At 37.3% G+C, this 72089-nt stretch overlaps 1 protein-coding gene and 1 long non-coding RNA gene across 2 annotated transcripts; one reads left to right on the forward strand and one right to left on the reverse strand.

The window, feature by feature from the left end:
• Positions 1-12968: 12968 nt before the first annotated feature.
• MC4R (melanocortin 4 receptor) lies at positions 12969-15211 on the reverse strand. Its single transcript, XM_006182784.2, has one exon. The coding sequence runs from the start codon at positions 14679-14681 to the stop codon at positions 13683-13685; it is 999 nt and encodes a 332-aa protein (XP_006182846.1). The 5' UTR covers positions 14682-15211; the 3' UTR covers positions 12969-13682.
• A 2953-nt stretch (positions 15212-18164) lies between these two features.
• On the forward strand, positions 18165-39825 carry LOC116660584. The gene is made up of 4 exons (XR_004316158.1): positions 18165-18176; positions 25987-25991; positions 37366-37380; positions 39709-39825. It is a non-coding gene; the product is annotated as an uncharacterized LOC116660584 (long non-coding RNA).
• Positions 39826-72089: the final 32264 nt, after the last annotated feature.

The following is a 72089-nucleotide window of genomic DNA, read 5'->3' on the forward strand; positions in this document are numbered from 1 at the left end:
TCTCATTCAAAGGGAAATGTTGAAGTTGGTTAAGGTAGAAGTTTTGTACTTGTTTTGAGAAGAGAGTGGAACTGTCATTGATTATGTGACTGCAAGTGAAGTCAATGAGATAAACTTAATGGAGTATAAATAACCTAGTCTGTAAAAGTCAGTCAGTAAGCTTCAATTGACTTTTGTCTTTCTTCTTTCTCCTTTCTTACTGCTTTAGCTATAGTCACTTTTAGAGTATCTCCCTTTACAGGCTTGGATAAAGGCAACTAATTACTCTTAATCATGAAATAAATCACCTACTAAGAAAAATTAAATAATGCCCCAAAACAAACTCTTTTTTTTCTTTAAACATTTTTTATTGAGTTATAGTCATTTTACAATGTTGTGTCAAATCAAAACAAACTCTTTAACATAGATACATGGAGATTATATACATATGACCATACAGTAATCACATGATATATATACAGATACACATTGTACTATATATATAAATCATAATCCTTGAGGGAAATATCTCATAATTTTGTAGTGTCTGTTTGAGTCAGCTTGTGATTTATAATTACTAGGAATTCTGCTTGATAGGGTACAATTTTGTTCCCATAGAAAAGTAAGTGATGAATGCTAAAGGTGCTAATGTTTATAAAATGAACTGTAATAAATGATTTTATAACCAAACGCATTTTAACCTTCTTTCCACAAAACTAAACTTTGCATAGTTTATGTCAGATTTTTTAGAACTTGTCTGAATCATATAATTTTGACATTCAGTCATTTTTAATATTTCTTATATTCCTTATTATTAGTAGTAATATAAGTATAAATCCTATTTAAACACACACGGTTGAATGAGCATCACTTGCAAGGTTTAGTTGCATCATGTTTTGAGCTTCTGATTCCATAGTCTCTCAGATTTCACGTGCTCTCTTTATTGTTCTGCCCGAGTCTGAAAACTACTGGAGAAAATTGCCTGGTCATGTCTTTTGATGTCATTACACCTCCTGACTTTCAACCTCAAAAGGACAGTCCAGGGCATGTGGTGATTTCTTGACTTGTCTTTTTAGTCACACTTCTTTTCTTTTTTCTACAGGCTCCTCCTGTTGTTCAATCTCCTCCCTCTTCCCTCTGCTCCACCATCTTCCTCATCTGGTCCTCCCAGTCTCCAGAGGAAAGAGAAGCCAAGGTATTTGATGTTTTCAACCATATTTTTACGTTAAGGGTGTTAGATTTGTATGACTTGATTCTACAGAAGAGATAGGGCCAGACAAATTTTGTGTTGAACTGTCTCTTTTACAGAGTGTTCAAAGGCATATATTATATGTGCTATGTCATAGTGTTGAATAGGAGATGAGTTTACAGAGATATTTTCATCTACCTCCTTCGGAATAGGGGTAGCCAATAGCATTGCTCAGTGGTCTTTAAGGAAATTTAGTGTGGGGTATTTTATCATTGGCTACCCGGGACTCCTCTTTTGTTATGTCGTCTTCTTTCTTTTTTTCTGCTCTCTCCTTTTCTCCTTTTGCTTTTCTTCTTCCTTCTCTCACTTTTCTTAATCCCTCAGTCCCTTCTTTCTTAGGTTGACTTTTTTTTCTGATATCCCTCTCTGTGTTTTCAACCCATATATGTGGTGGCATAAATCTTTAATTTGCTTGAAAGTAGCTTCAGAAATCTGAGATAAGAATTGTAGTCCTGGCTGATTTCAGCTCAGTTGCACAGTTTCGTTGTCTCTTATCAAATTCAGTTAAGAAGACTGAAAAGGAAACCCCAGGGCCCATGTACATCGTATCAACTGCTAAGAATAAAATGTCACGTGGGGCAGAAAGTAGTAGTAGCTGTTTTTTTCTTTGCTTTCTTTTTTTAAAGTTTTCTTTTCTTTTTCAGAGGGGAGGTAATTAGGTTTATTTACTTATTTATTTTTAATGGATACAGAGGATTGAACCCAGGACCTTGTGCATGCTAAGCACGCACTCTACCACTGAGCTGCACCCTCCCCATTCTTTCTTTTTTTTTAAAATCACGGTAAGAACATTTAACATGAGCTTTACCTTCTTAACAAATTTTTAAGTTCGTAGTACACTATTGTTAACTAGAGACACAATAGTGTACAACTATTTCTAAAGAATAACATAAGTTATAATTTGTGTTCAATGACCGAGAAAATGACTAGTGAATATGAAGTAGAGCCTTGACAGATGGAGAAGAGCCCCAGAGATATGTTCCTTGATCTCATCAGTGGGCAGTTAAAAACATGAGAGCTAGTGTTTGTTGCAATGCATTTCCCATAAGGGGAAACTGAAATCTAAGGGAACTGAGCAAAGTAGGTTGGCTTGTATAAAGACTCTGTGGATTCACGCTTGAGAGGACTTGTGTATGCAGATGTTGTAGCGAATATGCAAATATTCCTCAGGGGTCACTCCAGCTACCATTCTCCCATTCTCACTAATAGTCCCCTGATATCTTTTGGGAAATTCACCCACCCCTCATGGCTTAGCACTGTTTGGTGGGAGCCAGTTGGCTTCCCATCAGCCTGGCTGCAGTGAGTCATCCAGGGACAATACAGGAGGACGAATCCCAATACTTGGGCAGGAGACGCCTTTTCTTTCTCCCACTACGTGATGTGAGAGTGAAGGCTCTGAAACAGTGGCAGCCACTTTTGTGGTTCTGGATGGAGCCCTAGAGCCCCCTGGAGGCCACTGTACAGAGCCTGTGGCTGGAGCTACTGCAGGAAGCAGGCTAGAGAAACAGACTGAAATTGAATCCTGAGTGTATTGCTTGCGCCTCCAGATAAAGCCTCACCAGAAACCATCCCTGTTAATGAAATGTTGAAGTGTGTGAGCAATAAATTGTCTTCATTATTTAAAATGTATTCCTACTGTATCATAGCCATAAATGATAAGAATTGTTACCATAGATAAAAAAACAAGAGAAGGGGATGCATCTAACTCTGTATTGCCAAACACGTGCATTGTACCATTGACTAAATTAGATGAGAAATCTCAGGAGCAATCTAATAACAGTAAAATTACTCAGGGATTATTAGGGTTGCCCTGGATTGACAGGAAGGAGATCAGCTAGAAAATACCATTTTAAGTGGCAGCTGAACTCTAGAAGAGAACGACTCAGGAAAAAGAGATGTGATGAGCTAAGACATCCATGGGACATACACCTGTAACAATGGTAGCAGAAGGCACATCCTGGCAGGAGCTACATCAGCCAGCATTTTCACCTGTTGTCCTTTGTAAACTGAGAATCTGTCCATCTCCAGGAGGCTGAATTTGCCTCTTACAAATAGATAATACTTAACCACTTTAAAACGTTCCTCATACGGAGATGAAGCTTGTTGGACGTGGAGTTGGTACCAACTTACTACGGTGTTCGGGATGAAGATTTTCTCAGGATGACTGGATGATGGCAAGATCCTACGATTTACAACAGACCCATGAAATAATCCAGATCTCTTATAGCGAAGACCTTATTGTTTCACGATATGTAGCTGATTTCCATAGAGCTGCGAAGCTGTGGCCTCCCAGGTGAGGACTGGGATGTTGTGGGAGACCCGTGAGAGAATCGCCTCATGGGGTGGAGAGTCCTCTGTTGCCGCCATGAAAATGTCTTTTTCCCTTGTCCTTGTGTACTGGAGACTGAGTACAGAACACTTTTACGAAAGTAAGTTTCACAGGCATCTAGCTATTCCTTCCTGGATAATGAATATTTTACCTGAAACAATGGGAAAAGAATATTTTATTTTTTGCTAGCAAATACCCTGATGACACGAGCCCTTATTTAGAAAGGACTGTTTTTTGGTATGTTTCTGTGAAGACAAAGAAACAGACAAATAAAATGAAAGGAGAAACATATCCCAGCAAGTTTATAATAAATTCCAAAGGAGCGGAAAAAAAGGAATGAAAAACCTGGCACAAGTGGTGTGCAGGAATAGTCTCCTGCTGGAGAAGAGAGCCTCTCACTGATCTGCCCACAGTCCCTGAAGGAGCAGTGCCAGCTCTGAAGCTCAGAACAATTTGGTAATTGGAGGATGCGACCCTTAGGCCATGGACAGTACTGGTCGTTGGCATCATGCTTGAAATAAGCCATAAGCTCCTGGGGTACATGCTGTCTTCTGCTGCTCTAAAGTTTCCACTCCCTTGTGATTAGAATAATCAGATTAAGATCTGGCATACCCCATTTCCTCCATCGTAGGTTAAATTAATCCAGTAGCCTTGATTCATAAAGTTCCCTGAAATTCTCAAGCTTCCCCACTGTGGTGCTTCCTGCCAAGTGATGTGTGCCAGTCTATTCATTTTCTGACCAGTCATTGATATTTATTTGTGACTAATTTCAAAAATGATAGACCACTGTGATGAGTCTGTATTGAAGTTTTTCTGGCTAATTGATCTTTCTTCCTCTTAATGAGTCACTTTTTCTAAAATTGAAGCCACCTGGTGTATAAATCCCCAGTTGGCACTGTTTCCCAGACCTGCGATCCCAGTGGACAGCCTCTGCTAACTAGGCTTCTTACAGGTCGTGACAAAGCCTTTCAGTGTATCCACAAGTAGCAGGCTGTGGGTAACGGTTAACAACTGCATTTCAGGACATTACTGACATAAATGAAATAAACTCGTCTCAACTGGTCCATTTTCCACACCTCTGGACACCAGTTTGCGTGTTGTGTGTATGTGTATGTATTCAATATTGTCCTTTAGAATTCTCTGTATATATTCTTTCATATTTTCCTTTAAAGATGAAGGCCGCTTTAATATTCAGTATTTAACTTTATTTCAGTCTCTCTAAATTTGATCATCTTCCTTTTATCTAAAATAATTACAGAACGGCGAGACCCTGTTTTTAGATGTTTACAATGAAATATATTATGTAGCGAATATCTAAATAAAAATGTAATGCTGTAATGCAGGACCATTAACCAAAGTGTCAAAACGCATGAATCAAGCAAAAATAAGCATCCTGTGACATCCGCTGAAGCAGTCTCTATGCTAATAAAGGAAGAAACGGGGAGGCTATCGGCCCATCAGTGCTTGATGGGTATTGTTATGGGTTGTTGACCTTTCTGCTCTCACTTTGGGGAAGAATTTTAGTAAAAGGAGAGTTTAGCCAGGATCTTATCTGTCCCACTTGGCCACATTTGTGTGTGTGCTGACGTCTCCTTTGTTTTGTCTCATGCATTTCCTATCACCGATGCCCGAGAGGGCTAGCCCTCCCCTGTCTGCTGCCGAAAGTACACAGCTATCCGTGGTCTCAGCATGGCTCTGCCAGGTCCCAAAGTTTACGGTCCTGGCAGCTGGGGCTCCAGCTGTCCAGTTTGACATGTAGGAGGGCCATATATGAGTGGATGGCCCCTCCTGAGTGAGAGAGACGTTCACTCCAGCCAGGAATGATAGAAAGGCTATTCTGAAGGGACCTTGTGCTCCGAACAGAAAGGGTGAGTAAGCCTAGACCTTACTGAAGTCCCTGACCCCACGTGGGAGCTGAGCTGATCACTCTCCCTCTGGGGTAAGGGACGCGTTGGCATTTCAGATTCATCTCCTGGTGATTGGAAAGGTCCAGTCCCAACGTAGAGCTCTTCACCCAGCTGCTTTATGGTGTAATGAGGGGAAAAATAACTCAGAAGAAAAGGTCACCATTTATGGGAAATTATGTGAAAGTGATTTAGCTGTACTATTGAGAATTTTCAGTAAATATTCAGTATTTTCAGCCTCTTAGTCTGTATTGGTTCTTTGCCTCTGCATAGGCTCTCCCTTGAAGCTAATCCATTTTGAGAAAATTATCCCTTGGAATTATATGCCCCGTTCTATTCAGTACAGCTTGTTAATAGAAGAGTCTGTATTCTGTTTCCACACTGCTTCATCTCCCATTCTACTTCTCTGTCTCCGTGTGAGATCCAGAGCATCTGGTATCTGCTTCAGTATTTTACTGGAAATTAGCTCTTCATCTCATGTTTTCTATTTTTTTCATAATTTCATCAAAACCTTAGTCATCTTTGCAATTCTATTCTCAGATGAAGTACACTAAATTTCTAGTTGGAAAATTTTCTGAACACTGTTTCAGTTCTTTCTTTACTGAAATGACTGACAACTCGCTCCTTATGACTCACTCCTCCCTCAGCTTCAGTCGTATCACCCTTTCTAGTTTTTCTTTGACCTCTGTGATCATGACTTCATGGTCTGTCCTTTGTTCACTAACTGCTTCAATACTGCTATTAACGGGGCATCCAGTCTGAGCTTTTTCCCTGCTATTTTTGCACATTTCTTCATTCTTTCATCAAATATCCACTGAGCTCTTCTCCCAGACAAGCTCCATTGTAGGTGCTAGGTGAAGACACTGGATATATTTTAATGATAAGGCCAATAATATATCCTGATGGATCCAAAACAGGGTATAAGACAAAGAGAAATTAGTGGTGACTCTAGAGATTTCAGTCTGAGTCACTGGAAGGATCCAGCTGCCATCACCTGATGTGGGCAAAGCAGTGAGAGAAGTTTTGGGTGGAAATACCAGGAGTTCAAAATAGACTTGTAAGTTTGGCATCTGCTGTGTTTTGTGTCTCCCTAAAATTCATAGTGGAGTCCTCATGTGGTAGTATTTGGAGACGGGGTCTTTGGAAGGTAAATAGGTCATGAGGGTGGAGCTCCCATGATGGGATTAGTGTTCTTATGAAGTGCGGAAGAGGGTTAATTCTTTCTCTCTCTTCCATGTGATGCTACCGCTAGAACACAGTCATGTACAACCAAGAAGAATGCTCTCACCAGAACTGAACTCCCTGGTGCCTTTATCTTGCACTGCCCAGCCTCCAGAACTGGGAGAAGTAAATGTTTGTGCTTTAAGCCACCCAGTCTGTGGTAATTTATTATGGCAGCTTGAATTAAGACAGAATTTGTTTTAGAAAGCTAAGTATAGATGTTCAGAAAATAGTGGAAGTGATCCAAATTGAAGCTATACCTTTGGGAGTCTTCAGAATAGTGACAGTATTCAGTGCTTTGAGACTGGTTGAAATGACCAACGAGAAGGGAACAGCGCAAAGCACTGAGCTGTGGAAGATTCTGTTGTGAAGTATTTTGGGGAAGAGAGGAGGAATCTGCAAAGGAGACTGAGAAGACACTTTTGAGGCAGGAGGAAGACCAAGGATTTTGGTGTCCTGAGAACCAAACACAGTGAGAAAAAGGGAGTGACTTACGAGTTAATGTGTGTGTTGGTCTAAATAAAATTAGAATAAGCTGATCATTGGCTTTGGTCATTGGAAGCATCTTGGTCATGTTTGCAAGAGCAGTTGTAGTGCTGTGATGGGGTTGAAGGCTCCACCAGAATGAGATTAGGAGACAATGGGAGGAAGGAACTGCAGGCTGCAAGACAGACTGAGGGACCTCTGTAGTCTTATCTTCCACTATCTCTGCACCTGTTCCTATTAAATTTATATATATGTATATCCCAGACTTCTCTGAGCCTGCTTTTTAAACACGTTTTTTAAAAAAAAGGAAAGAAAAAGCCCACCAAACCCAAATTAACCAGTCTTGTCCTTGTCTTCCTGCCTTGCCCAACAGGAATTATAAATCCACAGAAGTCAGTTTTCTTGCCATCCTGCTCCATTGTATAGACAGAAAGGCCCAGCCACTTATGTCAGGCTTTTATGCACCTGAGCCGTTTTCAGAATCTCACTTATTTCATTTAATCTTGGAGTGAAAACATAATGTGACTAAACTTTGGAGTTTCTGTTCCTGGGAGAATGATGAAATGATGAAAACATAAGGAGAGTGAAATGAAGTCAGATTTGTGTCAAGGAACACTTTTGTTTTAGACACATTGAGTTTTAGGTGAAAATAAGACATTGATTGTTGTGGAAAATGGAGATGTGATGTCTTCAGGAGGAAGACTAGAGGGAGGGCGGAGGTGAAAATGTATAGATTTTCTTTCCAATATTGACAGTAAGTAGCTAACAGCTATATAGGTAATAGGTACAAATGATAAGCAGAGCACAGTTTTCAGCAGTACAGAAATCACCCTATGTAAACAAAATCACAAAAAGAATTACTCTAAAGCCTTCTTGCTTTCTTTCTGAATGAAAGAACTCAGTAAAAAATATGACTATTATATGTTGTTTTAAATGAAATCTCCAGGATATTGTGAGGTTTATGTAAAATTTACATGTGTAGTTTTTAATGGGGCCATTTTGAAGCTTTAATAGTACAAAAAAATAACATTTTAAATTGAGGACTTAAACTTTTTGCTGATATAATTTTAACGTAAGTTTTTTCCCCCCTCTGGTGGAATTATGACCAAATTTATTGTTATATTTTCACTTTTAAGTTATGTTCAGTGATGGTTTGGATTTAAAAGTGAAATTTCTCGCACTGTTTAGAATGTTAGGTTTAGAAATCAGACCATAATAGTGTCACTTGCAGCTGAGCCCCACACAGAACCTCACTGAATGGTTCACTGATTGAGTTGCTGAAATTTTCCACTTGGCTCTGTATTTGAGGGGCTTCCAGGTGTCTCTCGGCAGTGAAAACACTGCTAATAATGGTAAACCATGATTGTGAATTTCATTAACCCAGTGCCCATTTCAACCATGAGCATTGCAAGCTTTGGGTTTTTTTTTTTTTTCCTTCTAAGTGGTAGCATTAAATTGTGCTAGGAATCCTTTATTTTTGTTCTATGCAAATATAGTTTTTGCATGCTCCATCTCCGTAAGCACATTAAAAAGTAAATGCATTATATTCATTTCATTTTCATGTAGTATTGGATACATACAAAAAAGTGTATGTCATAGATTTTGAAGCTGTGCAGCGTAATATTGAAGTGTACATTAAACCCATTACTCAACACAAGAATTAGAACATTACTGAAGCCATCGAAACAACCTGTGTCTTCCTGCCCAATTCCACCCACTTACCTCCCTTGAATTATTTTGGAGTGTTTAAAATTTCTTTTTTTTTTTTAGTATTTTTTATTGAGTTATAGTCATTTTACAATGTTGTGTCAAATTCCAGTGTAGAGCACAATTTTTCAGTTATACATGAACATACATACATTCATTGTCACATTCTCTTTCTAAAATTTCTGTATACTTAAATTTTATATATATATATATATATATATATATATATATATATATATATAAATTTTTTTTAACTTACTTTGCTTGTTAGAAATAAATGAAGTTGCGAAAACAGATTGGAATGTGTTCCTGTCTCTCCATACTGGGGAGGCAAGGATATCCAAGAGTCTCACCATTTAACTTCTTCTAGGGTCTAAGCTCTGATAACCTTTTGAGCACAATTTGATGAATTATTAAAATAATTGATGACAAGCACTATAGTACTAGATCCTTTCAATTGATGTAATTTTACATTATCTAATGTTTATCATTGTTAACTATATGACAAGACAGTGGATATTATCTTCATTTCAGGTTAGATTATAGATGCTCAGGAAACCTGCCCAAGGTTCTAGAGCTGGTAACCCTGGGATTTGAACCAGTATTCCCTACTCCAAACCCTGTTCTCTTTCTACCTTCAGACACATAGTTTTGATCAATACATGATAAACTAATGAGTGAACATCAAGGTGTGACTATAAATTAATGATTTATGGCTCTTTTTCAAGGGTTTACACAATGTCAGCTCGGATAGTTTTTTGGCACTAACATTTAAATTAATGGCGTAAAGTTTAATGAGTATCAAATCATCTTTGAAGAAATGGGCTAATTGGTTATTTCATGTTTGACATGGTGTCTAATTAGCTTTTCCAGTGTTGAATGTGGCTTTGCAAATTTTAAAACAATTAGCATTATTGGTGATAAAAAATTATCCTTTTAGAATGCAGGTATGTCTGTGTATCTACTATGTTTAGATATATCCATTTGTACAAAAATTCTGTCAAATTCAAGGAAATTATTTAAAGTAGTTTAAGAAAAGATACATAATTAAGCCCAGGACCTAGATATGTTTATTAATAATGTTGAGAGATAGCAAAGCTAGTAAGTCTTTGTTCATGCATGGGTTTATTCATTTACTTTGTATTCTTAAAAAAACTAATAATTATCATTTTTGAGTGCCTATATGTGTTGGACACTGTTTTGTTGAATTTTAAGTTTTGATCTTGTAATTGTCTTTTATCCTTTTAAGATTACCATCAGACAGGTATTACTATGCATTTAACATTGAGAAAATGAACTTAAACAAAATCTCACAGCTGAAAATTAATATAACCATAACTCTATCACAGGCCTGTATGACTAGAAAGCTGCACTTGTCTACAGAAGAAGGCTCTTAAAATCTGATACAAGGAAGTATGAATGGGGGTCAGGAACTGAATCTTGGGTTTTGATGCTGCAACTGACTTCACACGTGATATTAGACAATGTCTCTGAGTCTTAGAGGGTTGGATAAGATGATATCTAAGATATGTTCTTGTTCAAAACTAACTTATTTTGTGTTTACTCTTTTTCCACATATCATTGGCAGTTTGGCAGTTGCATTTCCGTCAACTGTCTTTCTGTTGTAATGCTTGTGTGTCTTAATATTATCACCCTTAATATTATTACCCAGGAATAATGACTACGGATCGCTCATGAGTTATTGAAAGTAGTGTGTGGGAGGTATAGAAGCAGACTGGTGGTACTTTCTTTAGCTAGTTGGTATCACACTAAATATTCTGTTTTGTGTATTCCTTGTAACATAAAGCATAAGTCGATACTTACATGTTATTAAATAATTCTTCAAGAATGTTTTAGTAATTGCAAAATACTTAGTTTGGACAACAGAGACTTTTTTGAAACAGATGGGGGACACGTGGGACTACTTGGAGCTTTGGACTTAGAGTCAAAGTGTTTGCTCACTTAGAGCTAAGTGAGCAGAAATGAGATACAAACCTTGTTCATGCAAGTTATGGCTACACCACTTTCTAAGTGAACAACAAGTGTTGAAAGTCACTCATTTCACCAGTGGAAAATATCGTTTCTAATATACTTTATACTTAGTTGAGCTTTCTAGTGAAAATTTCAATAAAGGCACCTGGTGCCGCCTACCAGCCACATTTGGTGTATATTCTCCTGACCAGCATAATGTAAATGCTAACTAACTACCCTTAACAAAGTATTAAAAGAGAGACATGTACACCACAGTATTTGTACTGAAGTTTTTAAAAGTTAATTTCTGCTCCTTGATAATGAGTCAAAAACTTTATGTTCAGACAAAAGTATTTTTATAGCAGCTTTATTCATAATTCCCAGATTTTGGAAGCAAGTAAGATGTTCTTCAGTAGGTAAGTGGATAAACTGTGTTATAGCTATACAACGACATATTATTTAGCACTAGAAAGAAATGAGCTACCAAGCCATAGAAAGACGCAAAGGAATCTTAAATGCATGTTACCAAGTGGAAGAAGCCAATCTGAGATGGTCATATACTGTATGATTCCAAGACATTCTGGAAAAGGCAAAGCTATGGGACAATAAAAGGGTCAGAGGTTGACAAGGCTTAGGAGGGGAGGGATGAATAGGTGGAGCATAGAATATTTTTAAGACAGTGGAACTATTCTGTATGATACTGTCATGCACGTCATTATATATTTGTAACAACACGTAGAAGGTACGACACCTATGAATTAACTCTAATGTAAAGTGTGGACTTTGGGTGATAATGATGTATTCCTCTGGGGGGAGTTTTGGTTTTACTGGAGAAAGAGGAAGTAACATAATAGAAGAATCTTTGGAGAACAGGAAGTAATGAGTAAGACACTGTCTTAGCATTTAAAGAACCGGAAGTCAATACTGTGCCCTGGGCTTATAGGGGAAGATGGCCGAGCACAGAGGTTCATGACTAACACTCATCCTGTCACTGTGACCTGCTGGGAGGAGGTGTGAAATTCAAGCTGAAGGGGCCTGATTTCCTTTCAATGGGAGAAGTGGGCTGGCTCTAAATGCACAGAGCAGCATCTGAACTGACATTGGAGAGAGAAATAGAATAGACTGAAAGGGCAGCCACCATTGAAGATGGGCCAGGCTGATAGCTCTCTTCTGTGTCTCCAGTCCCTGGGATTTCTCACAGTCACTATGTGAAATGATGCACAGAAATCGCAGCAAAGACAAAAATGCCATCTATGTCCTGCTACAGTTTTGGGCTCTGACTGTTGGTTTTGTTTGTATTTAAATCCTCACATTTATTTTTACATCAGAATAGAGGGATTGTAGTGAATCAAGCTTCAGTAACACCTTTCATGTGTAAACTTTAACTTCACTGTTACACTTTAATGTTTCCACGTGAATGCTGAAAGTGTTTCTTGGAACTTGCTGTCAACATGTAAAAAACATTTAGATTTGAGTAAAGAGATACCTTTACATGTTATCTCTGCCCATGAGCATTTGAAGACACTGTAAATTAAATCAAACAATGGTTTATGTGGTAATCCTCAGCCTAATATATTTTCTTTCTTTAAGTACTTGCAGATTGAAAAGTACAGAGTTTAGTACCCAGTAGCCAAATCTGTGGGATTATTTGGAGTGAAACAAGTATTTACTCTCTAAAATATGGTTGTGGTAGGCTAATTTATCTCTTGACATATTCTGGGGTTCCGGTGGCGAATTTCTTTCTGCTTGTAAAGTACCAACATCAGAAGTACCCCCCCCTTTTTGGGGGGGATATTTACAAATATTGCCTGAAAATACTTGCGCTACAGGTTTAAAGTTAAAATCCTTAATAATGACTACTTAAACTCCAGTTCAGAAAATCAGCAATAAGTAAACTGCAAGTCACTTTGATGTGAAAAGTGGAAGAACTCAGTACGAACTGTGTAGTTTTTAGAAGCCAGCTCTCAGTGCAGCACCACCTTTTCTGGACATCTCAGCAGACTCTCTGGATCCCCGATTAAAGGAGCAGAAAGGCCTGATGCTCTGTTTTCATTAGAGGTGGTTGGAAATAGTTTGGTGTCAGGAAGTTTAGCTTTCCATGTTAACTTAGGTCTCCCAGAGCACGTTAATCCCCATGGCTGCTGTGTTCTCTCCCAGGCTGGGTTGCCTGCGTGGCATATCAGCCTGCGTGCTTGGGCAAATTAATCTCTCTGTTTCTGTGGAAACATAGATAGTTTTCTGACTCAAAATAGTACCCCCCCCCCCATTTAGTAACTCTTTTAACAGCTCCCAATAGAAGCTTCATTTCTACTTCTGCACAAAGAGAAAGGACAAGTTTTATTAAATGACTTGAAATTTCAGCTTAAAAAAAATGATTAAGCATCTGACCTTTAGTATTTCTCCCCTAAATGCGAGAATCGAGTCTCCATACTTCAGTGTTGTGGAGTGTAATATAAGAAACCATTCATTTGAATATATTTAATGAAGCTGTGATTTCCATGTTACTAAAACAAGCAAAGTATCAAATCCTTGTGAATAACAAGAAAGAAACAGTGTTAAACTTTTCATAAGGGCTTCTTTCTTTTTTATAAATCCAGAGTGCCTACAGCCGGTAAAATGGATTAACATTTTACAGTCAGAAAGTAGCATGACATTAAATATACACCGAGACCGGGCATTTTTTTTCACATCAAAAATTATAGACTTAAATTTGCACAATAGAGTTTCTCAGCCGGTGCCTTACACAGAAGAAAAAGCTGTTGCAGAAGCACACTGTTCAGGTTGTACAAGAATGAAAGTCTCTTATGCGTGTTTTTAGCATCTCCACTGTCCCCGTTTAATATCTGCCAGACAGATCACACAGGCCACCTAGGGGATAGCAGCAGATGATCTCTTTGAAGGTTTTCCTCAGTTCTTGGCTCCGGAGTGCATAGATTAGAGGATCAATGATGGAATTGCACATGATCAGAATGAGATACAAGTTAAAGTGAGACATGAAGCACACACAGTATGGATTCTGGGGACAGGAGATGTAGAATATTAAATGCAGGAAGAAGGGGGCCCAGCAGACAACAAAGACCCCAATCAGTATGGTCAAGGTAATCGCCCCCTTCATGTTGGCACCTTGGCGGATGGTGCCAGTGCCGGGGAGGACGGCGATCCTCTTAATGTGAAGTCTGGCCATGAGGAACATGTGGACATAGAGGGAAGCCATGAGAGCCAGCATGGTGAAGAACATGGTGATGAGGCAGATGATAACAGCACTGCTGTCTGAGTAAATGATGAACAGAACACCCGACACCGTGCACGCTGCCCAGATACAGCTGATGATGATCCCAACCCGCTTAACCGTCATTATGTTGTGATACTGGAGAGCGTAAAAGATAGTGAAGTACCTGTCCACTGCAATCGAAAGCAGGCTGCAGATCGATGCAAGCAAGGAGCTACAGATCACTGAGTCAATGACATTATCAATATTCACCGTGAAGCTTTGTGTGTCCGTGTCTGTGCTGTTTAGCAGGGTGATGACAATGGTCTCTGACCCATTGGAAACACTCACCAACATATCAGCCACGGCCAGGCTGCAGATGAAAAAGTACATGGGTGAGTGCAGATTCTTGTTCTTGGCTATTGCCACAATCACCAGGATATTCTCCAACAAGCTTATGACACCCAGAGTCACAAACACCTCCGGAGAGACAAAAAGTTGCTCGTAGCACCCTCCATCAGAGTAGCCTTTGCCCAGGGACTCACTGGCATTGCTGTGCAGTCCGTAGGTGCTGCGGTTCCAAAAGTGGAGGGAAGTGTGCATCCCATGGCGATGGGTAGAGTTCATCCTGCGCCAAGTGGATTCAGGTCCCCAGTGAATGGCTCGAACCTCCTGGGTCAGGGAGCGTCAGTGAAATCCCCCAGGTCTTTATCTGTCTGAAAGTGGCGAGGCTGAAACTGGCACGCCTGCTGTGAATAAAAGTCACGTGCTCCAAAGCTTGAAATGGAGTTTTCAGTCTCTTTCAGGTACCACTCTGATCACCATCACTTTGAAATCTTAGGCTTCAGGCTGCTCATTCACAGTCCAGTCTGCTGTTTGCTCTTTTTGTTCTCACCTTCACTTTAACTTCAGTCTCATGCATTCAGGTCTTTTCAAAATAATTTTCCTAGTGGCGGCTGTGCTATTGGGAGATGAACCTGTGTGCACATGCTCACATCAGCTGCCTCTCAGGGGTGTCGGTTCCCAACCTGAAGCTTTGCTTTGAGTGTTTTTAGCTGCTGCTGATTTTTATGGTGTGTGAAGGGAAAAAAAAAAAAAAAGCTGTTCAGAGTGGCTCCTCCTCTGCTTCCTTCTGACCAATCCAAGTCCAGTGGTGTCTGTGAGACACGGATGATGTCCCAGAGATACAGACTGCAGGGCAGAAGCTTGTGGAATCAGGAAGCAAGCAGGGTGGGAGAGACTGAATTTCCCTTTTCAAGTTTTCAAGGAAACCAACTTGGTTCTCAGAGGACATTCTTTGATACCACACAAGCCATCTTGGGGCATCCAGGTTTATTCCTACTTAAAGGAGGGGTGTGTGTGTGTGTGTGTGTGTGTGTGTGTGTGTGTGTGTGTGTGTTTTCCTGAAACAGATACACTGCCTTTTTGGCTAGGACATTGAATTTATTTACCCTCTCAATTTCTTCGAATTAAGAACCCAGGCAGTAATGCTTCAATTTTAAATACTCGAAACACAGGGAGAATATTTAATTATGCAGGAGATTACGCTGTGGATGGAGGGACTAGGTAAGTAGCTACATTTTGTCACAGGGCTTAAGAAGGAGTTGTTTCCTTATGCACTAGTATCTGATACTCCTCCATGGCAGAATTACTTTTCTCATAGCTGGAAAAGTTTTATTTTCATTCACAGTATTTAAAAACCATATAGTATTGAACTATGTTTGCTCTGAACTCAGAAAGAAAAAGCTCAATAACTAGGCAGCACTCAGGTTTTTAAAGCATTATTAAAGTTTGCTTGATACACAGAACATTGCACGTATTTAAGGTGTGCATTTTAATGAGTTTGGACATATGCATACGTCCTGATATCCTCATCACAGTCAAGATACTAAGCATATCCATCACCTGCAAAAATGTCCTTCTGTTCTTTTGTGTTTTCTTTTTGTGTGTGATAATAACACTGAACACGAGATCTGTCCTCTTAACCTGTTTTAAAGTGCGCAATACCACATTATTAACTGTAGACAGTATGCTGTACAGCAAAGCTCTAGAACTTACTCATCTTGCAAAGCTGCAATTGTATCCCCATTGAGCAGCAATTCCTGGGCAGTGGTCTTGGCAATGATTTCTTGGAATTGACACCAAATCACAGGCACCAAAACCAAAAAATAGGCAAGGAGGATTACATCAAATTAAAAATCTTTTGAACAGCAAAGGAAACAATCAACAGAGTGAAAAGGCAATCTACAGAATGGGAGAAAATATTGCCAACCATCTATCGAATAAGGGGTTATTATCCAAAACATGTAACTGACTAAAAGGAACTGAATAAGCCAATTTAAAGATAGGCAAAGGGCTTGAATAGACATTTCTCCAAAGAAAACATACAAATGGCCAACAGGTATATGAAAAGGTGCTCAACAGTACTAATCATCAGGGAAATGCAAATGCAAATCGGTATCAAAATGAAACACCATCTCACACCTGTTGGGACGGCTGTTATTAAAGAAAAGAAAAGACAGCAAGTGTTGGCTAAGATGTGGAGAATTTGGAACTCTGCCTTTTTTTTTTAAAGGTGGCCTGTCCACTTCATTAATTGAAGCCTTTCTAAATTAAACCCACACATACCTCAACACTTATTCAAGCCAAGATAGGAGGACGTTAGTTACATGTCAAGAGTTTCTGAATGTTTTGCTTAAGCTAAGTTCAAAAGATTGTGAGAAAGGTACGTTTCAGATTAACTAAGCTCTAGGCTGTGAAGTTTTATATCGTACATTTTCCTTGCTGTGACTACTTTTGCTTTCAGCTCTTACCGTTTGTGCGCATTGATCACAGGGACAATCAGAAAGGATACTTTCAAAGTTAAGTCCTCAGTGATTCAGGTAAGGGCTTTATCTTCCTTCCCATTTGTGACAGAGGCAATGTGAAGTATTATTCCTGAGCATCGAGTTAAATTGACACCTTCCGTCCATCCCTGGAATTGGGTGGGACTAAATTCTAGCCAGTGGAGTGTGGGTAGAAGTGAGAGCATTATGTTATCTCCTTCATGAGAGTCTACGTGTTTTCCCTCCAGTCAGTTCGTAGATGAGCGCAGAATGTCTTTGAAGCCTCATGTTACAGATGGTACAACCGTATCATGGGTGGAGCCTGGATCTCCGAATAGCTGCACGGAACACAACTCACATCTCCATCTCCCTCCACACCGTTGCCCACTAACTACACTGAACTTTGATACCAGCAAACAATAAATACCACTGTGTTAAGCTGCTGAAATATTGATGTTTACCTGTTACAGTAGCTACCATTAATTACCTTGACTTTCAAACTTTTAATGGAACTATTACAAGCAGCAAACCCAAATTACATGAAAATCCTTCCTTTCCCCCATTTTAGATTTGTGTAAGTAGTGAATTACCTAAAAAGTAAGCAGTGGGAAAGAAATCTGTTGAAATGTTTAAGCATCAGAGAGTCAACTCCTGACTTTGGGTTCCCTACTTCTCTTGGTGACATAATTGTTTCTTAGACTTAAAATTCAGAGTATTTTTGACTCGTCCATCTTTCTCAAAAATCCCTACTTGAAATCACTTGTAAAATACCCTCACTTCTATCAGTGCATCTGAATGCCCTTTTTCTCCTTACCAGACTCATTTCCCACTTTTCTTCTTCATGCAAACTTCATTGCAGTCAAACTTGCATGCAAGATGGCATGCACGCTAGAGATTTTTCTAAGAGTTTATTCTATTTCCTCTGCTTGGAATGCTGTTCCTTTATGTTTGTGAATTATCATTACATTGTAACACTTGTTAACAGGCATATTATACTTTATATATGATTATATAATAGGCAAAATTAGTTCTTGAAAACAAAACTTTTTTTTCCCTTAGCTTTTCACCAAAAAAGGATTTAATTTCTAGGCACTGTGATCACACTGAAATCCCAGAAAACCATATAAATTTAAAATCTCTAATTTGATTCTTTGATGTAGATTTTTAAAAACCTATGGTTAATCATGCTGAAAAGATAACATTTTGTCATCTGTAAGGAGGAATTTTAATTGTCTGGCTTAGCTGAGCTCTGTATGAACCAGAAGAAATACAGCCAGCAATTCTAGACACTTTAATGGTGTTTTTGAAAATTTATTGCAGATTTCTTTCTTTAAGTACACACAGAATTGAGTTAGATCATAATATATTTCTTTTATGAACATAATCCTTGTTTTACATTTTGTGACAATAAATGTGAAACATTGGTAAAGAGGAGTATTTATCAGACTGTGCTACACGGAATCTTATTTTTAGGAGGTGTTAATGTTACTCCCACCCCAGAACGAAGGAGCAAACAATTTTGGAAAACAAAATTTTCCAAACTCACTGCCTTCTTGAAGTTTCAGAGTTTACATTAGCATGTGAAGTGTCTGAGAGCTTTTACTAGAAAAAAATTCAGTATTGCTTAACCCACTTATTTCCTGAACATAGAAGCTATCTTCTCCCACTTTTGTTTTTCAAGTACCTATTACACTCAGTTCTGTCATAATGATCATTTTGAAAATGCAGATTTGTTCCAAACTTGATTGATGTATCAGGGAACATTTTGAGCGTAATGCAAATATTGTGTTTGTTTTTGCACAGTTTTGTGCAGGAGACACAATAGGTGAATTTGGAAAACCACACTCAGCCCTTCCAAGACACACACACATCAGATATTTGCCAGTTACCTCAGTCCGTGGACTTGCGTAATGACACACAACCCACCGGGTGTCGCAGCTTCTTGTGAGATTTCAGATACTCCTTCTTCTACTTCTTCATTGTAACTCACAAGCAGTAACCTTTCTGAAACCCACTTCCTCAAGCAAACTGCTGCAGGCCTTTTTCTAGGTAGAGTGCCACATTTGTTGCAGGTTTATGTATTTAACGATTAAATATCTGTAAATCTGTTCCTATCTTTTTTTTTTAATGTGTCACTGATGAAGTTTATGAGTGTTGTGTGCCTAAACCCATTTTTCCCCATAAGTCCTAGCCATTTTGTTGGCATGATTTTCTGTAGCACACTGATTTTTAGAACATACACTGTCACATTAGAGCAGACCTAAAGGTAACATTATTTGGAACATACAGTTTGGGAAATATTTATGTAGAACAAATTATTCTGAGTACAAAATTCTTACATATTTACAAGTGTTTAATGATTACCATGTGTACCATGAAATAGAATCCTTATTTATAAAAATGTATCTCTAATGTCCAATTCTTACAGATTATTAATAATTAGATAATCATGTACTTAACATGAACATTTTATTGTCAGTTAAAAATATGAATAATTTTCTCTTTAGATTTTGATATTTATCATGTAGTTTTAAATTTTCTAAATAATATTATATGGACTGCAGACATTTCTGGATTGAAATCTGTGTTTATAATGATTTTTAATAGAAAACAAGGATTGTTCTCTGTTGTGTTAATTTAAATATATCATTTGTTTTCAAATCTTTCAAAATTAGACAACACTAAGATTGTATAACTTTTATTAAGATGCCTTTAATCCTAATAAGATATTATTAAAATATTATTCTTTATAAAACTGATACTATACAACATGAATTTGTTACAAAATGTTAGAAACTTCTTCTTTAAAAAGATCATTCTCATTTGACTTAACAGCAATAGCTGTATGATTTTGCTGCCTTTATTTTAAACCCCTTTCCAGTCTATTTAATTTTCCTTTTTTCTTTTGCTCCTTCTGTCAACCAGTATTTTACTGAGCACATATTATATTCCAGGTATGGAGGCAAATAAGTCATGCTGTCTGTCACAGAGGAACGTTAGTGTAGGTGTCATCTAAATGGGAGACTTAATTGCAATGCCTGCCTATTGTGACCAGTGATGTAATGATAGTAATGGATAGAAACAGTCTCTGTTTGGGTTGATCTGAACTCGTTTATTGGAGGTGTTTTATTGAGGTGGGAATTGGAAGAAGGTAGGATATAGCTGGGTGAAAGAGGGGAGGAGGGCCAGATTTCAAGGTGGATGGGATAACCTCTGTAAAATCAGATTGTGTGAAATAATACTGCAAATTTGAGGAATGACAGATACTTTGACATGGTTGGAGTGCACAAAGGAGAGGCAGAGAAAAGTCTGGAGTTAGCCAGGGACAGGTCCTCTAGGGCTTTGCGTGTCATGCCAGGGGATTGGAACTGCCTTGGCCTCTGTAACAACATGTCAAAAGCTTGAATGAGGCCCACGTTACCTTCAGGATAAAGAGCTTCAAAGCTGAAGGAGTAACATGATAAGATTTAGGAAAAGCACAGTGTGGAATTATGGAGAGTAAAAGTAAGAAATGAAGTTAGCAATTAGTAACTACTAAGTGAAGTGAGTAGTAGTAATTACTAAGACACGATTACAGCAGCCCACACAAGAATGTGAAGACCGGAGGTAAGCCAGCAGTTGTTTGCTGCAGATAAGACTACTGATCAGTCAGGAATGGAATGAGGAAGAGAAAGGAATCTTCAGTGCCCTCCATTTTTAGGGTTGGCTAAATGAGTGGATGTTTGTGCCATTAATCTGGTAGAGACATGGGTTGGTTCTCTCAGTCTCCATTTGAACCTCTTTCAATTTGGAGTTTAGAAAGCTAAAATCTATACTGCCCAGATTCCCTTGCAGCCTGCATTTTGTATGTGAATTACTTTTCCCCAATTAGATGTATTCTTGAGAGATTTGGAAAGCATAGGTGAGATGGGAGTCCCCTCCCTGTAGCCCTAGCAGCTGGCTGACGGGATCTGCCCCACGTGAACTCTGGCATCAGGTGACTCCACCTTCAGGTGTCATGTCACCTCTTTGTGACTCAGGGATAAGCAGAACCAGCAGCGACCACCTGATCTGTGGATTGCAGATCAGGTGGCATAAAATTTGAATGAAATGAAACAGTTGAAGGCCTGCAGCCATTCCAAAGTTTTCTAAGAACCTGTTTTCTGTGTTAAGTCCCTTTCTACTTGATATACCCAGAGTGTGTCTGTTTTCTGCACTGAGTCATGATTGTTAGACCTGATTAAGGAAGCCTTTTCAGAGGCAAGATACATTTAGTTTTTAAAATTTTGAATTTGAAGTGATTATTTGAGATGTCTAAAGAGAAAGAGCATAGAGCATAGAGCCCAGAGGAGCAATCTGGTGTAATGATGCCTATTTTGCTTGTAGTAGATACGAGGCTGTGCTGAAAGCTGTAGGCTTCTACTAGAATAGGAGATAAAAGGGAGTTACGAACAGGACCGTGGGGAACACGTGTATTTAAGGGGCCAGTGTAAGGAAAAAGTAGGTGAGGGAGACTGTGTTAGTCCAGAGGTCTTCTGGAAAGAAGATACCCAGATCGGATTAAGTGTGTATGGTTTTATTGAGGAAAAGACTTGAGGGAAAAAATGAGAAATGAGCCAGGAAAAACTGAAAAAACCAAAACCAAAACAAAAACAAAGTAACTGTCAAATCACAATTCAAGCCTTTCCTTGAGTGAGGAGAGAGGGAAGAAAGGCTAGGTGGAAGCATCCTAGATCTGCCATGGAGTCTGGTGAGAGTTGCCCAGACTATTTGGGGACCCTCAAACTAAAGCTGCCTTTCGGAAGTGTCCTGTGTCTCCCAGTGATGGACCTGATTCAGCATCCTTGCTGCACATGGTGATTGGCTAGGAGCACCTGTGGGAAGTGTGATCTTGGAGCAAACGTGGCAATGAATTTCAGGGAGCAATAGCAATGGTCAGTTAAGCTCTCTGTAGTTGAAGTTCTGCTGGCAAATTTGCATGGCTGCCACAGAGCCTGAGAAGTGGTCGGTGGGGCACAAAGAGAAACAGGAGAATCTATGAATAAAGAGTTTAAAGGAGATAAAATGGGCAGCAGGTGTAAATCCAGCAGAGCTGTCAAGTGAAATCAGAATTGGTTCTTTTTTTTCTGGAATCAGTGTGGCCCTTTTTAGAGTGTATTTTGTTCACAGTATCTTTACTGATCAAAATTTCACTGAAAAATATAAACATATAGTTCCTGTCAGATCAGTAAATTCTCACTAATCCTAATAACACTTAAAAATAAAATAACCTACTGCTAATTAGGTTTATTAGAATAACTATATTTGTGTGTATGGGTAAATACTTTGTGTATGTGTAATTTCTTTCTCCAAAGTTATGATAATAATAATAATATAACTTCAAAACTCACAGTGAGGATTATATGCGTTAATATATATGAAGCATTTTGACTAGTGCCTTGCACAGAGTAAATGTTATATAAACATTAGTTGTATTTATTTTATACTTTTCTAACGTAAGATTTTTATGGCTCTATAGTCTTTCTGGGGATTGTATATTCTGCAGAATCCACTTTTTTTTTTGGCACACTATGACCATGGGAGCAATTTTTAAAGACACTACAGATACTGAATTTGGTTTCTAATCTGTGTAGGCACTGAAAATAATTCCTCTTTGTGTACAAACACTCTGTGATACTTCGTATATCACTAAACTTCTATTTTTAGTACAGTGATAGTTCAGAATGGCACTATTTAGTCACTTCATGCTCAGTAACATGTAGGCTACAGTTATACACCCAGAAGGGCTTGTTTGCTTATTTATAAATGGAGAGCCGGGGTTTGCTGTAAGGTAGTTACAGGAGATACATTCTCCTTTGCAAGGAATCTGATGTGGTCTTTGTCCCAATGAGTTGTTTGAGAAGACCTAGTTTTTGCTTTTTAATGGATTTTCCCTAAATTTAGGGTGTGGGTGAAGAATAGAAGGATATTTAAAACCTTTTATGCCTTGGTAGGCAGATAGAGCATTCCTTGTTTTATTAAGCCTTAACTAATAAATATGCCAAAAACCTAATATTTGTTTAGAGTTTCAGTTTTCTATGTGTAGTGCAGATAGTCTCAGAAAATTTCTTATAAATCTAATCTGCTAATTAAATTTTAATTGGTTTTGAATTGATTCTGGATTTTAATTGCTTTTAAATTGAAAAAGACTTCTGCTATTTCCTGCCCTTAATTCTCTGTTAGTTAATAAATAATCTGTTTGGATATTATAGTTGAACCTCTACTTAAATAAAATTATGATAAACAAATTTGTCATAAAACTTGGCATTCCTGTAATGGAAAAGAAATTGAAAAAAAAATGTGTGTATGTATATGTATGGCTAAGTCACTTTGCTGTGTACCTGAAACTAATATTGTAAATTGACCACACTTCAATAAAAAATAAGAATTAAATAAAAAAAAAGTGGCATTCCTCCATTTTATTTTGTTTTCTCATGGGGCATGCCTCTGTAGGTGTTTGTGCTGTTTCCCAGATTTTAATTACTTTTGGTGATAGAGAGTTGATAGTTTTGTACAATATTACACACCAGGATCTTGGCTTTTCCAGTGACTTGCAAAATAAGATATTGTAAAATAACTAAGTTCTGTGTACCTTAGTTTATCTAATATATAAGGAAGAGAAGCAGAAATGTAACCTCACCGTGTTGTTAGAAGAAAATGTACATGAATGCCCTTGGGAAGTTTTGTAAAATCAGTACCTATAAATGGTGAGTTTTGTCATTTCATGTATGCAAGAGACTTTAGACTCCCTGTGATGTCCTGTGACACCTAACCAATGCATTATGACTGTTCTTTCATGAATTATTTTTATTCCAGTTGCTTTTGGCCAGAAGTCTTCACTTTATTAAAATTTCACAGGTAACTTTAAGGACACATGAAGTACCTTCTCCACTTGAGCTCAGTATGTGTCTGAATGTCTACTTCTTACTAGATTCGGGAGGCAGTATTGCTCCCACACCCCTTCAGCCAGATTTTTGCTTGGATGGAAGGGAAGAAATAGTGACAGAGTCTGACTTTGTAGCGAGGTCTGAGATGTCAGAAACGACCATTCCTGTGTTCCGGTGTGTGAGGTAACCAGAGACCAAGTGTTAGCTGGTTACTGCCACCCACCTTTTTTTCCAGGCAGACTGGTAGTAAGGAGGAGAGAATTTTACCCAGGTTACCCCTAGTAAGGGGATTTAATTGTGAGGCTGTATCATGGATTGAACTGCTGTTTTAGAGACCAGCTGTTACCTCTTCAGTTTGGTCCAAAGGCTGCATAGTTTAAACTTTTCATCTTTTTTTCCCCCCATCTGGATTTCTAATCCTGCACATCTTCCTTTTGTGTAACCCAATCTCTGCCTGTCTTGGACCGTGTAGTGCTTTAACACTGCCTGACGGAAACTTTGCATGTTCAGTGCCCACTGGTAACTGCCAAGGTCTTCCCATGTTCACTTTGGATCCCTGAGAGGGTAGATGCCACAGCATGTCACAGGCCACCACCAGCCAGCACGTGGATTAGCTCATCTGATGTAAAGTGCCACCCCCAGGTCCAGTTAGCTGTGATGGGCACAGGACAAAGCGATACAAGGTAGGTTTCCATGTGCATAAGGGAGGTAGCCTGGGTAACCTCTCGTAAAGGGTTTGGTTATGCACGATGGACTGTGGGTGATGCTCGGTGCAGATGTCCTGGCCACAGCCTCTGCTCTGCCCTCTTTCACTGGCTACCAAGGAAAATGCTGCAAGCCTGCTTGAAATATTTCAGGTATGGAGTTGATTTGCATTCTGCCCTTACCTAGGATAACCTCCTTGAAACATTTTTAATAGATTCATTACCCAGTTCTCAGATATCTTTCTGTTTAATATGTGTATAGCCCTGAAGCTGACTTGATTACTGAAAAAATAATAGTGATTGTACAACTGAAGAGAATTTCCAGATACACATGTGTCCCCCAAATTTTAGTACAGATGCAGACAATAATATTGGAAGCAGAATGCTACAAACATAGAAAAAAATCATTTGAAAGATTATTTAGATTTATTTTATACCTATTTATTGGGTGAATTTTGAATAAAAAGATTTATGTTAATTTTTCAGTCAATTTTTGCTGTCTTTAAAGAGAAATAAAGTAAAAAATTAAAGTGAAAAACTAAATACAGTTAAAAAGTATTTACTTCCTCTAAAAGTAAATAATTCCTCGGTCAATATTATCTTCATTAGTTAAAACATGAGATTCTATGTTTTTAGGAAAAACTGGGACTATGAAATTAGAGTGATTATTCATCCCAATTTACTAGAATGTATTTGAATTGCCAATTATTCTAACAATTTGCAGCTGATTGAAAGTTAATATATAATACAGTATCTCTGGTTATTTTTCTAGGCAGACCCAAATGGATGAGTTTAGGCAAAGATTCATAACTTTAGAGAAAAAAATGAAGTCTTTTATAGGAAATCAAGTAGAGGGAATCCAGTCTCATTTGCTTGAAATTATCTGTCTCTCCTTAAGCCATTCATTCATTCATTCACTAACTCATTCACTATCTACTGTCTTTGGTAGGCTAGACATCATGTTAATAGCTTCAGGAGAAGCTTAAGGAAATAAGTTATAGTCAATTCTTTCAAGTTGTCCTTAGATGAGTGAAAAAGAACAACTATCTGAAGATGCTGAACTGCTTAACTTGCTTCTATGAAGATACAATTTAAGGTGAAGTTGTTGGATGCTAGGTAGCTAAACAGAACTAGGTAATAGGATTGGAGATAAGATGACACTTCACATAAATATTAATATAATTTAATTTGCAGTATGGTGATTCCTTAGGCGTGAAGAGTGAGGAGCAGAAGGAGTCAGGGATGAATCTAGGTTTCTGTCTTGGTCTGCTGAATGGTTGGAGGTGCCTTCATGCTACAGGGGGAAGAGCCAATTTGGGAAAGGGTGATTAACTCAGTTTTGGACATGATGAGTTTGATGTGTCTGTGGGTCATTCTCAAGAGATATAGAAGTCCTTAAGCTAGTTAATTATATGTCTATCTAGAGGTGAAGTCTAGGATATAGATTTAGGAGCCAGGAGAGTAGTGATTTAACCCTAAAGATGATATACATTGAGAGAACTAGTATGCAGATAATAAAAGCATATTTATTTGGCTGACAGAATGTTGACTGGGTCAAGGATAGCTTGATATTTGAACAAATTGTTGCATCTTATTTTGGAGACATGAGGACAACCAAGAAGTTTCCCAGGTCAGTGTACTAGCAGGCCAATATCATGATGATTTATGCTCTAAATTTCCTGAGATGCAAAACAACAGTATTCCTAGAATATATTACATCGTACATACTATTTGAATTAGACTTCAAAGTTTAGACTTCACCCCAGTTTGAAAACTGAAGAGTGATCTCAGATAATCATTTTTACCAGTTTTGTCATTCTTTTATACCTATTAATCCAACTTGTTTATTAATATTATATATGTGCTGCATTTATCACTTTGATGCCTTCATTTTTTTCATTATATGCACTGTCATTTTGCATGTTGATATGATTATTAGCTAATGAAATGGAATAAACTAAGCAATTATTTCTGAATAAGTCAATGATAGTGAATTGTGTATGGAGTTCTTAACAAAGGAATTTCAATGAGTTATTTTAGATTTTAACATTGTATAAGATAATATGGTAAGTGTTAGACATTTGGACACTTTAGTTAATAGAAGACAACTTTTCTTTTGCCAAGAATGTGAGGGTAAAATACACTGTATTTTTTTTTTTCATTGTTTGCTTTAATCTCCTTTGGTTTCCTAATAGCCCCTCTGGTATTGAACAAAAAACATATTAACTTTTTTTTTTTTATTTTAGATTAGTGCCTCAAATTTAATTGTTCTTTTCAAATGTGGCAAACCCACAATCTTCAAAGCAAGTGCATCACTCTATTTATAGATTTTCTGTCTAGTTCAATCGTAGGATATAGTCTAAACAAGATGATTCTAACACTAGACTCCAGACCCTTTAACAAGATAAATAACAGAATTTAGATCTCTGGCAATTAAATAATATCCTTTGGCTTCAGTTGCTCCTCACGCTTTTCCAGTAAACAGTGTCATTCAACGTGAATTCTGTTGCTCTAGAACATACAACTCTCATTTACCTTCAAAGTTTACAACTTTAGAAACATATAACTCTGTAACTTGTTTTTTGTGGTTATTCAGAGCTTTTTTCTTGGGGAAATTTCCATACATAAGATTATAATATTAAACAAGTTTTGCTTCTTTCAAAATAAAGGGTATATTAATAAAGTCATTAATATTTTAACTTCTACACAATCATTGGATATAGATTCACTGAAGGATTTTTTTAACAACAGCAACAAACATGCATGGATATTCCCAACCATCTTTCTATGAAAGCTCAATAGTCCTAAGCATTTCATTCCCCCATCACCTTATAAATTTTTTATTTATGTGTAATTGGAAGGACTGAATTTCCATAAACTTGGTCACAGCACATTTGATTGCTTCCCAGGAGCCCAAGCAGTCTAGTACTCCCGTCTGTTCTATTAGTCTCCATACTGTAGCCTTTGCCTCTATTTGGGATCTGATAATCCCTGGTACTGAATCAGTCAACTGAAAGTAACAAGGTAACGCTCTATGTGATCGTTGATAGATTGTATCAGGATTGTAGGGTTTGGCACAGTTTCACTAATGTTATTTTAATACCATGGAAAGTGTGAAACCAGAGCTTTTAATTCACAATTAGGGGACCATACCACGTCTTATGATCATAGCTTGTTTATTGCTGCAAGATGAAATGTAACATTTATTAAAAATTACTGTTTTTTCTATAATTCTATGCATTTGTTCATTTATTCATACTATCATTCAAAACGTTCATTAAGTACCTTGTGTTCGTTTGCAGGGTCAGCCATAACAGAGTGTCATAGACTGGGAAACTCGAACAGCAAACATTTATTTTCTCACGATTCTGGAGGCTAGAAGTCCAAATTCAAGGTGTCGGCAGGATTTTTTTTTTCTGAGACTTCTCCTTGATTTACTGATGGTCATCATTTCTGTCATCACATATTTTTCCCTCTGTCTGCATCTGTACCCTCTATAAGAAATTTCCTCTTCTTATAAGGATACCAGTTTTATTGAATTAGGCCTACCCTAGTGACCTCATTTTAGCTTAATTACCTTTTTGAAAGGTCCTATCTTAAAATACAGTCACATTGAGAGGTATTGGGGTTAGGACTTCGACATATGAATTTTGGGGGGGACGCAAATCAGTTTATAACAGTACTTCCCCTATATTTGGCACTGGACTATCTGTTAATAGTCAAATATTTACTTTTTAATTCAATGTATGTTTAGTAAGCCAGGGGCTATTCCAGGTGCTGGGGATGTAAAGACCGAAACATAAATAATATTCTAGTGGGTAGTGTATAGAGTAAATGAGTCAGTGATACTTAGAATTCACTGTTTCTTTTTATATTAAATTCCAAAGGCATGTAAATCAATATGGGAAGATTTTTTGAGCATTTATAAACAAATCAACATTTGGTTCCAACAAGGAATAGCCATCCTGGGCCTGCTGGAATCTTCTAAACTTCTTACTGTTTCCTGGTAGTATAAACCAAGGTGAAGTTAGTTTTGAGTCAAGGTGAAATAATATTGAAGATTAAGAAGGATGCCTTGATTTAGCTGTTGTATAACTGTAAGGCAGGGGGCGTGTGGTAGAGCTTAAAAATCTGAACTCCAGTTTTGCTAAAATTGTATTTCCTTAAAACGTGTGTTTTGTTACTGGTGACAGGTTTGAAATATCTACTGCAAATCCACTGCTGTTGTCACAGAGCCAACATTTCTGGCTTTTTGTTTTTGCTTTTTTTTTTTTTTTTGGTTATGTGCATTTATCATTTATGCATTTAATATAAAATGCTAATGAAATTTTCAAGCAGAAGCTCAGATGTTTGTGCATATGTCTATGTTTGTATAACTCAGTTACATTTTTTTTTTTTATTATGAGCTCTCACGTCCCCTCATTGACAAAACTGAGAAGGTGTGTGTAAATGAACACAAACCATGAATTTACCAGTTACTTTCATTGAAGAATTCAGTCCTATTCAAAGCTTACCTTTACTTCTCAGAATTCTCTACCTTCTGATCTGTCTTAGTCTTGGCTCTAAATTCCCTTAGGTACTTTTTCAGTTCTCAAGCTGTGTTCCTGGGGCAGAAACAGCTCTCTTTTAAGCCTCATTTGGCCCGAGGCCTAAACTGACCCTGGTTGCTGGTATCTGTTTCTGAGCAGGAAGGGTGTTTAAAGCTCAGGCCAGCAGTGACTATAAGCATCCTTTATACTTCTGAGTAGCCCTCTGGCATCCTGTTACGTGGTGGGCAGATCAGGCCAACAGTTTGATATGGACCCTTGCCCCCTTTGTTGAGTAGCCTTTTGATAGGTAGGTGCATATTCATTCATACCTCATCACTTTGCCTAACTGGGAACTCTCCCAATTTTTGGATTTTTTTCTTATTCCAAATATTCCATTTCTTTCTTCATCACTGGTTTTCTGTTCCTCCAGCTTGAGAAGGGTGGGTAAATGTTGCAGTTGGCCTGTGAGTAAGATCTGGAAGGGTTGCCTGGCTCCCCCTGGCCTGAAGCTTTCTTTACAAAGTGGAATACCTCTCACCCTTTTCTGTCCCCATCATTTGGGTCAAGTTCCAGAGAAACAGGAAATGTTCCACTCAGTCTTCAGTTCTTGGGAATTTTTTGTTATTTAATTTTCTTTCGGAGGCATCATCTGACATATTAAAAGTATATCAGAGTTTGTGGATTTCGATCAAATCCGGAACAACTGTTCTATGAAAAACATAATGTTCTCTAGATCAGAGTGAGGAGCTTAGGTATTTGAGGTTTAAATTCTTGATCATGTTCTGGATATGCAATATGATTTAAATAAGTCAATCTGCTAATCCATGATCTTGTAATTCCTTAGGTATTTATTGACAGAGGATGACTTGGAATGAACATTAGAAATTATGGATTGTGAAATCATTGAAAAAGGAGCATCTCCATGAAATTTGAAAGATGTTTTTCTTTTTATTACTGAGTAGCTTTTACTGAAAAATTTCTAAGTGGTTAGTGTGTGCTTTTATCTTATTTTGATTAGCATACTAGGCTCTCCTTTGCTTAGATAAATGACAGAGAGAAAGTCCTCTGGGTTTGTTTTTCAGATACTAGTTTTACATCAATAAAATTATAGCCTAATAACATTTATCCTAAGAATCGCAAAGATCTTCATTGCACAAAGGAATTCATATTCTCACCATGTTATGAGAAAGGCAAAAACAATTTAGCTGGAAAACACAGTCAAAGAATTTATTGCAAATTGAAAGTAAATCTACTTTATAACCATCAGAGATAGTTAGGAATGTTACTTGCTTAGCTATCTGATGAAAGCATTGGCTTACAAGAGAATAGAAAATATATAGCTGAAAAATCTCAACCATTCTTTTTCTGCCTTTTGATCTTATGCTGTGGAGAGGGACTAACATGTAGATTACCCTACCCTCAATATGCACTGTAAATATTAATGACTTAGGCAATTAAAATGTTTGTTCATAAAAATGCACTGGAATTACTAACTACTTAATATAATGCCATAATTCAAAACACATGGCTCATTTTTATCATCCCTTTTTAGAAAACATCTAATTATAGTATTAGGGCTTGAACCACCAGTATGACTTGTTCCCTATTAAATTTCCTGACCAACTCATGTGTCCCTTTGGATTTTACTAGTTAAGATCATTTTAAAGGTTTCCCCTGATGATTCCCTTTTATTGTCATTAATAAACTTGTTTTGAGCAGTGAATCCTCACTACACCATGACAAAAATGACTCTAGGAATTCGGTTCTTCATGGTTCCATTATTAAAATGCTATGACTTTGGAAAAGGAACAATTTGTCTGAGCCTTAGTTGCCCCATCTGCAAATTGAAAAGACTAAAGCTACTTATGAGATTGTTGTGAGCCTCAAATATAATGTATTTGACAGGCCATTTTCAATCACAAAGCACTCTACAGTTGGTTGCTTTTCTTTAATTCAGTACTACAGTTGGTTGCTTTTCTTAAATTCAGCACTTTAAGGAACATGGGGTTTGTCCTCTAATCTGTCTTCAAAAGTTCTGTCTTAAAGCTGTGACAAATCAGAAGGCATTTCTGAGCCAGACCTTGCCCTTTGTGTGATATTTTGTGTGGCATTTGGTCTCTAGACTGGTTCTTTCCACACTTCAGGCAGTGTACTTTTCCATTTGTCTACAATGGGAAAATGAAATGGGTAGTTTCTCAATTGTCTGTTCAATCTCATCAATGAAGGCAGTTAGCTTGAATGCTTGTGACTCAAAGCCTTAGGTTTCAAATCTTTTCTTTCTAATCTCAATCATTGTTTCATATCACTATCCCCATCATTATGCTTATTAATTGATGAGTTAATGAAGGAAGATAAAGCACATTTCAGCTCTATAAAATCAGTTTTTAAAATTTATAAAGTCACATTTTAAATAAATTGAGTATGCTATTTTATCTTTTGCCTGTAAAATTGAATTTTTTAAGATGGCAAATTACTGTAGGTAGAACTACCAAGTGAAATGTTTATGATAGGAGAAAATAAAAATAGCAAGAGAATAATCTTTCAGACAAAAAGTCAGAAGAAAGAAAGGTTCCCAATACATACCAAACTTTTCATTATTAACTATGAAAATATTTGAAATTGTAAGGAAATAGAATTCAGATATTCAAGTTCATAAATTTCTTTTTAATAGACTTTATTTTTTAGAGCATGAATTTCTTTTTAATGAAAATATCATATTATTCAAAGTTTGCCATCATTAAATACCAACAGAGGGTATCAGTTAAGAATTTGTTTCATGTAGCAAAGCAACAGGTTTATAAAAAGGAAATTACCTGAATGTTTCCTCACTTTTGACTGTGTGACATAGGTTTTAGGACTTACAAAAGCAAGGAAATTTGGAAAAAGCAAAAAATTCTACTTGGCATCTCTAGTAGAAAGCTGCATTATTTGGAGCACAGCCTTCTGGGTTACTGAATCCAGTTCTACAAGAGATCTGAACCTTTTGTTGACTTTATGCTATTTTACAACCCTGTAAGTTTCAGATAAATGAGAGTAATGCAAATGATTCTCATTTGTAAACACGGAAATAAATTCTGTTGGTGGAGTTTCAATATACGTCCTTCCCCTCATGGAAGAAGCCAGCTTTGAGTCCATTACAGACTCACTTCAGTTACTCCTGACCTAGACATGTGTCTGTTCTTTGGATTCCCCCTTGGACTTTTAACACCTGCCTATTTCCTCATTAATAATTAGTTAACAAAATCTTTAATATATATTTTTATTTTTGCATGAAATTCACGATTTTATCTTTACTTGAAAATTTCCCCTTGGCACAGGATACAACAATAATTCAGTGCAAATCATATCAATAGGCACATAATAATTCATCACCCCCTACCTCTCTTGGGAAATTTTTAATAGAAAAATATAAAAAATGGAATTAAACTTTTATTTAATGTCAGTGGTGATTGCATGTACTTCCATAGTCATCTTGGCAGCTAGTGAACAGTGAGTTCCCAGTTATAAAATGTTTTTAAAGACATCTTTGGGTATTGGAAAGTACTTTCTTATATCAAACCAAAATCTTCATGCAATTTCTAACTGTTGGTTCTAGCCCTGTTTCTTATGCCATACAGAATAAATATCATCCCAAATGTCTAATTGTTCTTCAAACATAGAACGTAGTTATATTCACTGTTAGCCATTTTTCCCCTCCCAGGAAAAATCTGCTGAGTTCTTTAGCCTTCCTGTGATGGATTCTGAGATGGATAGAATTCCTTAATCATCTCAGACCCTCTGCTATGGCACAGCTTCACGTAGATTCTATAATTCTGTGGATATGCATTAAAGATTACATTCGCAATTTTGGCAACAACATCACCGTGCTTTCTTCTTATAGAGATAAAACCAGCATATGTGCCTCTGCCCATCCAGACTTTCTGTACACACATTTTAAGATTTTGTTTTGAGGGCTTGTATTTACTATCATGCAGGTTCACCATATTAAACTTAGTCCACTATTTTAATTTCTTAAGAACATTTTAGATCATTACTTTTTTTTTTCTGTTTATTCATTCTTCCAACATTTCTTAATGTCTGTTTGGTGTCTTGCACTGTCACGAGGGATAACAAAGAACGTCAAGTGATCTCTTTTTTGAAGTCCGAGGGAAACAGACATTTAAAAATGAATTATTAGAAACCAGAGTCTTAAATGCTCCAACAGAGTAATGTTGACATATGAGCCTAGAAATGGCATCATCCGGCTTTTTGGGTGACAAAAATGGCTGTTGGATTTCTTTACCAAGTTTGTGCAGATTATTATTCTTTATGAACAGGCTTAAGAATAAATTTATGTTTGAGATATTGTTGTACATTTAGGGATCTTCCAGTTTAGACTCGAATGAAACTATGAAAATTGAATAAAATTTCCTATTACTGCTATTTCAAGAATTACTTAAATAAAACAAGGGAAAGAGTTGCTTCAGTAAAATGCAGCTTAATTAGCTCTTTATTCATCAGCTTATTTGAAACAACAATATCAAAATATGCTGGTATGAGTTGGCATTTGGATATTGGAATCCTAGCTTCTTTCATTTCATTTGCCCCTTTGTGGGCCACCATAAAAGCAATCCAGCTTGAGGTAAATTGAGAAGTTGACTTGCCTAAGATCCCACTTGGTATGAACACAACTGATTTTTTCCTGTGCGGAGTGACAACCTAAAGCAGAAGCCCTGAGGAGGTGGGTTGTGGTAATACTGTACAGGCAATTTTTATACTCTTTTTCCTAACCTGAAAAACAGGTGGTTTCAAAAAAATATGTGGTATTTTACTGTCCTGTCATATAATCCAAGTTTATTCATGCTACTTGGCTTTAAGCACTTTTTTTTTTTTTTACCAATTTTCCATTTATTTTTTGTGCCAGAAAGAGCAATTAATGTTTATTTTCCTTTATAGTCTTATACTGTATATCTTATATTTTGGTGTTTGCGGTTTTTTTTCCTAAGATTTTCTTTCCCTCCCCCTACCAAAGTATCAATTAAAACACTTAAAGGTTTGTTAAATACTTTCTTAACTCATGTATCTTAGTTAGTGCAGGCTACCATAACAAAATACCACGTACCAAGGGGCTTAACCAACAGAAATTTATTTTCCCCCAGTTCTGGAGACTGGAAGTCCAGCATCAGGTGCCAGGCATGGTGGGGTTCTGGTGAGAGCTCCCTTCCGGGCTTGCAGACGAGCACCTTCTTGCTGTGTCCTCACACGGCCTTTGCTTGGGGGATGTGCGTGGAGACAGAGAGAGATCGTTCTCTGTCCCACTTCTTACAAGGCCACCAATCCTGTCGGATTAGGACTGCCCTCTTGTGACTCCATCCAGCCTGAATTACTTCCTGCAAGCCCTGTTTCCAAATGTGGTCACATAGAGGGTGAGGGCGTCAACATACGAATTTTCTTTCCTAACGCTTGTGGCATCATAGGTGAGTGCGGGCACACTTTTAGTTGTAGTGTGCTCAACTCACTATCGTGCTCAGCTCACCATCTCAGCCATTTAACATGTTTCTGTGAGGACTCTAAGTGACTCCTAATAAGTTGCTACGAAACAGTAAACAATAGTTGTCATTTCTGCTCCTGGCTTACTGCAGCCCAATGTCGTGCAACAGACCGGCGTAGGGGGTCTGTTACACCCTAGCTCTGCCACTTGTGAGCTGTGTGCCCTCAGCTTCGGTGGCAAGTTAAACGAGTTAGTATAAATTGAGGGCTTTAAACAATACTGAGTACGTGGTAAATATTCTGTGGTTGTGAGCTTTAATTGTCATGAATATCACACTGATCACCCTCTGTAGGCAAACGCTTCCTGTTTCCCTGTTATTTCTCACTTGACATCAGTAAGAACCTCTTCAGTATTCTCGTCACTCGCTTTTGGAGGCTTTGTAGTTTGACTGTGTCGTTTTCAGGATATGCTGTCCCAGAACTGAACAGGCAATAGTATATTTCATAAAACAGCTAGGAATTTAGAATCGTTCAGCCACGGAGCTGTAATATCTCATGGGTGAAAAAAGTTCTCTATGTGATTTTTCCTGATTTCACTTAATTTTCCTGAAAGACTTACCTCTGAAATGAAACAGAAACAGTGGTTTTTAAATATTGACTTTGGGGACTGAATATTATCGCTCATTTTGTGTGTTTAAATTTGTATTGTAATGAGAAATTTATGCTATCACTTAGGTATAAATTTTAAGAAAATTCAATCAATAAAAATATTTATTAAATATTATAACTGTGTGTCTGGACTTAGTAATAATTCAAAATGGAAGTGTTGAGGTGTATTATTTCTTCGGACTTATTAGAATGTAAGCTTTGTAAGAACAGTGATTTATCTGCATTCTTAACTGCTATATTTCACTGCTTGTCACAGTGCCTGGAATGTACTGTGCCTTCAATAAATAATTACTGAATGATTGAATGGCCAGTAGTTCACTGTAACTGCTGCACGTGTGCCCAAGCCTAGGACACGTTCTGGAGACACAAAGAATACATAATACCCTGCCCATGGGGCCACCGTTCAATGGGAAAGAAAAATGTGAAACGTAACCAGCATAGTTCAAAGTAACTTGTGACATAACAGAAGCATGGACTAGTTGCAGTAAGGTCAAAATAGAGGGCATCTGCTGAAAGGTCATAGAGGATTTCAGCAAATGATTCAAAGGAGAGGTGATGGTTTGGTTGAGTTTTGAACAATGTAGAATATTGTCCGTCTGCAGGGGTATGAGGGTGTCTTGAATGGAGAATAATTTAGTGTAAAAAAGAATAAGTAATAAGCCTGGGAAAGGGAAAGCCGGTAGGAGTTCATGTACTATATTGAAGAGCCTGAACTCTGTCTCCCTAGTAGAGATTGAAATATTTAAACAAGATGTCTTTAGAAAGGTCACTGTAGCTGCAGAGTAGATAGCGGCTTGGAGTATGTGATTCCCAAAACTGGGCAACTGCTCAGGAGTGTAATGGAATATTCTAATCCTCAAATCATATAGGTTTCAACTCAGGCAGTCAGAGTAGGGATGGAAGTGAGGGATATTTTGCTGTTGCAGGAGGATTCAGATTCTTAGAGTGAATAGGATTGAACAAAGCAAGGGAAACAGAAGGAAGACATTTGAGTGATTCTGAGATTTCTGATTTAGGCAACTGAGTGGATGGAGGCATCAGCAACTACAAATGAACATTAAACCACAGAGGGCAAATTTAGCGTGTGAGGTGGATGGTAACAAGGTTGGTTTTGCTGAGTCAAGTGCTCGTGGAAAATCCTGGATAAGATTTGGATTCAGAAAAGAGAAAAAGCAAAAATATAGGTAACTGGTGAAGGTGTGTGTTTAGACAAGAGTACATGGAAAGTGGGAAGGGCTTGGAGGCAAAGATGAAACCCTGTGGAAAAACCAACAATTCGTTTTTCTAAATGTGTTGAGTAAGGAGGAGAATTTGTGGAGAGGCAAGAGAGCTGGGGAAGGACCAGGACCAGATGGCATGGTGAGATGTAGGATGCAAGAGATGACAAAAGGTCATAGGCTTTGGAGAAACAAGTGAGATGAGGACAGTGGGGTCAAGTGTGTTGTCCTTGCAAACTGGCCCTGGGGCTCCAGCAGGAAGAGTCTTACGAGGGTGGAAGCCAGCTGCCGTGGCCTGACTAGAAACAGTGATGTGAAGGCAGAAAGACTCCACCTGTAAGAACTTTGGTTGTAACTGGAAGACAAGGAGAGACGGAGACTTGGCAGTTATCTCTGAGCCACTGGATCCAGCCTTTCTGAACAATGAGTCCTAATCGGAATGAGTTAATGACGGAAATGAATGAATTCTCGCTTTTGATTTTAATCTGAGTTGAGCATGGGGACTACCTGCTGCGAAGAGTGGGAATTTGTAGAGATAAGAGGGAAGAAAAGCAGAGGCAGGAAAAAGGATGGCATGTTTATAGGGCAAGAAGGAGGAATAACAGTGATCCAGGAGGCATCTTTCTGGAGACCTGGGATGGGTCTAGATTATAGAATCTCTTGGAGAAGAGGCACAACTCTGCAGGGACAGATACTTGTCGATTTTATTAACTCAACAAGAAGCACTCAACAGACACTCATGGAATGAACAAATACAGGATTTGGTGTGTTTGGGTGCAGTGAGTGGGGGCAGTAATTTTGCTTTGTTAGAAGTGTGGTGATAAAAGTTTTGGCTTCAGGGATGCTGACCTGGAGATCAATGTCTGATACCCCAGTGAGAACATCTATTAGGCAGGTGGAAAACCGTGGCTGAATCTTAAGTGCGAAGTTATACATGCAGAAGAAGATGGAGCTACACATAGAGAACTTCCTGGGATAAAGTTGGGTTGCCAGATTTACCAAATAAAAGTACAGGACACCCTGTTAAATTTGAATTTCAGATAAACAGCAGATAATTTTTAGCAAAAGTGTGTCCCATGCAATAGTTGGCATCCCTGGATGGAAAATGCAGAGACAGAAGGAGGTTCAGCTTATCTGCATTTATAAACTTATCCTGCACTTCACGCAGGACTGGAGTGGGGGACCCTCCTGTGTCAATTCTTAAAAGCTCATCACACAGAGAAAAAAATAGAGTATCGAGGCAATCATCCTTTAAAAGGCTGTTTTGCAATAAAAGCAGAAAAAAGTACAATTGTTGTTTGTTAGGTTTAGAGGAAATGGATTATTTCGAGGTTTTTTGGAAACAACAAAAATGCTTCAACAGCTTCTCCACTTTAGCAGGAGAAATTCTATCCTCGGGGAGATTTGGGCAAAGACTGGTCAATAATTTAATTTTGAGAAACATTGCCTTCTGCTAAAGCTTTTGTCTTCTATCTTGATCAAATCTTGCTGTCTTGCTCAAGCCATAAATCATACACCTTGTGTGAATAAAAACAAGTATATAAGAGCTTTTGGTTACCTAAAATATTTATGCTGACTGAATAGCTAATCAAAGGAGGAATATTATTGTACCACTTCAAAATCTGCTGTGAGGACTAAACATATACATAGAAGTTAACATAATTTTCACTGGCCTGGTACAAGAATTTGGTACACATGTCACAGTTCATTTTGTAGGGTCCTTTGTGATTTATCTGTTACTGAGCAGGACGTAATTTGTATGTAGAGCAGGGAGGCTTGCTTTTCAATTAAAATGAATTTTTTCTCCTTTTATGTGAATTGCTTTTTAAAATTATTTAAACCCTTTTATATCATTTCACACAGACATACTTTTACATAAACACACAATTATGATGTCATAATGAGACTATATTTTTGGTGTTTGAATTCTGACAACTTTCCATCCCCACCCCTCCCCTTTGTCCTTCACCAGCCATCTGTACGATCTGATAAAAAAAAAGCCCAGTGCCCTCCATCCCTTGGCTCTGGCAGAAATTTCATACTAGGCTAGTCCCTAGTGGGTACCCCATCCAAGGTCCACCCAGTGACCACCAGAACACAAGCCATTGTCTTCCTTTGGTCTTGTTTCACTTTCCTGGGGAATCCTTTTGTTGTTTGTTACGTGACTAACGAACAGTTTCATATGCATGGGTGCTGATGTATCATTTGTCCAGATGACTCTAAATTTCTGCAGGGTTTGGGGAGGGGGAAGAAGCACTGCCCAGCCTCCAGCTGTGGTTGCAAGGTGCAGAAATAAGATAGTCATCACGTGCATCTCTGTTCCTAGTACACTTATTCTGTGTGGTTTTGGACCTCTCTCCCACTGTCCCCCTTCCCATGTCAGCAGCCCCCACGTTAGGTACCCATTATCTTGACTTCAAACACCATGGCCTAATTTTAGCAATTTAAAAATTATATTTACACACAATAATGCAGTATGCATTCTTACTGATGTTATTCAACTTTTTGTTTGTGAATTTTGTTAATATTTTTTTTTAGAATAGTTAGTTGACTTACATTTCTCTATAGTATTCCATAAATCTGCCACAATTTATCCAGTTTTGAGCTGTTATGAATAATACTTCTATCAACATTCTTGTCCACATCTTTCGGTGCAATTTCTGTGGGCTATTTACCCATGAGTGGAATTGCAGGATTGTTGGATATGTCCCTGGGTTGTAATAGATATGGACAAATAGTTCTTCAAAAAGCTTACACCAATTTATAGCTAGTGTGAGGCATTTTCTTATTTATTATTTATACTCCAACACAGAGCCAACCTTTCTCTTACATTTAAGGCTCACAAGTGATTATTTTATATAATTTCAGTATCAAATTATTTTGGTGTTGACCAGATTCAAAGTTTAGGTTTCCTTCTACACATATAAAAGGTATTAACTCATGGAAAGTCCTTGAAACGCTGTGACAGTTTCTCAAATGTATTGTAACTATTTCCGTGTAGTGCAGTTTTTATAGAAGAGCTTTGATCTTGTCTTTAGTCTACAAATTAGAGTAGTTCCCAGTGAAATATTGAGAGGGGATTGATTGTTCAACTAATCCTCATATTTCTCGGAAAATGGATTTTGTGTGTTATGTTGGCCCTTTAGCTGGACTTCTTTGCTTGCATATATTGAAAATCATCTCTATTAGAAAATGGTCTTTTAGAAAAAAAGCAGGGACATTTTCTTTTTCTTCTGCTGTCATGAGTACCCAGTTGAGTCCAGACACTTCATTCTTACCTCCTGGCTGGGACCTTCTTCATCATGATGATCACTTATATATAAAGGTTGGAAACAGACAGACTTGCAGACATTGTAAATAATCTTGTGGTTACCAGGGAAAGGGGGTGGGAAGGGATAAATTGGGGAGCTTGAGATTTACAAACGTTAGCCACTATATATAAAAATAGGTTTTAAAAAGTTTCTGCTGTATAGCACAGGGAACTGTGTTCAATATCTTGTAATAACCTTTAATGAAAAAGAATATGAAAACAAATATGTGTATGTATACACATGACTGGGATATCGTGCTGTACACGAGAGATTGACACATTGTAATTGACGGTACTTCAATAAAAAAAATTTGGAGACAGAATGTACAGCCCTTCAAATTAAGTGGCAATCGCTATGTTAGGCGGTTTACTCTTCTTGTGAAGTATTAAATGCTGACGATAAAGTAATGATGTTAGTAACAAGCGCAACCTCAATTATCACGTGAATGTATCAGTTTAATCTAATCTAATCTATGACACATAAGACCCCAAATGATGACTTAATGATTATTCACTGATTCCATGGATGATTCAATGCTTATTCAATTAAGTGGGTTGAGAAAATTGGCAAGTGAGCTGTGAGGGAAGTATTGGATTTTTCTCATATTTTTCTTTGTTCACACCCTATTTTAAAATCAATTTCAGATCGATTAGTAGTTAAATGTTTAAAAAAAAGGAAGAAGAGAGAAAAAGAAAAATACTCTGAGAAGTGAATCTTAATCTTATTTTGAGATAGGAGGTGCTGCCTAGGTCATTTTCTCTCTGACGTTTTCCATTGCACTTACGTATTTGTATGTGTGACTGTTCACTGTATTAGTCAGGGATCTCCAGATAAACAGAAGCAATAGGATGTGTGTATTGTATGCATATATATTATATATAGAGGCATTGACTCATGGGACGATTACGGAGGCCATGAAGTCCCATGATCTGCCATTTGCAATCCAAAGACCTAGAAAAACCAGGAGTGTAATTCAGTTAAGTCCAAATCCCCAAAACCAGGGGAGCCAAAAGCATAAATCCCAGCCCAAGGGCAAGAGAATGTGAGATGAGATGTTCTAGCTCATGTAGTTAGGCAGGCGGAAAAAAGGTCAGACTCTTCCTTCTTGTGCCTTTTTATCAGGCTTTCAACAGATTAGATGATACCCACCCGTGCAGGGAAGGCAGTCTGCTTTACTGAGGGCCCCGATTCAAAAGCTGATCTCATCCAGAAACACCTAAGAATGTTTATTCTGGACATCACTTGGCCAGTCAAGTTAACAGAAAAAGTTAACCACCACATTTACCAAATGGAGAATTCATAAAATTGAAAAGCCAGAAATACCTGGTTGAAATTTGGATACAAATAGGGCATAAAATCAAGGCCTTAATATATAGATGATACATAAAATTTTCTTATTCAGAATATCTTAATAGATAATATGTAGAACATAAGAAAAGAAACATACAAAAGAGAAAACACAAATGCAAACAAATTTATAAAAATATATTTAATCACTCAATCAACAAAATGTACTTTCAGCCAGTATTTTTGCTGACTGTTTTGTTTATCATAATGGAAAATACGAATGAGATGGTTTTAATCATTACCAACAAGGATACTGATTAAAACCATGAGCTCCCTCAAGTTCTTCCCATGGAAATGTAAATTGCTCCCATCTTTCCAGAAAGCAATTTTCAAGATTACCAAGACACTTTAAAGTGTTACTAGACTTTGTTTTCCTCTTCTGTACATTTTGTCTGAGGAAGTAAGTTTATGATAACTCATAATTTAGGTATAAAAATGTTCATAGCAGTGTAATTTGCAACACCCCTAAACTTGATAAAATGAGGAAATGACTGCTAATTGAGAAGATAATTCAGTACATTATTATATGTTCATATGATAGGGTATTGTGAAGCTGTTGAATCTGATTTCCTCAAATAAAACTTGCAAAAGAGTGTGATAAATTAAGTAGGAAAAAACTTGAATACATTTATGACAATATCTCTAACCTTTAACCAAAACCCATTTCCTCCTTTTTGCTGGTGATGCATCTGGAATATATTAGTAGTTAGGTAGGGTCAGGTGACTAAGCTCTAATGGAATATTTGTAGAAATTATTTTCTTGTCCCAAAAGACCTCCCAAGAAAGACTATCTGTGCTTTTCCCCCTTTCACTGAGTAGACAGAGATAATCATGGTGACTTTAGAATGAACCACTTAATGATGGAGAAACTTGTCCCTGAGTGAACACTCTCCCACCCCCCTGCAGAACACGCACACACATGCAGTCACTCAGGAACTCTGAGCAAGAAATAAACTTTAAAGTGGGTGTTACAGTCTTATGTTCTGCTTTTTGAGGTAGTACAGGTTTTTCTAAAACTTACCAAGGGTGCAGATGGGGAGATAACATTAAGAGCAATAACACAATCCTCATGGGTTCTTTCCATATTTGCTCATGGAAAGTAGACTCTTGCTCACGTATTTTTTTGAAGTCTCATGGACTTGTCCTTACCTGTGTCCTGTACTTAAGCTGTTGCCTCCATTTGGTTCCTTTTTGGAGCTCTGGAAATCTTCCAAAGTGCATTGCCATGACTACCAGGTACTCTTATCCCTCTTGGGGCATCTCTAAGGTACAGGAGAGTGAAAAAAAGATGAATGACATTCAAGTATAGCCTTTCTATTTTATTCTTTCAGTCTCAGCACTGCAAATAAAGACAAACATTTTTTTACCGTTCAAAGATGGTATCTTTGGTGCATTGAGGCAGTCCCTTTATTAAGAAATTAATTTTGCCAATTAATTGTTTTAATCAAATTAGTGTAGTGATTTCATTGAAGAATATCCACGATTTCATTATTTCTACTTGGAATTAAAATGACTATTTAAAAAATAGCAGTGCTAAAATTCCTTCTAATGAAGTAGAGTGAGAAACTTTTATTGGGTCTGTTTTATTCTTCAAATAATTGATATCTGTGTTCTATTGTATTTTATCACATTTGATCTTCATAATCAAATTTAGCTATATTGCAATATTAATTTAATACTGTTCCTAATGATAATGTGTACAATACTTTTTATAATTTTTCATATTTATTATAACCTAAATAATCATATTCTTAAGCTGCACAATTATTCTTATTGTTCACATTTCATAGAGAACTGAGGTCAAATAATTTTTGATTTAACCAAGCCTATATACTTTCGGTAAAGTGAAGCTACAATCTGTATTAGCTTCTTCCCAAGGAGAAGCAGTGGGCAAACTTGACATAGGGTAATTCACAGAGAGATTAATTACTAAAGAGGCTGTTTTCAGAGACGTGGACGTAGACAGTACAGGATCTGGAACTGTCACTTCCTCTAGACCTGAAGGGGTGAGAGGAGGGAGCAGTCACAGGAGCCTGGAAGGGCAGATTGCTGAAAAGTCAGCTGCCTTGAGAGACTCGGTGACCTGCAGAGGAGGGAACCTGTCTTCTCTCACAGAGAGGTGACGGGAAATAAACACACAAAGGTCACTCTTTTCCCTCCATCTGGTCTCCTGCGAAGGTCCTCTTTGACCAAACCCAACCAAAAACCAAGGGACATTTTTATATGGTTCATATAAGACACGTCATCCCACCAACCAGCAAGGGCTGAGGATGGAAGAGGATCAGGGCATCTACTGTGGGACCTCAGGCTCCCCTGGACCACAGCTGCTCCTGCCTTCATGGCAGAGAAGATCTTGTCCCATTGACTGTCAAGGGTTAAGGGATGATTCAGAAAGTCTCTGTTTCTGTCCTTTTCTCCTCGGGTCTTTATTGCACAGCCCTTGGTAGAAGAAGAGATGGAGACAAAATGACTGGTTCCTGAAGATTCTGTTGAATCCAGTGAGTTATAAATAGTATTAAGTAACTAGAGATTGAAAAGAACTTTGTACTGCATATTTGTTACTATTTTTTTTTTTTGGTAGCGCAGCTTCTAAATATCCGTGCTGTACACGTGATCTGTTGTAAGTCAAATATATGCTTCCACCAGACTTCACCTCTGCAGGAGGATACACACACACACACACACACACACACACACACAATGACAGGAGAAATTACTTGAAGTCATGGCAGTGGAGTAGCCGCAGTAACTGAGGATATGAAACGACGCTCACTGCTAGTGACTGACAGTAGGGGGCAGCACAGCACCTGTACCTTAACCAGACAGTTGCTACAGCATCAAGACCTTGGCTTTCCTCTCTGCTACCCAGAAGACCACCCTAATTTCTATTACTTCTTTGCTGATTCCTTGTGCCACCTGGTATCTTCTTCATAAACTCATTTTCTACTTAAATTAACAAGATTAGCTTCCTATTATTTCAACAAAAGCCCAGATGGGAATAAGTCCCCACAATGCCAGCATTATTTTTCAAAATGTAGGTCACGACCAGCAGTGAATTGTGAAATAATAGGTAGCCACCAACAGTTAAAAAAATTAGAATGTAATAGTGAGAAAATATAATGCATCACTTCTGTTAAATTTAAGTTATTGTTTCATTAGAACTTTGGGATTTCTCTGTGTGTGTGTCTGTTACTGTCTCTATATATGCTGGACTTGATGTAAAATTCGATTTTTCACATGGGAAATGGTCAAACAAGTATGAAAAGTATTCTCGAGTGTATTACAAGATTCTGGTTGTCTTTTTTTCCCCGTCATGACAGGTTAAAGAATCCATGGCTTCACTACAATATGGATATAAAATTAGTAATTTTTGAATGGATTCTAGAAGCTTGATGTTAAGAACAAAAATTAGGGTTCATCACGAGCCAGACTGAAGTCTTAGATTGTGTGCCTTAAAATAATTGTATCCTAGGCTTTCATGTGGCATGGTAAGTTTCTCTCTAGCAGCAAAAGCTTTGAAAGTAGGCAGAGAAGGAAATATGAAAGTGTGTGAGAGTAAAGGAAGACACCAACAGCTGATATTTGCACCGTGTTATTCAGTTTACACATTGCTTTCAATTCCACTGTGTCATTTGATTTTTGAAGCAAACCTATAAATAAGTAGTGTGATCTGATCTTTATGAGAAAACCAGAACTCAGAAGTTATACCTTGCCCAACTTGTATATAACACATATGGAGATCAGACGTGGCTTAGCTGGACTTTAAGTCAAGGTCATTTGAATATCCAACAAAATTATTATCTTTAGATTTCGAGACTTATTCTTTCCTTTCTTCTCTTATGTAATTAGAGTGCTAAGTGGGCAGATTTCTTTTTTGTGATCTCTTCTCTGAGTTAGTCTGTAGTAACTCAGAATATAATTAATTTGATTTAAATGTTTCAACATTAGCCCTTGGTGATGTGTCTCTCCACAGTTCATGCTAAAAGTTAGATATATATGGATTGCCAGGTGATTTAAGTTACATGGGATTTATTTATGATGAGGCCTGTGGAATTTCTTAGAAAATAATGTATTCAAAGAGCATGGAAAATATAGGTACACAAACTTGGTCCAAAGAAGATGAGTCACGTTGGAGGGAAATGTGGATTCTGAAGATTTCCTTTATTCCATCTCCTTAGACCGTGTCCTAATCCCACGGTTCAGGGGTTGCATTGATGAGTGCTCTGAAGCTAATGTCACTTAACAGTTTTGCTTTCCTGTCTGTGACATAACAATATGTAGACTCTGAGTAGGAGTGTGTAACCCCATCCTTGACGTGAGACATTTGCTGGGGCACATCGGGCGCCATAGTTTAAGCAGGTACCTAAGGAGTGAAAACAAAGTGGGAGAGAGCATCAGCCTGTGTTGAAAGGAATCAACAAGAACAAGGAGGCTGCTCAGATCAGGAGCACCAGCAATGAACCCCCTACAGCAGCGGGAGGGGTGGGGTGGCAAAGGCGGGTGCCACAGGGTGTGGGGAGCATGAGCTCACTGGGACGCTTAGCCGTGCAGGACTTGAGTCACGAATAAGCTTCCTTATTCCACAGACGTTTCTGAGCACAGTGCAGTGTTAGTTACCAGAGATAGAACGATGAACCCGCAGGCACTGCTCCTGACTCCTCCCCCCACCCTCATGCAGATGGGAGTCTAACCAAGAAAACAAGTAAGTGAGAAAGTAATATCACCACCAGGGTTGTTTGTGCAGAATTGAGGCTGAATGACTGTACTTTCTGCAATCAGGGGTTGGGGCAGAGTGAAGAGAATGATCTATTACTGAGAATGTGGTCCTGGTGTCCTCTTCAGATTAGTGTGACCTGAGGAGAGTTGATTACAGCTCTATTGTAGCACTTATCCCATTCTGTATTTTACTATGGTGATTTCTGTGCAGGTATCTTTTCCCCACTAGGTCAGAATGGAGTTAAAGATAGAAAGACTATTTTTTGTTTATCTTTGTATTTTCCACAGCAAGGTGTCTAGAATAACTTAGTGCAATGCAGTTTTGTTTAAGTAATGGGATGCCATAAATTGTAAGTATGTTTTCAATTATGTGCATTTGAAATGGACTCTATAGTTGTGTCTTTGTTATTTATACACCAAGTAAAAGAAGATTAATTTAGAAATGGAGAACCAGGGACCTCTTCCCAGGCTAGGATTCCTGGAGGACATGAAACACTGCTTATGCCCTTCCTTAAGAGAAGCAGTTTTGCCATTGTAGTGATGAAGAGGAATGAGTTTTAAATGAAAAAAAAAATCACAACATACAAAGGACTCACAGAGTCTAAGCTGAAATTGCTTGTGCTTTATATGTGAGTAATTGAAATTCCTGGTAAGATATTACAAAATCTTTAGAACACTTACATTAACGAAGATAATGCCTGGACTGCTGTTTAGAACAGCCTGCCTATTTAACCAGAAAATGAGCTTTCTTTTAAAACTTTGTGGTCTGAAAAGATTTGGGCGTATTTTGAATGAAGTCATTACTGTAGGTATTACACTTCAATGAACTATACCATAATTCAGTTTTCTTTGCTTTAGCTTTATTTCTACCTAATTATTTTTCCCTTGGGAAAACAAATCTTGATTTGCTCAACAGCATTTATCACAAGGCTTTCTTTTTTTCCAATTTCATTTAAGGCGATCATTTTCTTGAAAATTTGGCCATTATTTCCTGAGTACATTGTCCAAAAAAGTCTATTTCGTTTGAATTGTTAGGTTTTTGTGTGTTAAAAATTGCTTCAATATTTCTTTTACTTTAGATAGTTTTAATAATATCTTACTGGACTTCAATTTTTAAGCCTAGAGAATTCAGTTCAATGTGTTATTGTTAATTTAATATTCTTAACTATTAATGAATAAATTAACTTATCAAAAATTTATTTTTAAATTAGGTACAGAATAATATGATTTTAAAAATGTAACTGCTCTTTATCACCTCTCCAGGAACACGTCATTTACCTGCCAGATTATGTTGAAATTTCTTAGTTGGGAACTTACGGTTTTACATAGATATTTTTCTTGGTTCCTTTTCAGTGATTCTGATGCATAAACCCACTAGGTTCTACTGAACATCTCCTGGGTACAGAGAATTTGGGGTTGTCTTGGTCATAATGAAGTTTCAACCTAATGCATTCTGTCTTCATAACTGGCAAGTGCCATAAGGAAAGGACAAATGAAATGCTATAGGAGTTCAGAGGAGCTAATATTTATTTCAAGGAACATTTTAGAGAATAGGAGGGATTTGACCTGGATCTTATGAAAGTGTCAGATTAAACCTGGCAGAGTGCAGGGAAGGATGGGTCATTCTAGGAGAGAATAATATTAGACCTTCTCACTGAATCAACTGCTGTTTCTCAAAGTGTAATCAACACACCAGCCCAACCTGGTGTGGGACAGTAGCTATTTCCCAAGTGTACTTTCTTAAATTGAAATAAAGTCAGTTACAATGTGTCATTTTCTGGTGTACAGCACAATGTCCCAGTCATGCATATATATACATATGTTTGTTTTCATATTCTTTTTCATTAAAGGTTATTACAAGATATTGAACATAGTTCTCTGTGCTATACAGAAGAAACTTCTTTTAAACTTTACAGTTTCTGTGCTTCTGTTTATTTTACCCTCTTTCTGTTATTTCTTTAATTAATATTTTTCCTATAGTATTTAGCACCTATTGTTGCTTTCATGATTCTCCAGCATACCTAAACCTACATAATTTTTCTTTATGCTGGTAATACCTGTTTGTATCACCCGTATGGCATTTTGCTTCCAATATATATATTTTAATTTGTTAATATGACTAAGTCTTAATCTAACTCTAGGTTATCAGTATTGTGACTTTGTCTCTGCATTGTGTTAGTACAGTATCTTATGTAGATAAAGAATTTTGTTTTAAATCGTTCACTTAGGAAACTATCAGAATTTTAGAATGATTGTCATCATCTCATACACCATGCCTGCTCTAACATGCGAGCAACTAACTTCGTATGATTGACGAATACATAAAAAACTCTCTTTGGCACAGTTGTATCTCTGCTAGCCTACTATGGTTTCGTTAAAATGACAATTAGAATTTATTCCAAAGTCTAAGCCTGATGCATTAAATGCACAGTTAACTCAGCCTGTAATTGATGAGTAGCCTGTAACTGAAGTAATGCAGCTGCAATGGAATCATGTTTTCTTGAGGGGCTTACACGACCCATAAGCCGTAAGAGATGAAGAAATTCTAGAGCTAATGGTTTAGATGCCAGACTTCAACTCAAAAACAAAAAGACAAACAACTCAATTAAAAAGTGCGCACAGAAATTAAATAGACATTTTTCTGGATAGGTTATACACATGGCCAATAAGCACATGATAAGATGCTCATTATTAGTCATTAGGGAAATGAAAGTCAAAATTACTATGAAATACCATTTTATTCCTACTAGGATGGCTATAATAATTATTTTTAAAACCCCAGAACATAAAAAGTGTTGGGAAGTATGTGGATAGCTTGGAACCTTCATACATTGCTGGTGTGAATATAAAATGGTGTACCTGCTGTGGAGATCAGTTTGGCTTTTTCTCTAAAAGGGAAACAGAATCATCAAATGACCCAGAAATTCTACTTTTAGGCTTATAATTAAAAAAATTATAAACATATGTCCGATCAAAAATCTGTATACTACAATGGAATATTAGCCGTAAAAAGAATGAAATAATGCCATCTGCAGCAACATGGATGGACCTGGAGATTGTCATTCTAAAGTGAAGTAAGTCAGATAGAGAAAAAATAAGTGCTGTATATTACTTATATATACAATCTAGAAAAGTTATACAAGTTAACTTATTTACAAGGCAGTAATAGACTCAAAGACATAGAGAACAAACTTATGGTTACCAAAGGGGAGAGTGGTAGGGAGGGATAAATTAGAAGTTTGGGATTAACAGATACACTATATATAAAATAGATAAGTGACAAGGATTTACTGTATAACACAGAGAACTCTATTCAATATCTTGTAAAAACCTATAATGGAAAAGAATCTGATAAAGAATGTATATGTGTATACGCATACCTGAATCATTTTGCTGTACACTTGAAACTATCACAACATTGTCAATCAATATACTTCAATTAAAAATCTGTATATTAATGTTTATAACAAAAATAGAGAAAATTTAAAAACAACCCAAGTTCCCACAAGTTGATAAATGAATAAATAAAAGTGATATACCCATACGTTAAAAAAAAGTGCTGACACCTGCTACAGTGTGGATGAACTGTGGGGACATTATGCTTCGTGAAAGAAGCTTGACGCAAAAGGCCACACACTGAGTGACCCCACTGTGACGAAATGTCTAGAATGGTAAAATTCATACATACTGAAAAGAGTTCGTAATTGCCAGAGTCTGAGGGGAGAAGGGAGTGGGGAGTGAGTGCCTACTGGACATGGGAGTCCTTTTTTGGCAGAATGAAAATGTTCTTAAATTAGAAAGGGATGATGTTTGTACAGCATTTTGAATGTCCCAAATGCCACTAATTGGAATGTATTATTGACCTAAAACTATGCATCATCTGAAGCCTGACACGGATGAGGTGAAATTATACGCAGAATTCAACCACCATTTCACGCTTTCAGTCCTTTTGCTTCATGCTTGTTTTACTATTTACTGAGTCCCTGTTAAGTGCTAGGCGTTCAGCTTACTCTGAGTGGCGGGAAACTTAACAGTGCTTCTGGACTTTATATTCCACCCAAAGGTTGAAGTCTCTGTCATAAAATAATTTCAACAATACTCACAGCTCTGCTGGTGGATGCACAGGATGTAACAGAGTTTTTTGCACTTTGGGTTTTATGGTACCTTGGAAGGGTGCTTGTCAGTCCTGTATTAAGACGCATGTGGTATAGTTAGTCTTCTGGCTCTGTTCTACCTGTGTTTACTGTGGTCTGATAATACTTTGTTTGTCTGTTGATGGCTCTCTTCTCTGCTCTGAGAGTGTCTACTGTTTCAGGAGTCACTACAATTTTTGATTTTTCCCCTTTTGTCTTCTTATTTCTGTGTTTCATATTGCTTATATATTCTGCCCCTTGATGCATCTTTAAAGTGTGCTTTCACTGCTGCGGGGCTAGAGTAGGTCCAGAAGTCTGAGAACCCCGGGCATTTGTTCTCTGTGGGTCATGCTTTCATTGTACCTGGGGATTCATTAACACATGGGCATTCGAGCATCCGGTGTGATCCGGGCACTACGAGCGCTTTATGTACATTCTCTCTTTTCATGACAGTCCTGTTAAGTAAGATCATCAGTTTTCAGATGAAGAACGTGACGGCCTAAGAATTAAACGCATTGCAAGAAACAAAGTCAAAACTCAAATCCAAGTCTTGTTTGACTTTAGAGTCATACTACCCACCATACCTTGCTTTAAAGTTTGGGAAATGGAAGAACTATCATGTTAACTGTATGCTTTCTTGAGTGAAGATTATTAAAATTTTATTTATAGGATTTCCTGGGATCAAAATCAGAAAAATAATAAATGTACATTAATTTCATAAGTTAAGTATTTATAATTTTATTGTCAAATATACCTGGCCTTTTCACTTTTTTCAGTTTTCATTCTGATACTTAGAAAACCATAAATAGATTTTAACAAACTTTCTTAACTGTTATTTTTCTGTGAGAGCAAGGTATGGATTACATTTTTCCAGCAGCCAATCCTCTAATACCTCTCTGTGCTAATTTTCACTTGGTACAGTGCTAGGCCTTTGCCAAAAAGATACAAATTGCTTTTCCCTCTAAATTTTAATGTATGATGGAATCTCAAAATTTAAAATTAATATGATATTCATTGGGATAATGGAATACTAAACTAAGAAACTAGCCATGTAAAAACCATATGAGTTAGAGCAGACCTAGACAACCCAAAGATATTACTCATTATTTCACTCAGTTTATTGTGTACCTGCTGTATGCCAGAAACTGTTCTAAGTCTGGAGATAGGAAAATTTCTTGTACTTATGGAATTTTTAGACTTTTAGGAGAAAATGTCCCTCCCTCCCTGCCCACCACCACCACTAAAAAAGACCACAGACAGTGAAGATTTTGCAATGTATATAGTGACCAAAGGTCATTTTCCAGAACATGTAAGGAATTTCAGTAAATTAATAAGAGAAGGCAGACAACTCATTAAAAAAATGGATAAAAAGCATGAAGAGATAATCCACAGAAGAGGAAATATCCATGGCCAATGTGTATGTATGTGTGTGTACGTATATGTATATATATGTATATTAGTCTCACGAGAAATTGGAGAGGTACAAATCAAAACTATGAGATACTGTTTTACACCCATTGTATTGGCAAATTTTTTTAAACTGTATTTTGTAAGTGTTGGCAAAAAAGGAGAGGAATGGGAATTGGTGGTGGAAGGATAAAATGGCAAAATGGCCTAAAATACTTTGGAGAATAATTTGTCAATATCCTTTCAAGTTGAAAATAAAAATAAACTTCTACCAAGGAATTCAACTTTTAGATATGTATTCTGACTCGTGCCTAAAAAGACATCATAGCAGCAGACCATATAATAGAAACAAAAATCACCCTGAAACTCTCACAGGAAAATGGGCAAATATATCCTAATGTGTTCCTTCATTGAAATAGTACATATCAATTAACATAAATAAATTAGAACTACGAGTATTATGAATAAATCTCAGGAACCTAATGTTGAATGAAAATGAATCACAGAAAGATAAATACAGTATGATACTATTTATGATGTACAAGACAATTCACCGTAGTTTTTAGGAATGCACATGTATGCGTATATTCACGGGAGTGACTCAGGAGAGCAGTCTTGGTAGGGGAGGGAGTGGCAAGGCTTCACGGAAGAGTTCACCTGCAGTATGCGGTCACATTTGAAGTGCTTTCCTAGTTAGACTGGACTGGGGAAAATGTGCATTTTATTATTCTCTATCCATTTGCATATGTGAAATACCACTAACAAAAATTGAAAAAGTAGTTCTCTTTCCTGGTAAAATAATTTTGAGCCTAGAAAATGCAAGAGACAAGGATAAAGCTATTATAATTACACGATTTGGTAAAGTTGTCTGGGGCCAGGCAAACTTTATTCAACTCTAGCAGTTAATTACTAGAAATGGAAATGGAAAAGATTTCCATTCCCCATAGCAACAAAACTAGAAAAGTTTAAGGAGATATTTAACAGGAAAAACTTAGGGCCTTTAGGAAGAAAGCTATTAAATTAAACTACTGGATATAAAATATCATCTAAACAAATGTGTGGACATGCCATGTTGTTAATGGGAGGTTTTATTGTCATTAAAATGTCAATACTCCAAAATTGATATATTAAATAATGCAACTTCATTTAAAATCCCAATGGATTTTTTAATTAGAAAAATTATATTACATTTAAAATAAATAATAAATGCTTAAAGTATCCAAAAAAAAGTCTGAAAAAAACCCAAAAAACAACTCGTGGGTGACTTCCACTTTAAATGTTTAATTATACTATAAAATGAGTGTAATTAAATCTCTTTGGTCTCAATCTTTGAATAAACAAACTGATTACAGGAAAAATAAGGGGCATCCAGAAATTAAGTTCAGTGTAGACAGAAATTTGATATATGTAAAAATGGTTAAATTTATTAAGGATAGAATGCTTTATCCATTCTGGCAGAGCTGGATAGGCTTCTGGAAGAATATAAATACACACATACCTGGTTATGCTACATATAAAAACAAATTCTGGATGAATTAAAGTTTTAATTGTTAAGAATATTAGAAAATATAAGAGATAAAAGGTACCATCTGTAGATGAAGGACATCTTCTTTCTCCAAACCGGAAATTTAGAATCTGTTCATCAAAATTGTATGTATTTGAATTCCATTAGATTTTTTTCTTAAATCTTGGGTGTGGCAAAGGAACATGTAACCTAAATCAAGAGAGAAACAGTAGGTTTAAAAAAGCAAGATAAAAAACATACTAGGAGCTGTTGCAGAATGGAAAGAAACCAACTCAAATACCCAATTAAAAATGTGCAAAGAATGTGAGAAGACCGTTCACAGAAGGGCAGCTGTGTGAGTCCAGCAAATACATGCAAGGATGCTCAGATTCTCTAGCAGTCAGGAGAGGACTAATTAACTGAACAATGAGCTGTTTCTTTAAACCAGTTATACTGAGAAAATTTGAGGGAACTTGTATGTCCTCTCTTCTGTTTGCCCCTCCAGATCCTCCCCATCCTTCTCCAGCATGGCCTGTGCCCTGGAGTCCTTGTATGAATCAGTGGCTTTTTGACTCCATTGTCCTTTGGTCTTCGGTTGGGTTTGTCCAATGGGAAGCAGTAGCAGCATCAATTGGGAGACAGAGAGCGAGACTGGGTATTTCTTTTCCAGCTGCCTACACCAAAGTCAGGTACTAATCGCGTGGCCTTCTCTGCTCCCTCCTCTTGCTTCTTTATTCTTAGAGCTTAATCAGTTCTGGTAATGATCTCTTGTGGGGTCCCATTCCTCCTGCTAACACCTTTGAAAGTTTCTCTTTATTCTACTGTCCTCAGATCACCAAATTGGAGAGTGACCTCTGCTTGCTATCAGGCCTTTGACTGGTGCCCAGCTGTAACGCCCATTGCAGGTGTGAGGCTAGGGAGGGGTACTCCTGTAACTGCTGAGCGAAACGTGAAGGAGAGAGCAGGAGTTTTATAGCCAAGCAAAAGCTGCAAGAGTTCGGAAGGGCTTCTCTTAACAGAAAAGAAAAGGCCACCCCTAGAAATAGGAAAATTACAAAAGAAAAACTCATCCATAAAGGTAAATACACAGTAAAGATCAACCACTTATAAAGCTAGTAGGAAGGTTAAAGACAAAGTTAATAAAATCATCTGTATCCACACAGAATGGCCCACTGTTCTTGGGGCTGTCGCGCTTCAGGCCAGAACTCCTGGGAAGCACACTTCTGCGCCCTGGGGCAGGGGCTCCTCACTCCCCTTCGCCACCAGGGACAGGCAGTGCAGATCTGAAGTATTTTAAAGAAGTCAAACTTAAACTCTTTCTACTGAAGCTAATTGATCAATAATTAGCCACCAAATTTAACAGTTGCTTAATTAAAAAATGCTCTTCTCTTAAATGTGTCCTGGTATTTCAGTCCAATAACTGGTCATTCAGAGTGAATTATCCGAGTATACAAAGAGACTAATCTCTAAAAGGAATCACTTTTACTTTCTACTGGTACTTTTCCTACATCAAATATCCACTGTCTACTGATCCATTTCATAAAATAGCTTTTTTTTTCTTTTCTTTTTTCCCTTTCTTTTGTCTTGTAAATGGACAAAGTAGAATGTGGGGATTTTCTCTTGGCTTGAGACAGAAAAAAATAGAAAAGTTTTCCACAGGGATAAAAAGAATGGCAAAGGGATAACATTTCAATAACTCTGAGATACTGCTGGGTGATGTTAACTGTAATATCAGTTTACTTTCTGGCTTGCCTTGGGTTGGAATGTCACTTCCAGACCACTCACACGAAGGATGTGAAGATAGTTATGGACGTTGCAACTGTATATTACACCAATTGCACATTCCTTCAAAGTCCATTCAAGTTCTGGTTTTTATGCCCTGAGACATTTTTCTCTGTGTATTCTGGGACTGGAGGACAAAGGAATTATGTAATTTTATCTTTTTTTTTTATATATAATGCCAGGCTATCACATTCACTTACCTGCTATTTCAAAAGTCAAAGTAGACTTCCTAAAATGCCTATCTTTGATACATTCCTCATCTTCTTTATATCATAAATCAATCATGTTCCATTTTGATAGTTAGACAAAATAATCTCTATAAATGGTAGTATAGAGATACCATCTGCAATGTAGAACTATTTTATTGACCTATAAGTGTTACATCTGTGTAATGCTATTATGGAAATTCCTCATACTACAAACTCTAAAAGTTTCAGAGAAATTTGAATTATTATAAAGATGAAAAGTACAGAGCATAATCCTATTATTATGCTTTTCCAAATATTTTGTTTATTGCCATAAGCTTATAATCTGTGTAGTTCTACTTAACAGTTCGGGAAATCTGGCACTAATTTTCTCAGGCAGATATATTTTCAGAGCACAGAAATGATAGAGTATTCTCACTGTGAATGCATCTAAAGGCTCATCTACAGAGCACCCGATGTACATGGTTCAGAAATGGGTGAACTTCTTCCAGAGGCTAATAGATCAGGACTTACATGTTCCACTTCTCCGAGAATATCTTTGTAAGATGTTTCACTGAAAGACAGATAATAATCTTTTCACTTCCTATTCCTTAATTACAAGTTCAGGGATACAAAGACGGTTTTCAGTTGTCTCCTATAATTTTAAGTTAATCAAAAATTTAATTTTTCCAACAGTACATACATAATTATGCAGTATCTCCAACTTTAGCTCTCTAAGGCAACTGGGAGAATTCTCTAAAAATATATCGTTGCTTATATAATATTATAAATAGTAATTATATGATTATTGTATGTGATAAATGATAATTATGACATTAATATAACTGTCATATGATCTGGGCTAAATATCTCGAGTATAATGAAGACAACTATTTTTAAGGTATCAAAGACAAATACATTAACTAATATATTACTTTACTGGAGATTTATTTTCCTATCCGTATGAGACTGCATGGGTAACCTCCCTATGAGGATGAATGCATCGGTTCTTCTTGTCTCAATATTGTACTCCACTGATGGTTCATAATTAGGATTATGACTTATACTTGCCCTAAAATCATTAGAATAATCAATTAAAGTTTGTAAGCAGACTTCTGAGTTAAGGAATTATTTTAGATCAAACTAAACTGCAGTTCTTGAACTGACTTTTCATGTTTACACGCAATAGTACAAATCCACATACGGAAGAGAGTAATCTTGTTTTTGCTTCCATCCTCCTGAATGACACAGAATGGTCCCCATCTCTTCTCTAATTCCAGTTAATCTCACATTCCCTGCAAAGCAGATTTTGTTGAGCTGATACTGAAGAAGAAGAATGAAGAAGCTGATGATGGGGAGCAGAAAAGTTGCCTAATTAGTTATACCATGACTGAAGGTCCCAACCTCCAGGTACACCTTTTTTTTTTTTTAAATTGGCTAGTAGGTTCTAGAGGACACTTGAACTGCAGGTACTTATTTGTAATTGTATGTTGAAAAACTACATGAGCTACAGACATAAAATGCACATAGGTAGCAGTGCATGATCAATAATTTTTTTAATTCAGAAAATAATGCTGTGACCAACAAGGAGAATTGATCTTGGACCTAAACCAAGAAATGGCTCTTACAAGTGGCCTGTTGGTGGCTGAAGTGGGGCAAGGTTTGGGGGTCTGTAGTTGCAAAATAAAGCTCTTTAAAAATTCTCCATCACTTCTTATGCTTTGGTATTTATTAGCCCACCTCCCTGTGTTCCTCTCATCTGTCTTTTAAATATTTTTTATTGTTCTTCATTTTCTCCCTAAATTGGTCGTAATACAGAAATAAGATATCATTTAAGTTATTTTGATTTTGTTTATTGAAAATGTATATTATGTCACTAAAAGCTGTCACCTTCTCTTTCAAAGTATATAAATTACACCTCAATAAAGCTAAAATTATCTTCAGAAGGATTCACAGAGGAGAGACTTGCATATGTTTAAAATTATGGTCATGTTTTGGTTGAGAAAGAATAGTTGGACAGCCAGGAAGGTAAAGGGGTTCAATTCAGAATAAGGTTCCCGAGAAGATGAGTGGCAGGAGGATCTAGAAAACTTGCATCAGGATAGGACCTAATTAGGAGGAGAAAGCGATGATGAAGTATGTTAGGATTATATACGTTTACAGGTGGGTTTGGGAATAGATATGGAAGATCACATCTTTTATTTCCTCTGATTTCTGGGGAGTAAAGTGGGTGTTGAGTTTAAATAGGTATTTAAATCAAGGGAGCAGGCACTGACTAGAAAAAATTATTGGACTAGAAACTGAGCAACTTCTCAATTGCATATATGGAAAATCCTTTACCTGCATGGAAATAATTAAAAACAGAAGGGTGCAAAAGTTTAGTTCAATAAATGATGACTCACAGAATTTCAGGGAGAGGAGAAAGCAAACGGCTAATAAACTAAAAGAATTAAAAGAATCAGCAATAGAAGCCCTGAAGTCAAAGAATAGTCAGAGTTTGTCACTAAAGAAGCGAGCTAGGAGGAGAGGAAAGTGTGGGCAGAATCTGCAGTGTTTGGATTAGTGATGCTGAATGTGGGACGGTTTTGAGAAACAATTTGTTCAAGCTGTGATGTGGTCTTAGGGTGAGAGGAGGAAGGGAGAAGGTCATAGGAGAAAATGAAAAAGAAATTAAGGGTCAGGGTGTTGTGTGGGCATCTGCACTGGTGCTGAGTCACCTGAGATAATGACAGAAATGGGACCAGAGAGGAAAACTGGAAGCCACTTGTCACTTAAATGACTGAGCAGGTGTGACCACAAGAGTGAAGGATGACAAAGAGTGGCTGATGCTGCGGTCAAAAAGAGCAGCGGTTTGTTTGTTTTTGTTTTTTTTGTAAGAAGGTTGTAGAGAATTATCTGTTTTATGAGAGGCTTGTAGTGATTTATCTGGCCATTCAAAGAAAAGAAGAAACATAGATCCTATGTTCTGATCTTGAAACCCAGGTATATGACTTGACCCAGTGTTAGGGGATACCGTGTCCTCAGGTTCAGTGAAGAGAAACAAGTGTAGGAAGTACTCTCTGAAAGCCTGAGGATGTTTGGGGACTTTGCTGATAAAGGAGCTGTATTTGCCGAGGCACAGTGAAAAACTCTCAAGGGATGGCTGAGTCAGAAGCAAGAATATACCGTTATTTGGCCATACTTACTTTCTCAGAACAATTTTCTTGTAAATGGATGTTTTTAATTTCTGAAAATAATTCTTTTGAAATCACATAGGAAAGATACTTTTAACGCTTTTCATTTCATATAGGCCATTATGCAAAAATCTATTTATCAGAGAGGCCACTTTTAGTGAGTCAAAGACATGTGAAGATAATAACCATCTTTTGAAACTTTTAAATTAATATTAAATTACTGAAGTAATATAAATGGCATTTTAAAATAAAATGAAATATACAAACATAACTGTTAAAGCTGAAGCTACTCGTTTTCCTAGAGATGACTTCTGCCTTAAATGTGGCATTCCAGAACTTTTTTGTGCATTTATACACACATGAATTTACACATAGAAATATTTTGTGTGTATATACTGCATATGCCTTACATAAGTGACATCATATTTTAGGTGTTATTTAGCAAGCTGCTTTTTGCTTTTTACTGAAAAATATCCAAGTGCTCTTTCCAAGTTGTTATCTAGAGAATTAACTCATTTTAAAAAATTATAGCCTCATATTCTGTGATACGGAAATACTAAGACTGGAATATTTACTCTTTCTAGATCCTTTAACTCTTATGTAGCTACTGATGATAATTTAGGGTAGAAGCACCATTTTTTTTTGAAACTCTCACTTAGCGCTGAATATTCATTTTCCTCTTCCAAGGCTGCATTTGACAAATCAACAATATGCCATTCTTCATCATTTAAAGACACTGTTTTTGGTAAAACAAAATAAAAATGTTTCCAATAATTAATATCTGAGGTGGAAGTAACTTTTCTCTGTAGTAAAAGCCACAAAGCTTTTAGGCTCTTAAAACTGTGCTCTTGCCGATTACGTAATTGGCAGAAATAGTTTTTCTGTGTGTGTGTGACCACTAAGTTTTTCTCTCTCTCTGTCAAAGCCCAATCTTCTTAAAGTATAAATAAAGCATTTCTTTGCAAGGAGACCCACTAAAATTACACACAAATGCAGGCAGTGATTGGGTTGCCTGTTATTTTATGTAATTTAATCTGAGCATCAGAGCAGGGTGTCCTGCAGAGCTGGCTTGGTGCTGCTTACCCACGAAGAGCAATGTCAGAGGCGTCATTTTCTTTACCTCTTTCTCTCGCGAGCTTATGCCTTCTCAGTCTCTCTCTCTTTTTCTCTCTCTCCTCGCCCCAGCCCACCCTCTATAACCTCTCTGAATATATGATTGCTTCTATTACTGACAGAATAAATACTTTGAAGAATCAGATTATCCTGCATTTTCTAGTTTACAACATATCCTCTGCACTTAACCTTTAAAGCAGATGGTTATTCAGAAACCAGAAACAGGAGGCAGTCCCTTAGAAAATCATTTAACCATTTATTTCATTAGTTCAATCCTCTTCACTTTTGAACTTTTGGGAGTAGCTAGCATTAATTTAGTGTTCTCTTTGTGCCAAGTGTTGTCATAGTAACCCTGTGAATAGTTCCTGATATTATCCATAGATTGTACATTCAGTAAATGAAACACAGATTGGTTAAATAGCTTGTTAAAGGCCACACAGCTATTAACTGGTAAAGCTAGTAATTTAAAGTCATCATCTGTTTTTCTCAGACACCACATACTCAGACTTCGCATTTTATTACTCTACATGGGATAAAACTAAATGGATGGAATTACAGTTTCATAGAGACATTCCTTGGAAATGTAGATGCAAAAATCTGTACTTTTTTCTACATGGAAGGGCAATAGAGTACAGACATAAATTTTTATGAAACTATTTTCCCAGCCTCTTGCCAGTTTAACAACCTGGGAATGCCTTTCCCAAAGCCCTGGGAGCCATCTCTACGGCATGTAATCACCAGGAAAGGGAGAGGCCCCATCTCCCAGCCTCTGCAGGGAGGGTGGAGCCTCACTTTGATAAATGGCACTTAGCAAACACAGTGCGATGGCCTCCGCACTGAATTAGGGCCTCCAGCACTTTCCCATTAGCTCACGTCAACATTTAAAGTTCCTCCTGCCTTTTGTTTCAGCAGAATTGAGTTCAGTTGTCTTGACGCATTGCATTTATCTTGAATAAAGTCTTCTTGCCTGTTTCACTCCATCTGGTACAATTTCCCTTGACACCCGAGGAACCTTACTTTTGATGGAGGAGATGGAACAAGATATGGATTAAAGTCTTCTGCTCTCGTCTGTCATTCATCGAGGAATCCATGAACATCAGCAAATCCATTGGCCCCATGCAGAGTGCATCTTGGGTTGTGTCTTCTAGTATTCATTTTTCCACCAAAATTTAAAATTCAAGGCTGGTGGATGTACTAAACAGGTGCCTGTAAGAGATGGTGGACTGTGATTAAGTTTCAGGCCCATCAAATATTCTAGTCTCTGAATTTCTCTTTTCTCTACAGTAGTCAACTGTTCTCTTTGTCATATTCACTGCTGTTCATATTGCCTGACTCACCATAGTTGTTTTTTTTTTTTAATATCCTTCACTTTCTAAATCCTATATAGATTCCCTGAAAATTGGAGAGAATATGATGTAATGATCCTGTGGTGAGTGCTGTAGATTACAGATGATGATAAATGCTATCATATAAGACAAATTGTTTCTGCGGCCAAGTGCTAACCACTTTACAGACATTAATGCATTTAATTCTTACAACACTATGTAAAGGAAATACTCTCACTTCCCTCATTTTACAGATGATGAAATTGAGATAATAGAAGGGAAATAACTTAGAATCATACAGTTAGAAAGTGGTCTTTTTGAATCCACCGAGATCTTTCTGTAGTCAGTATTTTTGCAAAGAACCACTGCATTTCAAACCCTGACTTGCTGATCATGAAAGTTTTTTGGGGGAGGTATGTAACCCTCTCAGTCTCAGTGTCTTCATCTTTAAGTGTGTGTTAAGAAATGCCACACAGGATTTTGTTAGGCTTAAAGCAGTCATACACATTAAGCTTCTAGCACAGTGATCAGCCAAAGTAAACATCAGTTACAGCATTTAACTTTTCAGTATTTTGGTTTATTTAGTACATTTATTCACAAAGTACTATAATATTTTTCCCACAGATATTAGAGGTCCAAAAACGGTACACGTATGCATTATTATGCAGCTGACTCTCACTAGCCAGAGTGGTCTTTACCACACCAAATCTGTTTAAAAAAAAAACCTTTTAATATTTGAGTTAATAAGCATGTAGAAAAGTGGATAAGGGAACTAAGAGTTTTTAAAAAATACATTTGTTTTTCTGAGAAAGCAGTCAGGTGAAGGCTGAGACACTGCGGAGGGGAGATTGGGACAGAAAGACAGATGCAATCCAGCAGGTGGTAAAATGCAGTGGTCCTGACGCCTGTGTTCCTCGTCTTCCTGAATGCAAATGGAAAACTGCCCACATTACCTGCGGAAGGGATTCCTTCAGGTGTTGCTGAATTCCCCATTGTTGGGTTTGAAGTGAACTCATATTGGAGGCTTTAGATACTTCAAGAACCAGCGGAACATTTGTTCTCTTAGCAGATGTCAAGCCTTTTACTGATATGTGAATTCCAATTTTTCAGAGCATACTTTTCCTCTTCCTTTCTCAGTGTAGTCATTCCAAAGGAAGTCCTTCTGGTTTTCAGTGCTGCCGAAATGCCATTCTGAAGGAAATGGGGGACAATGTCATTTTCAATAGCATGAATATGACATCAGAACAGCACTACACACAACGGGCTGTTCTCAAAGCTTTCTTTTTGTTTGCTTAGGAATGAAATAAATGCTTGATTTTTTTTTAACATCTGCAAGCTACTTCAATAATTCAGTGCCTTTTCTTTGATTCTGTAACACAGGAGCTACTTGAAACTCTCTGCTATTAAATAGTGTTCTATTTGCCTGTGTCTGATCATCGGAACAAGGTGGTTATCACTGATCTAACACAGTTCTGTTTCCTTGTCTATTATTAAAAAACATCGTACATAAAATGGGTTTAAAAAATGTCTTTAAATACCTTCAAAACATGCATACAGATGTTTAAAATAACCTAGTCATACACACACACACACACACATATACATGTGTAATAAAAGCGGGCAAGGAGGCGTGAGGACAGAATCTCTTCTGCTTATATCTTATTCCATCGCCCACGTATACTCAACGCGACCTTTGCTTTCTGAGAACTTTGGCCTCAAAACATTAATGCTTGTGCACATGCATATACGTAATTTATATACACTTACACACATATATGTAAATACACGTTTTTGTTTATATATATATGTGTTTATATATTATTTCTACATTTACACCTATTTGTATATATGTGCCTGATTTTAAAAATGTGCGAGTAAAAGTGTTTCCTTTTGTTCATAAAGGTAACACATGTTCAAATGTCCAATTCAGGAAACAGTGTAATTTGTTAGTTAGCAAAATACTTTCTGGCATCTGGCTGACTTCATATGGAATCCAGGTTCTGATCTTTACTAACTGGGTGACTTTGAAAAAAAATCACTTAACCTCTCTCAGCCTTAGTTTCCTCATTAAAGTGCAGATAATAACAGAACCTATCAAATATGTTTGTTGGGAAGATTAATTGAGACGTTCTAATTAGATTACCAGTAAAATCATAGTATTCAATTAATGTTAGGTATTTTTAAAAAATGACTGTAATCCCACATAGACATAGTCATAGACAGCTACTGTTAGTATTTGGGTAAAGATACAGTTACAGCTATGAATGCAAACATAGATACAGTGATAGATGGCTCCAGCCGTGTTTCCTTAGATTATATATTTGTCTATTTGGCATCCATCCATCACAGGACCAATTATATTGGCTGCATTTTCTTATTTTCTGTGTTCTTGATGATGTGGCACTTGTGGCCTCCCTGACTGGGGAGAGTCTGCTCCTCCCAGGGCTTATGGATTTTTAGAGATGGCAAAGGGCTAAACCCAGAGCATGCCTTTCAGAGGCCAACCAACCAATAACTTGATGTAAGGCCCCACTTTCAAAATAATTCCCACACTCTCTACATGCAAGTTCACGCTGGGCGACCTGGAAGTAGTTTCAGAGGTTGAGCATCAGCGGACGTTTCCATCAGGCTTCCGTGTGTATGAATGTGTGCTTCCCATCCACTTCTCCTCCATTCATTGAACCAGAATCAGACTGAGGGTGGAAATAAAGATCTGAGAAAGAAACATTTACATGGTGGCCATCAATTTCCCATGACTGCTGCAGCGAACTTCAGATTTATTTCTGAAGAAATGGGAACACTGTTGTGTAAGTCCCATTAGCATAAAAGAAGGAACACACCAGTTCATCAGTTGCCATAAATTATTTCAAAAGTATTAAGACTCCCTGAATCAAGAAACTCCCCAAACAGTGAAGACTTAGCTGAAGTTGTGTTGACAAGACAGTGTGCTCAGTGCAGGGACAATTTGGAATCAGTAACTTGAAGGTATTGTCACTAGGCTGGCAAATTTTTCACACACATCATGGATGCATTTTGGTAGCATTCTTAATGAATATGATAACAGCATAACCATACTGTTACCACTAACAATAGCCTTTTGATAAAAATTAGTGTTCCAATACTTTGTTCTATGTGCTTTGCTGTTTTAAAATTCATTAAACTCTCTTAGTGACACTATAAGTATCATTAGGGTCCCCATTTCATAGATAAGAAAACTGAGACACAGAGAGGGTGAGTATCTTGCAGGAGAGATCACTCAGTAAGTGACAGAGCTGAGATTTCAGATAAAATTTATCATGTCCATCATTTACAGAATCACTCTCCAGAAGATGCTTGACTTTTACAAGGAGAAGATGAAAATGCACATTACTGTTCATGTTATTATTTTTGCTACTTTGTAAAGCAAAATCTGAGGCAAGAAAGGTAAAGCCAGTGTCTGCGGTTCAGCTTAGGCACCGGGGAGCACAGGTTGCAGGGTCTGTATTTGTATGGACCAGTGAGCTTTGTTTTATTTTCCAAGCTGTGCTGGAAGGGGATCGTCTGGAGTAAACAAATACCAGTGTGGCGAGAGCATCCCCAGCGAAGGGGAAAAAAAGGAAGTACATGCCTCTCTGGGGATAAGCAGCCTCTTCCTCCCAGATACAGTAGCACCTGCTGTCTGCGAGTTTGTGTCTGTTGGGTAGTTTGGCCCAGTCTTCATCCAGAGATGAGCATTAGATCTGTTACAGTGGTGCTGAGACAGGAGGCTTTATGAAAATTATAATATGGGGCAAGAAAATGTGTTTGTAATAGAATACTGATGGTTATTAATTATGAAGTAGCTTGCAGGTGGCTCTTTAAAATGAAGCGAGATCCAAGATCAAGGGCATTGAGCTTTCGCGTAATTAGGGCAGTAGATTTACCCCTCTTAGACAAATGAGGTTGTGGGCCATTTCCCTTATTACTCTCCCACTAAACAGATTATATAAATTATACATAATGCCTAACGTGTAGTTTTCACCTTTCATTTCTTTCTATCTTTTAATTCTCTCCTGTTTAGAATATACATATGTCTATGGAACATGATGTCATTAGTAAATACTCATGAGTGTGTCTTTTATCCCACAATGTAAAAGGAAGTTTACAAAAGCAAGTCATGGCTGGTAAATTGTATTTTTTTAATGTAGTGCTTTAGCCTTGCTTTTAATTCAGCAGGCAAAAAGATACATGATACAATGAACTAAAAGGTATAAAACAGGTAAAGGAAGATTAGAGGGCAAAGAAGAAACAATTATGCCTCTGATAAATGTTACTGTTGCTGCAGCTGAGCACAAATTTAGCTCTTATTGTTTGTAGCTAAGGCAAAAATGGAAATGTAATTACTTATAGAACTTACCTTCTTGTTTCCATAGCAACTTAAGTATATCTCTAGCACTGAACTTACTGCATTGTTTTAAAATTAACCTTCGTAGAGTCTGTCTCCTACTAGATTTGAGTTCCTTGAGGTCAGAGACTCTGCTTTCATAAAATAGTTTCTCAAAAATCCCCTACATTTTTACCCTCACAAACTGAGACTTATTGTCCAAAAAGAGAGAAATCATCCAAGTTTTCACAGTTATATTCCTTTACTAAATCTGAAGGGGAATTTCTTGCTTGGGATATTATAAGAAGTCCATTGGGTGATACATCAGACAATGCCCTCAGCAAGTTTTATAGCACATGTGGAAGTGTCCAAATGTCTGTTTCCCGTGGTGAAATTTGGTATAATTTGAGGCCCTGATATTAAAGCATCCATCAGTGTAGTGATCTTACAAGGAACATGTTGAGGAGCGGCACACATGTAGGCTTCTGGCAGGTTTAGTTAATTCAAAGGTGAAACAGTGTATACCTGGAGAATCGTGGGTTCTGGGTTTACATGTGTGTTCCATGAACCGTGAGGGTTCTGCAGGGCTTCGAAATTCACTGAGGAGCAAGAAAGAGATGAGAGCTTTTGATGTTCCACATCACAAATCCTTTTTCAAGCAGAAGATGTCTTCTTTCATCTGACTTACAGATTGTTTCTGTATAAATGTAACTACAAAAAGTTGCATTGCTAAACAAACAAGTTTTGAAAATAATGGAGCTAATAATTAGATAATTAGATGCATGCCATATTAAGTATGTGATGGAGCACAGAAATCTGTACTGAAGAAAGGAAAGCTCTCGAGGGAATTCTGTGCTCACTCAGCTTTGGAACCAACCCACTGCTTCTGCCACCTCCTAATTACAGATTCTTCCTGTAAAACTGTTGGTGGTGCAACTTTCACTGGTCCAAAGAGTCGAGCTAATGTTCCGTGGTGAAAGCCTGGATTGTATGTATTAATATCTCACCCAAATAATACATAGATGGTGTTGGTGTTAATTCTCAAGAGTGAAAATCATCAGTTTTGAATCATCTGGAGATCATTTCCAAAAGGCACTGTGCACGTGCAACGCCATAACTGCCATGTGAATAAATGGAAGTAGTAGACTAAGTTCTGATTTTTTTTTTTCCTCATGACAAGATTGTTCATTTGGGTTTTAGGGAAATGAGACAAAGCAGCAGTTGGCTTGTATTTAGTCAGGAACAAAATATAAATAACCGAAATTAAAGATGTGAAGATAGTACAATTGCACAAAAAGTAAGGATTTTCATCTATAACATTAATGTTATTTTCAACCTAACGTCGTATAGTGTTTATCATCACTCTGCGCAATTATGTGTCCTAAGTACGTGTTTAAAATGCACTGGCACAACACTTTAGTTCTTGACAAAGTCTGACCCTAAGATCAGTTGTGAGTTAGTATCAGTATTCAACGTTTCATAAATTGATATATATTGTAGATGTGAGCATCTGCTGAGAGAAACAGATGTAGATGGAGCAGATGTACATTGTTTTACAGAATCATGTAGAAAAATTAAAATTTAGGAATATCACCCTTTAACTCCTAGGAACCTAATGATGGCATGTGTGTAGCCTGTAGTGAATTACCTGAAAAGGTGGGGCAAATGTAATAATGCAAGGTCAATAATAATAGGGGTTAACATATATTGTGCTCTTACATTAAGACAAACACTGTGCTAAATGGTTCATATACATTTGTCCCTTGGTATCTGCCCTTGAGGTATTGGTTCCAGAACCCTCACACATATCAACACCTGTGGATGCTCAAGTTCCTTATATAAAATGACATAGTATCTGCACAAAACCTACCTGCATTCTCCTCTATGCTTTAAATCATCTCTAGATTAGTTATACCTAATACAAAGTGAGTGCTATGTAAACAGTTGTAAAAAAAAATGTAAACACTATTAGAAACAGTTTCCAGCACACAGCAAATTCAGGATTTTGTTTCTTAGAACTTTCTAGAATTTTGTAAAGAATATTTCTGACTTACGATTGGTTGAATCCAAAGATGCATTGCCCAGGGATATGGAGGGCCAGCTGATGGTAAGGAAGTCGTCCTTTCTAGAAGCTTACAAGTAAATAGCAGTCTGGGGCTTGAACCCTTGCAGTGACTTAAAAACTCTTTCATCAACTCATGGGGGGATAATAAACACCTGAATTGAATTCTTTCGTTCCTGCTGTGGTTGGAAAACACACATGAAAATGCCTAAGATACTGTAGGCATCCCTAGACTAATGCTGTGTGCAACAGCAGTGATGGGTTGAGCAAGATTTGCTGTCTTTTTAAAAAAAGGCTATTCTGAAATACCTGTGTAACACTGGGCAGTCCAGCCCTTCGTTGAGTGTTGTTTATTATTTGACTTTTTTTTTTTTTTTAGCACTTTGGCGAAATAGAATTTCTAGTCCTGAGAGCCATTTGATGTCAGATTTCTTTAAAATTAATCTTCTTTCGGCTTTTGATCTTAAATTTTAAAATGACCTTGGAATGAAAATAGGACAGTGTGGAGTGCATAGGGCACATACTCAATTGAATCTAACCTGCTTTTTTAATTGTCCTCTAAAAGGGGAGAGCTAATTTAGTCACTCGCAGTGGGCCAATTTAGTGTTGAGACAACCTTTAATCTTTAATAGATTGAAATAAGTGTCCTGAGGAACAAATAACACAGTGTATATGACCAGTTATAAAGCAGATGCATATATATGTACAGAATTTGTCTGATCAAGTCAGTCAGTAAGGGAATATAAATAATTGTCTATAGAAGTTTAATAAATATTTGTTGAATGATGAAATAATTATAAGCATGATACAGCTGTGTGTTTTCAAAATTTTCTCTGCAAGGCCATACTATTAATGTAATACTTTTACTCACTCCGGTCTTCATGATACAACGAAGATGGGAAAAATTAGGAATGGTTAGTGGGGAACAATTTAAAAAATTAAAGGGATAGAAAGTAGGGATTTTAAAGAGTTAGGTATGTCTGGTGAGTTTGAAGGCCAAGCATTATATGCTCTAAACATAAAGAGTTGTTGCCAGGCTGGGAGGTGGTGAGTTTCAGTTTCCCTGAAGAGCGCAGTACAGCGGGGCGTGAGCAGCGTAGGAAGACCTGCGCAGTGGCCGTGACCTCTTATTACTGCTCATGAGAGCCTTACGGACGATGGAGTTATTAGATTCTTTGATGGTAATATAATAGCTACCAAAGTGATATGAGATGTTTGGAGAGTTGGGAAGCATTTGGTGTGTTTTAATCACCTCCTGTTTACCCACATCGGTGAGGGAAGGATTCCTGCTCTAGAGTTTCGGGGAGGGCTGAACACACACGACGCCAGACACCACACAGATGAGATCACAGCACTTTATTACGTCACGTACACACACAGCCTGGGGGAGGAGGACACCCCAGGCCATGCAGGGCCACACTGGGGTTGCACTTGCGAACAGAGCCATCAACCAGGGCCTAGGGGAGGCAGGCTTTGAAGCATCAAGAAGGTGGGGTGACCCCTGGTTTCCCACTGGAGAATGTGATTGGCTTGTTGGAATAATTCCCAGCTAGTAGGGAACTGACACCAGCTACTCTGGGATTAAGCAGGAGCTGCTCCAGGCCCCTCCGATGAGGAGGGTTTAGCTGGGGACCTTGTTTTCAGGAGCAGAGTCTGGAGGAGAACATGCAGTCAGGCCATTTGAGGCCCTCTCGGTTTCACCGGATATCAAGGTAGCACTTAACATTGAGCCTTCATTTTTAGGATTTACACCCCATGATGATATAAAACATTATCAAAGAATGGACAGTTTATTCCACAATTTTCCTAATAAAGGTGAATTGCTAAGTGGCCTTAGTTGGGTAAGAAACAGTCTTTTTTACCCTTGATCTATGTATCAGAAGCCTGGCCCTCAGGCATGGTTTTAAAAGATAAAAAAGTTGGTTCCTGTTCTGGGAAAGGGTGTATGAGAGTTTTCCTTCCTGAGGTGAGCCTTTTTCCAGTTTTGAAGTCTGTGCACCCGGGGAGGGGGGCGGTATATCTGCTTCTGCTGACCACCTGGCCCTCATCTTGAACTGCATTCCTGATTTCTCACTCTGCCTTTGACAGACTCCTAGCTTTGGTTTTTCTTCTGGAATTGTTCTCACCCCGACTCATTTAAAAAAAGATTGTCTTTCCTCCTGGCTCAAGTTTTCCATCCAGTTTAATTGGAGCCCACGTTAGGAAGGGCAACCGTATTACCTGCTTACTAGGAAGAGAGGCTCTAATTAAGCCTTGTAAGGATTAGATCTTGAATTGGATATAATTTAGAGTAACATCACATAGGTGATTGCCTGCTTTGCTTCCTAATAAATTCATTTGTACTGGCAGTCCTTGTGGGGAACCAATTTTCTTTCTTTTTCTGCACAATTGCTACTCCTGAAAGATTCCACTAAATAGTCCTAGTTGGATGTAGTAAAAATCAACCTTGGTGTCTTCTATTACCGGGGGCTGCATTTTGCTCAGCCTTTACTTCAAAGTAGATGGTTTTAAAGCGGCTTGAATAAGGAACTAGTCTTGTTTAATATTCTTTGTATCTTTTAATGAGCTAGAGAGGAAGCCCAACAAGGGAAGAAACTAGATGTGATTAAATAAATTCTCAAAGGAAGCGAATTTTAAAACTGACCATTCTTGATTGAACTGTTGAGATTTCATTGTATGTGTTCATTTACTATTAGCTCATTATTATTGGTACATTGGGGTTGTTAATTGGCTGTAACTGGTTCAATTTAAGATGTATCACCATGATTTCTCATCATTATTGAATAATTTAATAATGTTTTAATGATATTAATGCAATAATATAATGATTTAATAATGAATTTCATCATTATATAAGCTCCCAATAGGAAAATTAATCCTTGACCTTGAATTTTCTCTAAGGTCTTTCTATAAAATTTAAAGCTCAGGAAACTAGCTAAGTTTTAATTTTTCAAGGGCAGGGAAAAGATTTGGAGATATCGACCATTATTCTGATCAATACAGTTCACAACTTCCTGTTCCGAGAGCGAAGGTACGTGAGCAGTTTATTTGTTAAGATTTTCCAGAGGAACCTAGTCAGATGCTATTATAGGTGTTAAAGTCATTCTGAGTGTTTCACATTAGATTCTAATTTGCCTATCCAGCTCTGGAGTGGCTATGAAAAATGTCCACGTATTTTGATTTCAGAACAATTCAAAAATCACAAAACTCACACTTTTCAAAGAAGGACTTGACTCTCTCCAAGGCACCTCAGAATTCCATTGCTGGTCTGCATTCCTGCTGAATGTGCCTCAGGAAGTTATAGCCAGACTATAAATGCACAGCACCTTTGTTACAAGGTGCCAGCACACTAATAAAGTGTACAAACTTTGCAGTTGAACAGATGCATGTGAATTTTGTCTTCTCTATTTACCCTGGGCCTTTGACCCCTCTGAGGTCTAGATATCTCATGAGAAAACAGGGGCAATGCACAACTATTTCATAAGGTTGCCCTGTGAGATAAATAAGATGAAATACAGTGTCTGGACTATTTTAAAGCCTCTATAGATGGTATTCACATGACATTATCATAGAAATTCTAAAATACTCCTCTCCATGAAAAACCTGGTCTCATTATCTTGTATTATGAGAATGATCTTAGCCTGCTGCGAAGCAATAACCTAGCATGCAACCCAGCAGAGTTAATCATCTCTGCTGGATGATTTTCTCCCTTATTAGAAATTCGATCCCCGACATCCCCTGGAAGGCATCCGAAACAAAGTCTGAGGTAAGAGACTCATAAGTTACTTTGATTTTGAAAATGGTTCAGTTATAAATTATGACTATGTAACCTTATAAAGGCCAAGAAAATCAACATTTTTACAATACAACTATTGTTTACTTCCTCGGCCTTTTGACATTTTTTAATGATAGTTTAACAAGCTATATTGTCACAACAAAACAAACGATGCTTTGCAGATAGGGCTTTTGGTGAGTTTCTTTTCTTTTCTTTTCTTTTTTTTTTTTTTTTTGCTAAACAGGTGAATACAGTATTAGGAGGTGAAGAAAGCCATAAACATTCATACTCATTTAAACACACCATAATAAAAGCCATCACCCTGTTGGGCCACTTTTTAAATGACTATTTTATACAATAAATTCATTACTGAAAAGTTGACTGTTAATCTCTTTAAATTAAATGACGTCCCATAGATAAAATCATTTTTCATAAACTGTCCATAAAAATATTAAGATAATGACCCAGTGCAGTGAAACACATTGACAACCCTCGTTATCCAAAAGTCTGTTTTCTTTCTGCAGCCTTTCCCTTGGGGAAGAGGACTACATTTTTAAACCAAAAAATTAGAGTACAAAAATGGATCGTGAAGTTTTGTGCTATAGCTGGGTGTTAGAGATACACTGGGAGGCATAATTTGGATGCAGAAATATGAGCATTTTTAGGATATTTCTGAAAGTGGGATAAATGGTATATAAAATCTTTGATATCAGAAGTATTCCAGAAAATCCAGGATGTATTTGCTGCCTTTCCTGTTCTAGGTCATGCAGATTTCATGTTCGTGTGGCTGTCCTGTACCTATGTATATCCTTTGCCTTTTGAAATTTGGGTTCCTGTCTTTTTAAAAAATTCAGTACAATCAGTGGGTAAAAGAGCACTGATGTGCTAAAGTGCTGAAGATCATAGTTTTTCAGTAGGTGCAAATATCCATGCGTGACTTGTTTCAAATAAGATACATTTATTTTTAACTTCAAGGTATATCTATGTGTTTATATACATACATATGATTAAATTATATGACTAATACATATAATTATGTGTATGCTCAATATGTACATATAATATAAATTTTTGTATATAATTTAGTTTCCAAAGTAAAACAAAGAATACTTGAGCATTAGAAAGCTTCAAACAGTTCATGCATTTCATACTTGCTTATTGTTTAGTTTCATAAAATACTCTCCCTATGTCTTCAAAATACTAACTTGCCAGGAATCATCGAAACTGAATCCCGGATGAAAAAAATTAAATTATCGTATTAGTCAGTCAAGGGTCAGCATGTAGGGAATTCATCATTTTCATCAGTTACCGGTCAAAGTGCAGGTTAGTAAGAATTTTTTCAAAAGCAATTTAGCAATGTGTGTCAGGAGTTTTACGTGGGTGCACTGCCTGTGATTATTTTTTAGGATATATCCCAACAAAGAATATTGTTGGGTCGGACAGAGTGATCTATACAAGGGTGTTCACTTCAAGTGTTGCATTAACAAAAATTTGGAAAAGACTCAAAAATATAGAAATACTTAAAAAAGTATGGTGTAATAA

The sequence above is a fragment of the Camelus ferus genome, chromosome 30 (genome assembly GCF_009834535.1).
Source record: "Camelus ferus isolate YT-003-E chromosome 30, BCGSAC_Cfer_1.0, whole genome shotgun sequence".
In the NCBI taxonomy this organism is placed as follows: domain Eukaryota; kingdom Metazoa; phylum Chordata; class Mammalia; order Artiodactyla; family Camelidae; genus Camelus; species Camelus ferus.

Coding starts and splice junctions, on each gene's coding strand:
- MC4R (XM_006182784.2), bottom strand. CDS start 14,681: ATGAACTCTACCCATCGCCATGGGATGCACACTTCCCTCCACTTTTGG.